At 46.3% G+C, this 68,195-nt stretch overlaps 1 protein-coding gene across 1 annotated transcript; it reads right to left on the bottom strand.

The window, feature by feature from the left end:
* Positions 1-7,909: 7,909 nt before the first annotated feature.
* ACVRL1 (activin A receptor like type 1) lies at positions 7,910-54,830 on the bottom strand. Its single transcript, XM_083728919.1, has 10 exons — positions 54,308-54,830; positions 38,354-38,437; positions 36,842-37,063; positions 34,346-34,566; positions 31,902-32,001; positions 29,350-29,496; positions 27,766-28,041; positions 26,075-26,272; positions 15,670-15,800; positions 7,910-8,326 (listed from the first exon to the last, which is right to left on the bottom strand). Exons 2-10 carry the CDS (start codon positions 38,430-38,432, stop codon positions 8,192-8,194), a joined length of 1,509 nt encoding a protein of 502 aa, XP_083585045.1. The 5' UTR covers positions 38,433-38,437; positions 54,308-54,830; the 3' UTR covers positions 7,910-8,191.
* Between the last annotated feature and the right edge of the window lie 13,365 nt (positions 54,831-68,195).

Here is a 68,195-nt window from a genome sequence, read left to right as displayed (position 1 = left end):
CGAGCACGATTCAAAGTGTTGGTGCTGACCTTTAAAGCCCTAAACAGCCTCGGTTCAGTATATCTGAAGGAGCGTCTCCACCCCCATTATTCTATCTAGACACTGAGGTCCAGCGCTGAGGGCCTTCTGGCAGTTCCCTCACTGCGAGAAGCCAAGTTACATGGAACCAGGCAGAGGGCTTTCTCAGTACTGGCGCCCGCCCTGTGGAACACCCTCCCACCAGATGTCAAAGAGAACAACAACTACCAGACTTTTAGAAGAAATCTGAAGGCAGCCCTGTTTAGGGAAGCTTTTACTGTTTGATGGATTACTGTATTTTAGTATTTTGTTGGAAGCCGCCCAGAGTAGCTGGGCAATCCCAGGTGGGGTATATATGTATGTATGTATGTATGTATGTATGTATGTATGTATGTAGCCATTGATATAGAAAACTGGCTGTTTTTGCTTCTTCTTTTTTTAATGAAAGATGAGATTCTCAGAAATCTGCATCAGGATAATTTGGCCCCTAGGGTCCAAGCATTGGTAACCTCAAATCTGGATTGCTGCAATGTACTCTGCATGGGGCTTCCCTCGGGCTTGGTTCGGAAATTGTAGCCAGCACAGAACACAGGAGCTAGACTGTTTATGGGACCCAATGGCCGACAACATGCGATCCCTCTGTTCAAACATCTACACTGCCTGCCTGTATGCTACTGAGCCAGGTTCAAGGCTCTTGCACTGATATACAAATTCTGGAACAACTTGGGTCCAGGAGCCATTAGATTTACAGAAGCCATCCCAGTTTCTTGATTTGATCCTAGAATGTCCTACTTTTCCTTAGGGTGTCCCTATTTTCATCATAGAAATATTGGAGGGTATGAAGTTACATGACCACTGAGCCAAGGAGATATATAATTACCGTATACAACTTTTAGAAGACATCTAAAGGCAGTCCTGTATAGGGAAGTTTTTAAAAAACTGTTTCATGTTTTATTATGTTTTTAATATACGTATGTTGGAAGCCACCCAGAGCAGCTGGGGCAATTCAGGTGGAATCTAGGTAAAGCTAAAGGGACCCCTGACCATTAGGTCCAGTCGTATCCGACTCTGGGGTTACGGCACTCATCTCACTTTATTGGCCGAGGGAGCCTGCGTACAGCTTCCGGGTCATGTGGCCAGCATGACTAAGCTGCTTCTGGCGAACCAGAGCAGCGCATGGAAACGCCGTTTACCTTCCCGCTGGAGCGGTACCTATTTATCTACTTGCACTTTGTAGTGCTTTCGAACTGCTAGGTTGGCAGGAGCAGGGACCGAGCAACAGGAGCTCACTCCATCGCGGGGATTCGAACCGCCAACCTTCTGGTCGGCAAGTCCTAAGCTCTGTGGTTTAAACCACAGCGCCAGCCGCATCCTCAGGTGGAATCTAGACACATATTTAAAAACGTTGCGAAAATGCTTTAAAAAAAAAAAAGTTGTGAAAAATATATTGAATTTGCCGTGGCTCACCATTGCTATCTAGTGTCACATTTGTATAATGCACTTCACAGCACACTTAAAACGTTTCATTTGCAGCTGTATAGCTGAGTCCCTGATCTAATAAGACAGCAGGGACTGTTACTGCTTTTGCTGATCTGATGTAAGCCACAATTTAGCACACTTCTGGTAGTATGGGCATCAGTAGATATGGAGACAAGTGGTTTCCTATCCACATATAGCCGAATCTCAGATTTCTCCCTGAATTTACTGTCTCCACAGAAGGGCTCTTTTTCAGCACATATTTATTTTTACTTTTCCCCAAACAGAACCATTTTTTTAAAAAGAATATTTATTAAAATTTTCAATAATAATACAATAAAAATCAAAAAGAAAAAAGAAAAGATAACAAAAATACAAAAATAAAAATAATTAAAAACACATAAAGTTTCCATTTCTTATTTTTCATTGACTTATTTCCCAGACCTCCCCGTACCTCCCTTTTTTGTATTCCAATTCAAATTGTTAGTTCAGCAAATCCTTATCAATAAATTTTAACCTATTTCTAACCCCCCTTTTTTTTCTTCCCATATTCTCTTAAAGCATTACAGCTGGAAACCACTTAATTTCTGTCCGGCATCATTCTAACATTCATTAATTTTGCAATATTTCTGTAAATAGTCTTTGAATTTCTTCCAATCTTCTTCCGCCGACTCTTTTCCCTGGTCTCGGATTCTGCCACCCAATCAGAACCATTTTGGATAAAGGTAAAAAAAAAGAAAAGGTAAAGGACCCCTGGGAGTTTGAGTCCAGTCATAAGCGACTATGGGGTTGTCCACAGACGGCTTTCCATCTCATGTGGCCAGCATGACTAAACCGCTTCTGGTGCAACGGAACACCTTGACGGAAACCAGAGCACACGGAAACACCGTTTACCTTCCTGCCACAGCGGTGCTTATTTACCTACTTGCACTGGCGTGCTTTCGAACTGCTAGGTGGGCAGGAGCTGGGACAAAGCAACGGGAGCTCACCCTGTTGCGGGGATTTGAACCAATAACCTTTCGATCAGCAAGCCCAAGAGGCTCAGTGGTTTAGACCACAGCCCCAACAGCTTTATTACACTCACATTATTGATGTGCATCTGCATGCTTCTGATTAAAATTAATATGCAGCAGAGCTGCTGTACCGATGGGGTATGGGGGGGAATATCTTCGCTAGCAACTTGTTCTTGTTTAGTCGTTTAGTCGTGTCCGACTCTTCGTGATCCCATGGACCAGAGCACACCAGGCACTCCTGTCTTCCACTGCCTCCCGCAGTTTGGTCAAACTCATGCTGGTAGCTTTGAGAACACTGTCCAACCATCTCCTCCTCTGTTGTCCACTTCTCCTTGTGCCCTCCATCTTTCCCAACATCAGGGTCTTTTCCAGGGAGTCTTCTATTCTCATGAGGTGGCCAAAGTATTGGAGCCTCAGCTTCAGGATCTGTCCTTCCAGTGAGCACTCAGGGCTGATTTCCTTCCGAATGGATAGGTTTGATCTTCTTGCAGTCCATGGGACTCTCAAGAGTCTCCTCCAGCACCATAATTCAAAAGCATCAATTCTTCACCAATCAGCCTTCTTTATGGTCCCGCTCTCACTTCCATACATGACTACTGGGAAAGCCATAGCTTGAACTAGACGGACCTTTGTTGGCAAGGTGATGTGTCTGCTTTTGAAGATGCTGTCTAGGTTTCTCATTGCTTTCCCCCCAAGAAGCAGGCGTCTTTTAAGCTAGCAACTAGAAAGGGATAAACGCTTTGGAGGAGAAGGAACACGGTGACATACCATCCAAATGTCCTTAGGTTTATCAGTTTGCTATCTTGTGGCTCAGCTTAACCTCCACTTTTGGAGCTGGAGCTGGAGCCCTTAATGTGCAAATATTTCTTCACCCACCACTTGATAAAAGCATCCAGCCATAACCACAGGGAACTCAGAACTTCCTAGGCAAATAAATTGTGGAGCCAGCCATAATATTTCGGATGCACATACAGCCTTGATAGCTAACTGATTGCTGATTGCAAACTATTGTAGCTCTTTGAGCTCTTAGGAACATAGGAAGCTGTTTTATACGGAGTCAGGGCAATGCTCTGTATGAGAGACTGGAGTTTAGTATTACAGGGGTAGCAGTGTGTTGCCCTCTAAATGTTGCTGGACTACAACTCCCATCATCTCTGACCATGCTGGCTGGGGCTGATGGGAGTTTGCAGCAGCTCTCCAGTGTGGTAGGCAGGAGTCTTTCTGTTCCCTACCTGGAGATGCTGTGGATTGAATGTAGCATCTTCGGCATGCAAGGCCCTTTTCCAGTTGTGTAGCATGGGTTGCCAGTGCCCGGGACGGGGCAAGTGTTGGACCTCCTGGTGGACTGGGCAGCTGGGGTATTCAGAAGCATTACTGACTGACCATGGAGGCAGAGCATAGCCATCATAGCTAGTAGCCATTGATGGCCTATCTCCCATGAATTTATCTAGTCCTCTTTGGGACCCATCAAAGTTAGTGGCCATCCTGCAGGAGCGAGCCCCTTAATTTAGCAACACTATTCCCACCCTGGTTATGCTTGGAGGCTGAAATTTCCCCCAGTCTTGAGCCCCACTTGTGTTCCAGCCTGCACTTGCAGTTTACATGCTCACAAGTTGTCCCATTCATTTCTATGGAGAAAGCAAACCCGCTTTTCTTTATGCATGTGAACTGGATGCAGAAATCTCAGTGAGCACTGGAGCCCTCACTCACACCGGGATTGAAGCACGAGCCAGCAGATTCCAAGCATAAGGATTTAGGAGTCAATGCCATTTTACACGGGGCACACTCATTCAACAATCGGGAAACGCTTGCCTGCGAGTGCTCCAATTGGAGAACAGCCTTTACCAAAGATGTCATGGGTTTTGAAGACACTCAAACTCAGGACGCAAGGGAGAAACGTGCTAAGAGGAAGGCACGCTTGGCAAATCCACACCGTGATCAACTCCCGCCCGGAAACCAATGTCCCCACTGTGGAAGGACGTGTGGATCCAGATTTGGCCTCCACAGTCATTTACGGACTCATTGTTAAAACCGTGTTTATGGAAGACAATCTTACTCGGCTAGGAGTGATCGGCAAAGAAGAAGAAGAAGACACACAGGGCACAGTAAAAAGGTAAATGGTAAAGCGACCCCTGACCATTAGGTCCAGTCGTGACCGACTCTGGGGTTGCGGCGCTCATCTCGTTTTATTGGCCGAGGGAGCCTGCGTACAGCTTCCGGGTCATGTGGCCAGCATGACTAAGCCGCTTCTGGCGAACCAGAGCAGCGCACGGAAACGCCGTTTACCTTCCCGCTGGAGTGGTACCTATTTATCTACTTGCACTTTGATGTGCTTTCGAACTGCTAGGTTGGCAGGAGCTGGGACCGAGCAACAGGAGCTCACCCCGTCGCGGGGATTTAAACTGCTGACCTTCTGATCAGCAAGCCCTAGGCTCTGTGGTTTAACCCACAGCGCTGAGTCCTTGGTGGTTATATCTGCACAATATACATAATTGTCAAAACTTGTTTGCACATTTCACATTTTTAGGTGTATACTTTGATTACACACACGCGCACATGGGTGCCAGCCTGAATAAAATAGGGGGGGGGACAGGTAAGCCGTGCCCCACGTAATCAATCACAAGACACAGTGCACGCACACTATTTGAGTGGCAGTGCTCATCAACTTGTGGGGGGCCTGTCCCCTTCCATGTACACACATGTACACATCCGTGTAAAAATATACTGCATGAAAAGTGGCACATCATTTCCAAGAGAAGTGAAACTAACTTTGATGCGTCACAGTACACGTTGGTTAATCCCAAATATAGAAACATTTCAAAAGTGTGTGTCTGACAGAGGGAATCCCAACTTCAAATTCCAGCTCAGCTATAGGCTTGCTTTCATGTCTCTGTCCCTTGGCAAAAATATCTGCAAAGTGTACAAGCCCACCTTTTTATTTTAACTAGTCCACCTGTCTAAACATCCCTGTTGGCTATTTGCAACTTAAAAGAAATAGGGAACTGTTGTAGGGCTTCACTGGGGAATCATTACTTGCCATAGGTGAGTGGAGAAGGATTTATTTACAAACCAGCAATTAGAGTTCTTAACTCCCACTAGCCTTAATGGGATTTAAACAGCCCAACGTTGAGATCCAGCTCTATTTTTGTCTTCTCCATGTTATTAAGAAATTTTCTTTTTTGAACCCTTTCTGCCATTTTCCGTTCTTTTGTGCTCCTTTCCATGACAGAACATTTGATTACCTTCAGTTGCTTTCTTTCTTCCCAAGCAAAAGCCTGTAATTTCAACTGTCAATGACCGCGCCCCCCCCCCCCGAAAATTCCCCCTGCAATTTTTCCTCTTTCGGCAAAAAGAATGCGGATTGTACAAAATGACACTTTGTGGGTGCTTTTTTCCGGTACAAATTTAATAAATATAAAACGCATTTCCGTGCAAAATAGTTACATTTCTGAAGCAACTTGAGTTTTTTTCTGTGTGAAATAAGTTTACATGTTTTTCACATAGGTTTACCTCAGCTGCCCTGTCGTGGATATATTTTGAGCGGGAATAAATGTTTCTGAAGGATGAATGGCAAGGGAGATTAATTCTTTTGGGGTGACAATACAGCTTGGAGTTGGATTAAAATGGGACAAGTCCTCCAACCCCAATTCCATCCCCCCAAAATTGGCAGTGTTACATGCAGCAGGGCAACCTGTCTGCAAGCTGCTCATGTGCACTGGCCTCATCCTGCACAGGAAAACTAATGCACACAGTGTCTGCAATGTGCAAACAGCCCTGCCAGGCCTCTAAGCTTGGCTTACCAGGTTGTTTGGGGCAAACCTATATTTCCTGGACCTGACATCACATATGACATTTGGAAGCTTCAAGTTGTGGCTGAAAGGAAGAATCAGGAGTGCCCTGAAAATGAGCCCCTGATACTTCCTTAACAGTCATGGCTTGAATTCAAACCAGGGGTGCAAGGAAGCATTTCCCCTTTGCTACCCAGCTTGGAAGTACAGTGGGACCTCGGGGTAAGAACTTAATTCATTCCGGAGGTCCATTCTTAAACTGAAACTTTTCTTAACCTGAAGCACCACCTTAGCTAATGGGGCCTCCCGCTGCTGCTGCACCGCCGGAGCACGATTTCTGTTCTCATCCTGAAGCAAAGTTCTTAACCTGAGGTACTATTTCTGGGTTAGCAGAGTCTGTAACCTGAAGCATCTGTAACCTGAAGAGTCTGTAACCCGAGGTACCACTGTACAGGCAGGGAGATCCCTTCTTGTCCAAGGCAACACATTTTATCTGGGAAGCCTCTGGGGGTGAAGGATGAGGCCAGGGAGTTGCTAGTGCCCATTATACTGGAATGTAGACCTTATCCCAATTGATGGAGCTCCTAACCATCCAGAGTTCCTAACCATCCAGAGGGGACACAGGTGGCACTGTGGGTTAAACCACAGAGTTTAGGACTTGCTGATCAAAAGGTCGGCGGTTCGAATCCCCGTGACGGGGTGAGCTCCCGTTGCTCGGTCCCTGCTCCTGCCAACCTAGCAGTTCAAAAGCACCTCAAAGTGCAAGTAGATAAATAGGTACCGCTCCGGCGGGAAGGTAAACGGCATTTCCGTGCGCTGCTCTGGTTTGCCAGAAGCGGCTTAGTCATGCTGGCCGCATGACCCGGAAGATGTACGCCGGCTCCCTCGGCAAATAAAGCGAGATGAGCACAGCAACACCAGAGTTGGCCACGACTGGACCTAATGGTCAGGGGTCCCTTTACCTTTAACCATCCAGACAGGCTTCCATGCTCATATATGTCTATACATCCCAGGCTTAAATTCCAGTGACATAGAACAATTGTCTACATGTGTGTGTGAATCTACAGTGGTACCTTGGGTTACATACGCTTCAGGTTACATACGCTTCAGGTTACAGACTCCGCTAACCCAGAAATAGTGCTTCAGGTTAAGAACTTTGCTGCAGGATGAAAACAGAAATCGTGCTCCGGCGATGTGGCGGCAGCAGGAGGCCCCATTAGCTAAAGTGGTGCTTCAGGTTAAGAACAGTTTCAGGTTAAGAACGGACCTCCAGAACAAATTAAGTACTTAACCCAAGGTACCACTGTACTCCTGTTCTTGCAAGTCTGTGCTTTTTCTTCTGCTCTCTTTTTCCTTTTGTAGGCATATATGCATGATGCAGACAGAACACACACACACAGATCCTATAGGGCTAATCTAAATACCGGCTTATGAATGGTCCTTAAACTGGTGTTTCCAAGGTAGCAGCCCTTCGGCAGAACAGCTGTGCTCTTTCCAAGCAGGATCCCTCCCCATTTTTCAGGCGTTGGTGGCGAGACGGGCTGGCGTCAGGTTACAGATCCAGGGGGTATTTATATTAATGCATGTTCTTGGAGAAGTGGGTGTTTCTTCTCCCCCCTCCCCCCCCCCGCTCACCCCGCTTTTCGTTGCTAGAGAAAACAAATTAAAGACGCCCGAAGCAAGTCATCTGTTCCATGAAATTCTCCTGCAAAGGATCGATCCCAGCCAGGGGGGCTCTAGACCAAATCCTCTTGGCCGGGTTTCAAACAAAGTTTGCTGCAGCCACAGACAGAGGCCCGGACTAGCACACGGGAAGTGGAAGAAGTGACCTTGAACTTTCTTGCCGAGCCAAACAGTCAGAAATTTGATCCCTGGTCCCAGAGCTGGTCCCTGCAGTTAAGAGTGTTGTTTGGGTTTGTCGAAGGAGTCGCTGAGTTTTTTCAGTGTCTTTTTAATCCTCAAAGCTGTGAGTCGGGCTGGGGGGCTCTGGAACCAGCATTCCTTCATGATCTTTGCCAGGGCGGACAAAGTCTGGGAGGCAGGGGTGAGGGGAGACAGAGAGAGAAAGAAAGGGGAGGAGGAGGAATATTATTTTCACACAGGAACAACTGCAACATTCAACTACTATAGGCTTTCCTCTAGTATAATTTTACATGATCAGAATCCTGTATATGTAGAACGTTGGTTAGGGATGTGTGGAACCCTCTTCCCCACCACTCCCAAATTTCACTAATCCACACCCTCCATCGTCCAGGTAATCCAAATTGTGACGCTCATTTTATTTTCATGGTGGTGCGGGATGAGTGTTCAGACCCCTGGGCCCTCACTTGTGGGGTGCCTCAGGGTTCCGTCCTCTCCCCCATGCTTTTTAACATCTATATGAAGCCGCTGGGAGAGGTTTGGACTGGGTGTCCATCAATATGCAGCTGATACCCAGCTCTAACTCTTTCAAATCAGAACCAGTGAAGGCGGTGAAGGTCCTGTGTGAGTGCCGGAAGGCAGTTAGAGGATGGATGGCGGCTAACGGATTGAGGTTGAATCCTGACAAGACAGAAGTACTGTTTTGGGGGGACAGGGGGCGGGCTGGTGTGGAGGACTCCCTGGTCCTGAATGGCGTAACTGTGCCCCTGAAGGACCAGGTGCGCAGCCTGGAAGTCATTTTGGACTCACAGCTGTCCATGGAGGCGCAGGTCAATTCTGTATCCAGGGCAGCTGTCTACCAACTCCATCTGGTACGTAGGCTGAGACCCTATCTGCCTGCAGACTGTCTCGCCAGAGTGGTGCATGCTCTAGTTATCTCCCGCTTGGACTCCTGCAATGCGCTGTACGTGGGGCTACCTTTGAAGGTGACCCAAAACTACAACTAATCCAGAATGTGGCAGCTAGACTGGTGACTGGGGGCGGCCACCGAGACCATATAACACCGGTCTTGAAAGACCTACATTGGATCCCAGTACGTTTCCGAGCACAATTCAAAGTGTTGGTGTTGACCTTTAAAGCCCTAAACAGCCACGGCCTAATATACCTGAAGGAGCGTCTCCACCCCCATCGTTCTGCCCGGACGCTGAGGTCCAGCGCCGAGGGCCTTCTGGCGGTTCCTTCATTGCGAGAAGCAAAGCTACAGGGAACCAGGCAGAGGGCCTTCTTGGTAGTGGCACCCACCCCGTGGAACGCCCTCCCATCAGATGTCAAAGAGATAAACAACTACCTGACATTCAGAAGACATCTTAAGGCAGCCCTGTTCAGGGAAGTTTTTAATGTGTGACATCTTAGTGTATTTTTGGTCTTTGCTGAAGCCACCTAGAGTGGCTGGGGAAACCCGGCCAGATGGGCAGGGTACAAATAATAAATAAATAAATAAATAAATAAATAAATAAATAAATAAATAAATATTATCCCGAGCTCTTGCAGGAACCAGATGACTCACGCTAGAGGTCAAGACAAAAAAACCGAACATCTTTTGGTCCAGCGTTCTGGTGCGAACCAGCTGACTTGCACCAGTGTGCTGGACCAAAAAAAAAAAAAAAAAAAAAAAGAGACATTCCAGGATCCAATCAGAAGCCAAGAAAGGTTTCTATAATTCCAGGATGCCCCACTTAAATTGGTTTGAGTGGTATGCTAGTCACACCAAAAAAGTCACACTTTTTTTTCTTCTCTCAACATGCTTTAGATGTTTCTCCTGAGTGGGAAACTCCCAAATTACCGCAGCATTTCATTTTAGATAAAATTAGGTGGCTACTCCAATCCCAGTTCTGGTCACGTCTCATAGAGCAATAGGCCAGGACATTGTATTTTGGGAAAATTGAGATGGCAGATGGAAACTGTGCTTGGTTGCTGTTTAAGGAGCATGTCCACCCTCACTGTTCAGCTCGGACACTGAGATCCATCTCTGAGGACCTTCTGGTGGTTCCCTCACTGTGAGAAGTGGAGCTACAGGGAACCAGGCACAGGGCCTTTTCGGTAGTGGCACCCACCCTGTGGAACACCCTCCCATCAGATGTCAAGAAGATGAGTAACTTTTAAACTTTTAGAATACATCTGAAGGCAGTTCTGTATAGGGAAGCCTTTTAATGTGTAATGTTTTATTATGTTTTTATATATGTTGGAAGCTGGGTGAGTGAGAAGCTCTTCCAAGGCCCAAGGCCCAAGGCCCAACCTGGCCACCTGCTGGCACTGGGCTGAAACTTTAGCAATGATAGGATCCTACAAACCTATAATTAGACATTTTGCATTTATTTAAAAGGTCCCAGGTTCAAATTTGGCTGCTCCAGGCAGGGCTGAGATACATTCCTGTCTGAAACGCTGAGAACTGCTTCAAGTTAGAGGCACATGGATTATTAGTGCGACTCAGCATGCAAGCAGATTTCTGCGTTCCGAGAAACAGTTTTTGCCTCTCGTTTGCAGACAGGAAAAGGGGAGGTCCGGAAAAATTACACCTATAAAAGCAGCCAGGAGACTAATTTACACAAGGCTGTATTCCAAGGGAAGGGGCTGAGGGGTGTGTGTGGGATTTTCAAATAGGGTTCCAGTTGAAGTGGCAGTTAAATGTGGCTCAGTCTGCGTGAGGAAGTTGGATCTCTGAAGACCGAGGGAGACTCTCAATTTAACCGATGTGGACAGAAATATCTTTTTTCTGAGTGAGCCAGAGTAATTGATGCCATCTCTGCAGCACTGGGGCCATCTCTCTACACATCCAATAATTCTCAGGGGGGAACTGCTTGGAATCTTTCTAAGCATTCAGCCTAGGGTGTTGGAAAGTGAGAACAATGTGCAGATTTCCGTACATAGCAGCACACTTCGGTGTGTGTGTGTGTGTGTGAGGGTCCCATATGGACAGCAACAGCAAAAATGCCAGGGAGCTGGAAATAAAATGTCCACCCCACACCTCACTGACTCTCTGCGGGGTCACAATGCCCAGAGGGGAGCTGGGAGCTATCACAGCTTTTGTGTTGTTTGTAATCTGCCTTGGAGATCATTAAAATGAAATGCAGAGTATACCTCTTAAAAATAAAAATAATGTTAATAATAATAATAATAATAATAATAATAATAATAATTTATTTATATCTCGCCCATCTGGCTGGGTTTCCCCAGCCACTCTGGGCGGCTCCCAACAGAATACTAAAAACACAATAAAAGATCAAACATTAAAAACTTCCCCAAACCAGGGCTGCCTTCAGATGTCTTCTAAAAGTCAGATAGTTGTTTATTTCCACAGGGCGGGCACCACCACCGAGAAGGTCCTCTGCCTGGTTCCCTGTAACCTCATTCCTTGCAGTGAGGGAACCGCCAGAAGGCCCTCGGAGCTGGACCTCCGTGTCTGGGCGGAACGAAGGGGGTGGAGACGCTCTTTCAGGTATACTGGGCCAAAGCCATTTAGGGCTTTAAAGGTCAACACCAACACTTTGAATTGTGCTCGGAAAAGTACTGGGATCCAATGTAGGTCTTTCAGGACCAGTGTTATACGGTCTTGGCGGCCACTCCCAGTCACCAGTCTAGTTGCCGCATTCTGGATTAGTTATAGTTTCCTTCAAAGGTAGCCCCACATAGAGCGCATTGCAGTAGCCCAAGTGAGAGATAACTTAGAGCATGCACCACTCTGGCGAGACAGTCTGCGGGCAGGTAGGGTCTCGGTCTGCGTACCAGACGGAGCTGGTAGGCAGCTGCCCTGGACACAGAATTAACCTGCGCCTCCATGGTCAGCTGCAAGTCCAAAATGACTCTCAGGCTGCGCACCTGGTCCTTCAGGGGCACAGTTACCCCATTCAGGACCAGGGAGTCCTCCACACCTGCCCACCCCCTGTCCCCGCAAAACAGCATTTCTGTCTTGTCAGGATTCAACCTCAATCTGATAGCTGCCATCCATCCTCCAACTGCCTCCAGACACTCACACATAACATTCACTGCCTTCACTGGTTCTGATTTGAAAGACAGGTAGAGCTGGGTATCATCCGCATACTGATGAACACCCAGACCAAACTACAGTACTGTAAATGGAAGATCAACTGAATTTCTCCCCCCTTTTTTCTCTGCTGTTTGGATGTGATCTGCAGTTGCCCAAATCTCACATGAACACTTGGCGATAAACACTGCTACCACTGCTTGGATGGTCATAAGTATGGAAAAGGTCTTTCGTAACCCATTCTGGATCCCACCCCTCTTTCATATATTCATTCAATACCCTATTTGGATGGCTTTTTCTCTCATATTTCTGGGTCTGCTATAACGACTCAATAGTGTACTGATACTTTGATAGATGTTGTCCTTATTGTGCAAGAATGAATTGTATGAAAATAACTTCTTGGGAGTTGAGCATAAAAATCTCACAAAGCATGAATTAATCACACAAAAGCCTTATATCATGAATACAGGCAAATTAACACTGGCATAACATTTTAAATATTCATTTTAAACTTTTTTTTTGGTATATGTTTTATGTTCTGTACGTCTATAGACCACTGAAGAAGACTTATAGCCGAATTGCATTTGGTTTAGTTATGCTCAGGCTGAGTTGCATTTTTAAAATGAGAATTTAAAGGTTTTGTTAGTGTTAATTTGTTCATGCTATAAAATTTCCACACACTTAGTTTATATCATATTACTTTGTAGAATTTTATGTTCCGATCCCATTTTTTCTTTTCTTCTTCTTTTGCTGGGACATATTTTCTCTTTGTCGGGTTTAGTTTGCATGACAATAAGTTCCTTTACAGGCTTGGCATAAGTACTAATATTCCCCGGGCCCCCAGCACCTGGTGCCATTCTGTTTCCCACCCCTCATTTGCCAAAGCAATGCTCAGGAGAATGGTGGGAAATTAAAATGGTGGCTCAGTCCACCCAGTGCTGATGGCAGCCTTGCCAGTCTTCTGTCAGTGGCTTGTCCATAGCTGTCAACTTACAGATTTGAAAATAAGGGACCAGCAGCCTCCAAAATAAGGGATCAGCAACCAAAATAAGGGATTTTTCCAACACAGGTATGTTCAACTTCTGAGCCCCTCCAAGCCAAAGGCAGAAAACCCAGCCAGCAGCCAAATGAAGCCTCAAGCGGTGGTTCCCACAGCGCAGCAACCCGACAAAGGGGATGCAGCAAGGAAAACCACCGTTACCTCTCCGCTGGGAAGCGCTGAGCAAAGGCGAGTCCCCAGGCAACACAGCCGATTTGATCAGCACAAGGCATGCAAGCTCCACCCCCCAGTCGTTCTTAGACTCCTTATTGGGCAACGCAGCCAAGCAACACAGTTGGAGCTTCCCTCCTCCCTGGTCGGCAGGGAGGGAGGGAGAGGAGCTTCCTTTGAAACCCAGGAAATTTAAGGGGCATCATCAATAAGAGACAGCAGCGGGACATGGCGCTGGGATAAGGGACTTTCCCGCCAAATAAGGGACGGTTGACAGCTATGGGCTTGTCGCTGACAGGAAAGCCGACCTGGGCTTACCAAAAGGCCCTTTGCTGAAGTCCCCCTCAAACCCAGTGCAAACCCTGCTTCTTTCATCTGTCTTCTCTTCAATCTTATATGACCATTCAAAAAAAAGCAGCCCAATATTATTCATGCTTACTCTAACAGAAGCCCAACAACAATTTGTATTCCTAAGAAGATGCGTTTCTCGGGTTGCACAGCTTCAGTTCACACTTCTGGTCCGAAGCGTACAAAGAAAACAGCAACACACTTTTTAAATCCCCATGTTGAACCTGATCCATTAGGTTTGCAGACTTTGTGTCTGTTCACAGTAAAAAAGCAGGAAGAACTGGTGGCATTTTTTCCCTCCTGGGTGTGTGGTGGAAGGGTTATACAACTGCTTCGCCATGATAACAAATCTAAACAAAGCTCAGGGAAGGGTGGTGGAATGCGGTCCTGCAACGAAAAATCTGGATCTGTCCGCATAAGGAAGCAGACACACAATTCCTTTAGCAGATTCTCATGGGTGAAAAGCCTCAAGCCACACTCACTTAGCCTATCTCCTGCAGGCACCTTAAATGTGGATGTGTGAATCAGTTCACATTGTGATTTTTTTAAAAAAATAATTCCATGCTATAGGAAGCTGAAACGTTTCCCTTATAGGCTAGTGTTATGGGTATCAGGGGGTTGTTCGAGAGCAATAAGGCAAATCCCTCCCTGGTCTGTTGTAAAGCCTTGTTAAAAGGTAAAGGGACCCCTGACCATTAGGTCCAGTCATGACCGACTCTGGGGTTGCAGTGCTCATCTCACTTTATTGGCCAAGGGAGCCGGCGTACAGCTTCCGGGTCATGTGGCCAGCATGACTAAGCCACTTCTGGCGAACCAGAGCAGTGCACGGAAACGCCATTTACCTTCCCGCTGGAGTGGTACCTATTTATCTACTTGCACTTAGATGTGCTTTCGAACTGCTAGGTTGGCAGGAGCAGGGACCAAGCAACGGGAGCTCACCCCGTCGCGGGGATTCGAACCGCCGACCTTCTGATCAGCAAGTCCTAGGCTCTATGGTTTAACCCACAGCGCCACCTGCGACCCGTAAAGCCTTGTTACTGGTGCAAAAAAAAACCCTTAACCATGCAGAGCGCCTCTATTCTGTGTCTTGCTCATTCACTGGCCGAATCTGAGAGTGGGCGGTCCTGAAACCTACCCCAGCAGAGTAGTTTTTTGACGCCAAGTCTGCGCCTCCCCTCTCTGCGCGGAAGCCTACTGCACAAGGAAGGCGTGGGTAATGGAGGACCTTTCTCCTCCCCGCTTTGCTCAGGCAAGGTGTCCTGGCACCGCCTCGCCGCCTCTGAGCCAGCATGAGTTTGACCAAACTGCGGGAGGCAGTGGAAGACAGGAGTGCCTGGCGTGCTCTGATCCAGGGGGTCACGAAGAGTCAGACACGACTAAACGACTAAACAACCAGCAAGCAAGACCAAGGTAAGAACAGGTAGGAGAAGCTACCTATGTGTGTCTTCAGGAACGGATATTTTCAAAGCTACAATGCAACACAGCCTCCCCTTAGATTTAAAGCACATGGCTTCCCCCAAAGAGTTCTGGAAACTGTAGTTTACCCTTGCAGAACTATAATTCCCAGCACCCTTAATGAACTACAGTTTCCAGGATTCTTGCATGGGATTCTTGTGCATTAAACGTATGGTGTAGATGTGACCCGAGACTGCAGACTGACATCTTAGATGTTATGAACATCCTTTCTCTCTTGGCACAGAAGGTGCCGCTCAGTTTCCCCTGTGGCTGGGTCCCTCGATTTGACATGGAAGCCCAGTTCCCATCCAGCTATGATGTTAAACGCTCTCCTTGTTTCCTTACAAGGGTGGAGGACAGGGCAAAAGATAGAGACCTGGCTCGCTGGTCTCCTCCCCTCGGCTGCATAGAGACCCTCCCTACTTAGAACAAAGCGAGTCATCACGCTGCATCACTCACCACGTCTGAGTACAACCGATTTGGGATGGTGGGCGTCTGTTGGTCGATGCAAACCACTTTCTTCATATCGTCAAAGCTGGGGTCAATTGGCACCATGTCAAAGAAAGGAGGCTTGTAATCTTCGACAATCCCTGCGATGTGAAAAGATGGAGCAACAGGGAGGGGGAGAGAGAGAAATGTTTAAGGTCAGGGTGTGGAGATCTATAGGGCATTCCATCCATATCGCTGTACACCAAACTGTCTAACTCATCTGCAAATGTGTGCAATATGTACCTTGGTCTGCTGCAGGCCCCAAGCTAAACTTGAGAACGAGAAATGGCACACAGGGTGAGGATTTGCAGACAGAGGGATAAGGTAAAGGGACCCCTGACCTTAGGTCCAGTCGTGACCGACTCTGGGGTTGCGGCGCTCATCTCGCTTTATTGGCTGAGGGAGCCGGCGTACAGCTTCCGGGTCGTGTGGCCAGCATGACTAAGCCGCTTCTGGCGAACCAGAGCAGTGCATGGAAACGCCGTTTACCTTTCCGCCGGAGCGGTACTTATTTATCTACTTGCACTTTGACGTGCTTTTGAACTGCTAGGTTGGCAGGAGCAGGGACCGGGCAACAGGACCTCACCCTGTCGTGGGGATTCGAACCGCCAACCTTCTGATCGGCAAGTCCTAGGCTCTGTGGTTTAACCCACAGCGCCACCCGCGTCCCTAGACAGACGGATATGTTGATCCAAACAGAAGGCTCCATTTCCCTTTCACTTCTAGGGGGAAATGGTCTGCAATCTGGCTGGGGGATACGTGCAAAAGGAGTCTATCACACTAGACAATGGTGTCACTAGGAACACAGGACAGGTTTAGCAGTGATGGTGTCTCTAAGTGAATCTCTTTACTTTCTTCCATATGAGAGAATGTTGCAAGGAAGGCACATTTCTGGCACTTGGTTGTGCAATCTCCACTGACAATAATTCAGCAGGGGATACAGAGATACACTGTACCTCTAGGGGCCCCTTGAAATATACATGACCTGGCTGAAACCCTCCCCCTCTCCCTTCCTGTCATCACCATATCAGCATGGAAAGCCTTAATCCACAGAAATACTCTTTGCAGCGATGATGAGTGTTTCATCTGCCAGCATATTAAGGATGCTTTGTGTATTCAATTGTGCAACTTCAAAACAATACGTTTGCTAATGTCGCCTGGGAAAAGTTATACCGAACCTATCTGGCTGCTGTTCCTTTCGGCAGCTGTCGAAAGTGTTTGGAGAAGCAAGTAAAAGGTAAAGGTAAAGGTACCCCTGCCCGTACGGGCCAGTCTTGACAGACTCTGGGGTTGTGCGCCCATCTCACTTAAGAGGCCAGGGGCCAGCGCTGTCCGGAGACACTTCCGGGTCACGTGGCCAGCGTGACAAAGCTGCATCTGGCGAGCCAGAGCCGCACACGGAAACGCCGTTTACCTTCCCGCTGGTAAGCGGTCCCTATTTATCTACTTGCACCCGGAGGTGCTTTCGAACTGCTAGGTTGGCAGGCGCTGGGACCGAGCAGCGGGAGCGCACCCCGCCGCAGGGATTCGAACCGCCGACCTTTCGATCGGCAAGTCCTAGGCACTGAGGCTTTAACCCACAGCGCCACCTGCGCTTCAAATCATTTCCTGTGTTTGGAAAACCCCGGCGAAGGTAGGAACTTGTGTCATGTTGATGGCCAAAGGCATGCAGACCTTAAGAGGGGACAAAGCTTTAGCTCAGGGGTCAGCAACCTTTTTCAGCTGTGGGTTGGTCCACTGTCCCTCAGACCATGTGGGGGGCCGGACTATTAAAAAAAATAATGAACGAATTCCTATGCCCCACAAATAACCCAGAGATGCATTTTAAAGAAAAGGACACATTCTACTCATGTAAAAACACACTGATTCCCAGACCGTCTGCAGGCCGGATTGGGAAGGAGATTGGGCTGGATCCGGCCCATGAACCTTAGGTTGCCTACCCCTGGTTTAGCAGCTCTTTATCCCAGCGCTGCCCCATCCTGTGGGAATCCACAAAGCATGCTATCAGCTCCACAAAAATTATGTTTGAAGCATAAAGGGATCTGATAAAGTAGTAAGACCCTGAATGTTCTGATATGCCTGTGTTAAGTTTTTGGTGGCCATTATATTAGGGACAGTGAGAAGCAGGTGACAGCAGCTTGTTTGTATCTTTCACAGTGCAGGCTGTTCCACTAGGCCATGGGGGCTGGATCCGGGTCCAATCGCCTTCTAAATCTGGCCCGCGGACAGTTCAGAAATCAGCGTGTTTTTACATGAGTAGAATGTGTGCTTTTATTTAAAATGCATCTCTGGGTTATTTGTGGGGCATAGGAATTTGTTCATTTTTTTTTAATAGTCCGGCCCCCCACAAGGTCTGAGGGACAGTGGACCAGCCCCCTGCTGAAAAAGTTTGCTGACCCCTGTGGCTGACTGGGGAATTGCCCCACCAACCTCAGTCTGGCGGCCTCAGGCAGGGCCCACCTACCTGCATTTTTCTAACAAGCAGTGGAGAGGGCAGCAATGCCTGTCACATTCCTCCTCCTCCTCCGTCTCAATGTTGCTTCTTGTGGATCTCAGCAAAGAGAAGGAGGGGGGACGGGACTAGAATTAGGATGGCTTCACCTGTCATTGGCTTTGGCGCCACCTGCTGTTGGTCTCCATGCCTGCAGCCCTACCAGAAACTAGCTGTGATTTTGTGAGATGATTTTCAAAGCCTGAAACACACAGGCAATGATTTGTGGGGAGCAGGGGTTCAAGCAGATATATTTTCTGTTGCTACCTGCGGTGCAGGTACAGCATCATCAGGTATGTAGCGTTAATTTGAGAAAGAAGAGACCATGCCCATTTTAGAAAGCACCAGGATCCCGTCTGCTCATAATCATCCTAATGATGACCTTTCAGCCTTTCTACTGACTGCTGCTCATATGGAGATAGCCAGATGTTGGAAAACCGGTGATGGGTTGAACATTGATTCTTGATATAACAGAGTATGGTCAATAGCATTAGCTGAAAAACTAACATGCCAGGTGAGAGTGGCAAAGGGCAAGCACCACCAAATTCCTTTTATAATATATGGCAAATGTTTATTGAATACATAAATTGTTCAGACTGTGGCAGGAATCCACTCGGCACTCATGGGAAAATGTGGCATGATCTCTTAAAGGACCCCTGACCACTAGGTCCAGTCGTGGCCGACTCTGGGGTTGCAGCGCTCATCTCGCTTTATTGGACGAGGGAGCCAGCGTACAGCTTCCGGGTCAAGTGACCAGCATGACTAAGCCACTTCTGGCGAACCAGGGCAGCGCACGGAAACGCCGTTTACGCCCCCCCCCCCGTTCCTCCGCCAGTGCAGGTATTCCAGCATATCAGCCAGCTGGTTTTAAAGTGGTGCCTCAGATTATTTCTGCTGTTTTTACAGTGGTACCTCAGGTTAAGAACTTAATTTGTTCTGGAGGTCCGTTCTTAACCTAAAACTGTTCTTAACCTGAAGCACCACTTTAGCTAATGGGGCCTCCTGCTGCCGCTGCGCCACCACTGCATGAATTCTGTTCTCATCCCGAAGCAAAGTTCTTAACCTGAGGTACTATTTCTGGGTTAGCGGAGTCTGTAACCTGAAGCGTCTGTAACCCAAGGTACCACTGTATTACTCTTTTGCATTATCTTAGATCTGGATGCAAAACTGTTCTGTAATTTGTGAGTTGCTCTTAAAGGTTGTTGGCCAAAGAGCAGCACCAGAATTTTTGGACAGAGATATACGTAAGATTTACAGAAATCCGGAGAGAACCTCTGTTGAGCAGGGCCTATACCATGACAGCCAATGTGAAGCCTAACATGAAAAAAACCTTGCTGTATTCTTGATGGCCGGGTACAACATCACAGCTCAAGCCCATTTGGAGATGGGTGGATATTGAACATGTGACTTCTCTGGTGACTTCATAATGTTGCTTTTTCAACATGTGTTTCTGAGCCTTTATTTGAAATGCATCTTTGGAAAAGTTTTGAGTGGTGTTTGATGGACAGGGGTGTAGAAAAGATACAGAAAAATGGTGAACAGTGGCAGTAATATTTCATGAGAATTCTAAGGTCCTTATCACCAGAATGCCTCTGAGTTCCAAAAACAAACACACACAATTTTGAGACTACTAGCAGGGAAAAGGTCATAAAGGGCTCGTGCTACAGCAGTTGTAAAGAGCTGCTTTGAACTTTGCTGGGTGTAAGCTTGTCACAGTGATTGCTGATGGCACTGATATCTTAATCTTGTTCCAATATCACGGGGAAAACATGGCCATGTAATCTACTGCAGGCAGTGACAAACTGTGATATTAAGCCATGGAATAATCAATGGCTGGTAGGGGCAAAATTACAGTCTTTTGCTATTTGCACACACCCTAGCCAAATTTGACAATACAGGTGGTTTGTTTGGCAACAGGAAATCCAGATCTGAAACGCTAAGAAGTGGGGCATTTCTGGAATCCAAGAAAATGTCCGGCTAAAGACCAGCGCTTTCCAAACTGTGTGTTGTGACACATTAGTGCATGGGTAGGCAAACTAAGGAGGGACACGGGTGGCACTGTGGGTTAAACCACAGAGCCTAGGACTTGTTGATCAGAAGGTCGGCGGTTCGAATCCCCGTGACGGGGTGAGCTCCCGTTGCTCGGTCCCAGCTCCTGCCAACCTAGCAGTTCGAAAGAATGTCAAAGTGCAAGTAGATAAAGAGGTACCGCTCCGGCAGGAAGGTAAATGGCGTTTCCATGCGCTGCTCTGGTTCACCAGAAGCGGCTTAGTCCTGCTGGCCACATGACCCGGAAGCTGTACACCGGCTCCCTCGGCCAATAAAGCAAGATGAGCGCCGCAACCCCAGAGTCGGTTACGACTGGACCTAATGGTCAGGGGTCCCTTTACCTTTACCTAGGCAAACTAAGGTCCACAGGCCGGATCAGGCCCAATTGCCTTCTGGATCTGGCCCACGGACGGTCCGGGAATCGCCACCTGGATCACCAGTGCGTGTGTTCTTTCCCTCTCCCTCACATGGCGGCAGCATTGGCAGCGCCTCCTCCCTCCCTCCTCCTGGCTTCTCCCTGCCCTGCCTAGAGGAGGAAGGGGGCTGAGCTCTGTTACTGCCAGCAGCAGCACTTGAGTGGTCGCCATTTTAAGCAGCCCCTCTCCAGAGCCCTTTTGTGTGCCGCTCATCGTCCTTCCGCCACCGCCAGCCCCCACCGCTCGCAAGACACAGGTAAGCAGTCACCAGGGCTTGTGGTGCTCTTGCATCATTCCCCCCCCCCAATATATTCTGGCCCCCTACAGTGGACCGGCCCCCTGCTGAAAAACTTTGCTGACCCTTGCATTAGTGTTTTGGCCACAGAGTGTAGGTGTGTCCTGCGAATGCTCCCCGCACTCCTCCCAGGGCTGAAAAAGGGTTAAATGTCTGTTTTGCTAGTAAAACTGAATTACTGCATCGCGAAATGATGCATGTCTAAAAAAGTGTGTCATCACCAGCATGAAAAGTTTGGAAAGCTCTGCTATAGACTGACATATCCCAAGATATATTTGGCTGGAAGAAGCCTGATTATAGTCTCCCAAAACAACTATAGTGGTACCTCGGGTTAAGAACTTAATTCATTCTGGAGGTCCGTTCTTAACCTGAAACTGTTCTTAACCTTAAGCACCACTTTAGCTAATGGGGCCTCCAGCTGCCACTATCTGATTTCTGTTCTCATCTTGAAGCAAAGTTCTTAACCTGAGGTACTATTTCTGCGTTAGCGGAGTCTGTAACCTGCAGCGTCTGTAACCTGAAGCGTATGTAACCCGAGGTACCACTGTACTCTATTCCGAATTTAAATATGGAAAGTGTAATGCTGGTGGTCAACAAAAGAGGTTTAAAGACTCTCTCAAGGCAAATCTAAAAAATGTAGTAAAAACACCGACAACTGGAAAACACTGGCCTGCGAGTGCTCCAGCTGGAGAACAGCCTTTTCCAAAGGTGTCATGGTCTTTGAAGACACTCGAACTCAGGACAAAAGGGAGAAACGTGCCAAGAGGAAGACATGCTTGGCAAACCCTCACCATGATCAACTCCCGCCCAGAAACCTATGTCCCCACTGTGGAAGGACATGTGGATCCAGAATTGGCCTCCACAGTTACTTAAAGGTAAAAGGTAAAGGTACCCCTGCCCGTACGGGCCAGTCGTGTCCGACTCTAGGCTTGTGCACCCATCCCACTTAAGAGGCCGGAGGCCAGCGCTGTCCGGAGACACTTCTGGGTCACGTGGCCAGCGTGACGAAGCTGCTCTGGCGAGCCAGCACCAGCGCAACACACGGAAACGCTGTTTACCTTCCCGCTAGAAAGCGGTACCTATTTATCTACTTGCACTTTAGGGGTGCTTTCGAACTGCTAGGTGGGCAGGAGTTGGGACCGCAGACGGGAGCGCACCCTGCCGCGGGGATTCGAACCGCTGACCATGCGATCGGCAAGCCCTAGGCGCTGAGGATTTACCCACAGCCACCCGCGTCCCTCCACAGTTACTTACGGACTCATTAATAAAACCGTATTTATGGAAGAAAAATCTTACTTGGCTACGAGTAATCGCCAAAGAAGAAGATGACTCGCCTTTCTTTCTAAGCTTACAAAACCCCATAACAAAAAAGGATTTGGTTGCAGAACTCAGCAGGAAGTGTCAACTGGGCCAATGGTCCTGTGAGGCTCACCAGGGTGCAGCCACCCACCCCCCCAAAGCTCAAACTAGTCTCCAGCTCTGACAAGTTATTTTCAAGGGGTCGCCAACCAAATGGCAAGAGGCCAGGTTCATTGTTCCTAAAGCCTTGTGCCTTTGGCACCACCTGGTGGCCAAAATCTCCTCTCACCTAGAACCTCTGGCAGCTGGTCTTTTGTTTGTTAATCCATTCCAATGCTAATTGGCTCCATATGTCTTTAGCACTGGAGACTTTAACCATTTGGGCTCGCTGACATTGTGTTTTCTGGGTTTCTTAAATATTGATTGCCCCAAAGCCCAGCGAAATGTCGCACTGTGCCTTGTTATAACTAAAAAAAGAACTGCCAATGCAGTGGGTGATCAGGCCCATCAAAACAGTAATCAAAGCAAGCAACGATTTCTCTATATTTTTTTGTATAGGACTCCACATTTGGTAGAGATTGTGTGTGTTTCTGCTGGCATATGTGTGCAGGCATATAGTCACATTAGGCACTTAACAGTTAACAGGCATCCAATTAAGGTCGTGCACTGTGAATATAATAGGCTTATTAATGGCCAGTGCCTATTCCAAAAGAGAGATATAGGATTAGCCCGGCCAATCTGTGCTTTGACTAGGAGATTCTTTCTGCTTTTTAATTAACAAGTGTTTTCTTTTCAGCCTCTCATTTCTGGGGGCAGGTAGGGCTGAGAATTAGCAAACTGCTGCTTCACCTGTAATAGAAATTCCCCACAGGGAAAGGTCAGGGTGAACCCTGGCTGACATCATTGTAAACTGAGAAGTATCCAAGCCACAGGAACAACTTAACACCATAATTTCAGGACGCATAGTTCTGAATCTTGGACCTTAGTATCAGGCAGATTGTGCCTCCAATACCTTCTCTATGGGCAAGAGACTGGGATGGGTTTATTATTACTAATAATAAATAATGTAGCTCCTTTCTCTAAAGAGCTCAGGGCAGTGCACATGGGTCTCCCTCAACCCACAGTTTATTCTCATAACAACCTTGTGAAGTCTGTTAGGCTATGAAAAAATGATTGGCCCAGGCTCATCTAAAATGCTTCCAGATGGGTGTTCTGAGTTGTACAAGATCTCGCTGTTATCTAGCACCTTCCAGATACAAAAAATGATGGAAAACTGTGCTGTAAAGTGCAGAACAACAACCCCTAGCTGACAATGCTGTGTAACCACCACACAAATCTATCTCTAAGAATGCTCAATAAACAACCAGCCTAGAAGCCGCCCAAAATAACTTCCATGCCTGGGCGGGGGGGGGGGGGGGAGATCAGAACTCAGGTCTCCCCAGTCCTAACCCATCTCTCTCACCAGTAGCACACTGTCTCTCATTTGGCATTCCCTTACTTTTTGACTCTGTTCTTCCCTGCATGAAGACCAAATAGCAGCTGCACCAGATCTCCGTCTACATCATTCCATTATTTACAGGGAACCTGCATGCACTGCAAAATTCAGGAAACCCTCCAATTGTCCCTGTTTTCCAGGCACAGTACTGGATTTACGGAAGCCATCCAGGTTTCTGATTTGATCCTGGAATGTCCTGCTTTTCCTTAGGATGTTAAAAGCAGAGACATCACCTTGCCGACAAAGGTCCGTATAGTTAAAGCTACAGTTTTCCCAGTAGTGATGTATGGAAGTGAGAGCTGGACCATCAAGAAGGCTGATCACTGAAGAATTAATGCTTTTGAATTATGGTGCTGGAGGAGATTCTTGAGAGTCCCATGGACTGCAAGAAGATCAAACCTCTCCATTCTGAAGGAAATCAGCCCTCAGTGCTCACTGGAAGGACAGATCCTGAAGCTGAGGCTCCAATACTTTGGCCACCTCATGAGAAGAGAAGACTCCCTGGAAAAGACCCTGATGTTGGGAAAGATGGAGGACACAAGGAGAAGGGGACAACGGAGGACGAGATGGTTGGACAGTGCTCTCAAAGCTACCAGCATGAGTTTGACCGAACTGCAGGAGGCAGTGGAAGACAGGAGTGCCTGGCGTGCTCTGGTCCAGGGGGTCACGAAGAGTCGGACACGACTAAACAACAAAACCTTCGCTGGATAAATGTTGGAGGGTATGGAACAGGATGTCCCTATTTCCTTCGGAGAAACATTGGAGGGTATGAGAATTGCACAGCACCATTTTTCACACTGCAAAGCTGCCTAGTGAAGATCAGGTTCTGGCCTTTCCTACATGCATGCATACGGGGAGAAACAGGACAAGAAGCCGTTTCTTGGAGGCCTCTGCATCCTTTCGAAGACAGGAATGGCTTTGCTGCGATTCCCCTGCAGGATTGGCTGGGGGATAGCAGAAGTTCCATGGATGTGGCCCATTGCCAGACTGAGCTGGGATGCTGCTTGTTTCCTAATCAGAGCTGAACAAACAAAGTGCTGATTGAGTCTAATGGTCCCTTTAATCAGTAAGCCTGGCGCTGACACTAGATTACAGTGTTTATAATTTACAGCTAATCATTCGCGTGGAAAAGGAAAATAAAAGAGAAGCCTCCATCCAACTAGACCAGCCGAAAGCCTTCGCATTAACAAGCCTGATTAGTGATTATTTCTGTGCAGGGAGCCAAATGCAAAGGGAGATGGTGGTGTATGGCTGTCCTTCCCTTTGCATTCTTTGGCTGCAGCTGCTATTTTCAATCCTAAATTGACAATTTAGACAGGCTGGCTGTGTGAGATGTTACAGCAGGGGCGGGAAACTGGATCTGGCTAGGGGAGCCAGATCTAGATCTCCCTGACACACCCACCTTTCAATCACATGCCAGCATGATTTGTGGGGGAAGGACCTGTTTTTTTGCCCGCATGGTTTGAAATAAAACCGTGCAGGAAAAGGCACAGCTTGCAAAATGCCAACATTCAGCTGATCATTGGAGATTGCAAAGCCGGGCACACAGCACTCCACGTGACTCTGGCCAGGGACAGATGAAGACCCATAGAGCACACGAACCGGGTGCCCCTATGAGAAACCTGCAAGCAGGATTTAAGCACAACAGCATTCTCCACACTTCCGAGTCCCAGCCACTGATGTTCAGAGGCATGCTGCCTCCAACAGAGGAGAGAGGCATCGTACCAGAAGCCGAGCACTGCATAGAATAGTAAAATGGACATGGTCAATTGCTGTGGGATGGAGACAGAACGTTCCAGAGGTATTTGCTGGCGGGGGGCGGGGGGAGTCCAGATGGGACTTTGGATGTCCTGGGAGGAATCTAGACACATATAAAAAACGTTGTGAGCGTGCTTTTTAAAAAAACCACTTTGAAAAACATATTGACTATGCCATAGCTCACAATCGCCATCTAGTGTCACATTTGTATAATGCACCTTACAACACACTTAAAAGGTTTGATTTGCAGCTGTATAGCTGAGCCCCTGATCTAATAAGACAGCAGGGACTGCTTTTGCTGATCTGATGTTAGCCACTCCGGGAGCCCTTTTGGTTAATGAACTGGTTAAAAATGCTTAACATGTTTTTAGAGAAAAGCTTGGAAAACAAGCCACATGCTATGGCTTAGGACAAGGTTGAGGAGCCAGCAGTCCGACAACATATGGTCAGTCACAGGTTTCCCATCTCTGGGCTAGGGAGTCAGAAAGAAGTCATTTATGGCCATTGTAAGAAGAGTGGGATTGACGAAACAACTTCATTATATTTGAACCTTGAATTAATGGTCCGCTTACCGTTAACAACAGTTCTCCGGGCTATCTCCCAGAGGACGAGGCCATATGCCCAAATGTCGGTCCGCTTGAAGGATTCAAAGCGGTCCATTTGAATCTGTTCATCTAAAACTTCAGGCGCCATGTAGCGTTTTGTGCCCACCCTTGGGTTGTTGCCAATGTCCAAGTAGTCGCTGCTCTGGGAATGCATGACTGCCAGACCTGAGGGAGAAACAGTGCCAATGGTTAGAAGAATGCTGGTCTGTGATGAACCTGTTACAACATCCTGCCAACTTATGCTAAGACTAAAGCATATACTAGTAACTGAATTACTGTTTTAAGTCTGTCTGAACAAAGCTGCTGTACAGTGGTACCTTGGGTTAAGTACTTAATTCGTTCCAGAGGTCCGTTCTTAACCTGAAACGGTTCTTTACCTGAAGCACCACTTTAGCTAATGGGGCCTCCTGCTGCCGCCGTGCCGCCAGAGCCCGATTTCTGTTCTTATCCTGAAGCAAAGTTCTTAACCTGAAGCACTATTTCTGAGTTAGCAGTGTGTAACCTGAAGCGTATGTAACCTGAGGTACCACTGTATTTGTTACTCAAAAACAAGTATTCTGAGTGAGTAAATGTTATTTTCACATTTTACAAGACTGTTTGTGTGATTATTGTTTTAAGGGAGGGGGAAAGGGGGGGGGATAGTAGGAGAATCCAGTCTGCCTTAAAGCACCCTGGATTGCTAAAAGGCTAAAACTAGCCTATCTAAGCTTCCCTTTTAAGCTGCAAAGGGACACACTCTGCTGGACTCACAAACACGAGGAAGGATAATAGCCAATAAATATACCCTCACCTAGCAACTATTCACATCCCTACACGAAAACCACACCTCTCCATTCTGGCTTGGAGTGGCTGGCAGCACTGATGGAGGAAGGCGGGTGGGGGGTCTGTGGTGCGCACCGGGTATCAGCCATGGCGGCAGGTGACATCGCCATGCCACCCCCCCATGCTTGTGGCATGGGCAGTACCCCGGATGCTCGCTGCACAGGCGGCATGCCGCTAGGGTCGACACTGGCGCAGGTGGCAAACAGTACCCCCCCACTCACCCTGCTGGCAGCTGGCCCTATCCCATGGTGCTGGGGCACGTAGCTCTGCCCCTGGCTAGCAGCCCACCTGCTTGCCTTTCTGTGTGCCCACTTGTGTGTAATCACTTGGAAAGGGGGTGCGGGTGGTGCTGTGGTCTAAACCACTGAGCATCTTGGGCTTGCTGATCAGAAGGTCGGCAGTTAGAAACCCTGTGACGGGTTGAGCTCCCATTGCTCTGTCCCAGCTCCTGCCCACGTAGCAGTTCGAAAGCACACCAGTGCAAGTAGATAAATAGGTACCACGGGAGTGGGAAGATAAACAGTGTTTCCATGCGCTCTGGTTTCCATTGCGCCAGAAGCGGTTTAGTCATGCTGACCACATGACCCGGAAAGCTGTCTGTGGACAAACGCCGGCTCCCTCGGCCTGAAAGCGAGATGACCGCCACAACTCCATAGTCGCCTTTGACTGGACTTAACCGTCCAGGGGTCCTTTACCTTTCTTTTTTATCACTTGGAAGATGCGAGAGTCAGACTTCCCCATGACTCTCTTCTTCCCCTCCAAAGCTTCCTAATTCCTTAAGCAGAGGTTGGACCAGAATTTCCAGTGCCCCATCTCAGCACCTAAAGTCTACTTACCCAGATCAGCAATGCAGCATTGCTTGTTGTTCTTGACTAAGATGTTCCTACTTTTTAGGTCCCGGTGAGCAATGGCTGGCTTGCCCTGGGTACCAAAGATCTCCACGTGGAGATGGAGGAGGCCGCAGATGATGGAGTTGGCGAAGAGCAGGCAGCTCTCCACATCCAGTGCCGTGTGCTGAAGGTAATCGTAGAGGGAGCCGTGCTCATGGTAGTGGGTGATCAGCCACAGCTGGGTGCTGGAGTTCCTGGAGGTCATGTCGGAGGCAATGAATCCTGCGGTCGGTTGAAGGAGGGCAGAAATCAGGAGTGGAGCCCACACAAGGGCATGAATGATCAAGGGGCTTCAGAAAGAAATGCAAAATGGCTGCCCGTTTTGCCGTAAGGAAATTTTAGGAGGGGGTTGTGAGAATGAGGGGGAGGCGAAACAAGAAGGATGGAGGAGAAAGGGAGAGAAGCAGAAAAAGGTGAAGCTAGGACAGGCATAGGCAAATTCAGCCCTCCAGATGTTTTGGGACTACAACTCCCATCATCCCTAGCTAACAAGACCAGTGGTCAGGGATGATGGAAGTTGTAGTCCCAGAACATTTGGCAGGCCGAGTTTGCCTATGCCTGAGCTAGGATAACTAGGAAGGGATTGTAGAGGAGCAGACAAGAGTAAAAACTGAAGGAGGGCATTGGTGAACTGAGAATAGATGCTATGCTGTTAGACGCACAGCCCATTATCCCCAATTCTCTGCTATGACTGGCAGTAGGCCTCAAACTCATTCTTCACGATTCTAAACAGAGGCATCTCCCAGGTTTGCTATCTGTGACTGCACAGAGGCAGAAGGAGGAGAAAATAAAGGAGATGTGCTGTAGGGACAGACAAATACTGCCGTTTCGGTTTTGCTCAGTTCTTCATTTTTCCAATCTGGAGTTTTCAACTTTTCCGTAATGGATTGTGACCTCTGTTTTCAAAAGCACCTATTAAAATTCACCAGCATTTTAGGACTTATTTCTCCTAACAGACAGATTTTTGTGGCAATTTTGCCCAATATATACATTCTGCAAAGCACATTCATATTTCCCCCCAATACAATGCACTACTGTATGTTATCTCCCCAAGCACACGCATTTTTATGCACTTTGCCCTAGTATATTCATTTCTGTACACGTTACTTGGTTAGTGAAATGAATGGCAAAATTCAGAAATTGTAAATTTTGAAGACTTTATATACAGTGGTACCTTGGTTCTTGAATGTAATCCATTCCCAAAGTCTGTTTGACTTCTGAAACATTCGGAAACCAAGGCGAATGGCGCAGGTGCCCCGGAAACAATAGCCAACAGGTGCATCAGACATTCGGCTTCCGAAAAATGTTCAAAAGCCAAAACACTTACTTCCGGGTTTTCAGAGTTCGGGAGCTGAAATGTTCGAGTACCAAGGCATTCAAGAACCAAGGTTCCACTGTATATATATTTAGTGCTTTTTTAAAAATAAAAAGGTGTCAGAACTGCGCTCTGGCTAAAAAAAAAAAAAAGCATTGACAATACTGATTTATCTGTGCTGACATTTCTGGAAAAACTGCCCCATTTCTGCTCACCTAAGATGTTGTCATGCCTCAGCAGCACTGTGTTGTAGATCTCTGTCTCACGGAACCAGGACTGCTCATCCCGGGACGAGAAGATCTTGACCGCCACATTTTCCCCATGCCACGTAGCACGCCACACCTCCCCATATCGTCCTTTGCCTGTTGGGGGTGGGGGTGACAGTTTTCACACGAGGTTTTGCTTACCTCCACCTAGGTTCATCATCCTGAGCTGGTGCATAAAAATACACTAAAGAATGTTAGCATACATCTTTCTTTTTACCCATTTTTACCCATTGTTGTCTTTTTAATTGTATATATTGCTTGTTTTATGTTGCTATGGCCGTTGGCTAATGCGAATAAAGTCTATCTATCTATCTATCTATCTATCTATCTATCTATCTATCTCTCTCTCTCTCTCTATCTATCTATCTATCTATCTATCTATCTATCTATCTATCTATCTATCATCTATCTATATCTATCTATCTATCTATCTATCTATCTATCTATCTATCTATCATCTATCTATCTATCTATCTATCTATCTATCTATCTATCTATTGCTCTATCGCTCTATCTCTATCTATCATCTATCTATCTATCTATCTATCTATCTATCTATCTATCTATCTATCATCATCTATCTCTATCTATCTATCTATCTATCTATCTATCTATCTATCTATCTATCTATCTATATCTATCATCTATCTCTATCTGTCTGTCTGTCTGTCTATCTATCTATCTATCTATCTATCTATCTATCTATCTATCTATCATCTATCTATCATCTATCTATCTATCTATCTATCTATCTATCTATCTATCTATCTATCATCTTTCCTGTGCCACAGGCATCAGCCATTGAGATGCAGAATCCATTTTTGCCTGAGACGATGTGGGAATTGCCACCCAGGCAGAGGCGGAGCTAGCTGTTCCGGCACCTGGACTGGCACACATGCTATACGCATGGGGGCGGAGCCATGGGGGTGGGGCAAACGTCCCACGCAGGAGGGGCGAGTGTCCCAGAGGGGCACAGCAGCGAGCGTTCCAGGGGGCGAGCCCTTAGGGAGCCACACCGCTTTGCCAGTAGCCTTCCTCCCTTCCCTCTTCCTTTTGACAGCTCGGGGGAGGCTTTCCCCCTCTCAGGAAGCAGCCCAGGAGGGGGGGCGATGGTGCACTGCCCACCCGCGACTCCCAAGCCTCTCCCGAGCTGTCAAAATGAAGGGCGAAGGGGGAAGGCCGCCGGCAAGGCAGCGCAGCTCTGCCCCTTTGCCTGACGGCTGGGGGTAGGCTTGGGAGTCGTGGATGGGCGGCGTGCTGTATGTCACCCCCCTCAGTGATGACACCTGGGGGGGCGCCCCTACTGCCCCCCCGTCCTCTGCCCCTGCACCCAGGGTCAACCTCTTCCTGCATCTTACTAGAGATAGCAGAAAGCAGATGAGTCCTAAGCATGAGGCAAACATGGGGTAAAGGTAAAGGTAAAGGTAAAGGGACCCTTGACCATTAGGTCCAGTTGTGGCTGACTCTGGGGTTGCGGCGCTCATCTCGCTTTATTGGCTGAGGGAGCTGGCGTACAGCTTCCGGGTCATGTGGCCAGCATGACTAAGCCGCTTCTGGCGAACCAGAGCAGCGCACGGCAATGCCGTTTACCTTCCCACCGGAGCGGTACCTATTTATCTACTTGCACTTTGACGGGCTTTCGAACTGCTAGGTTGGCAGGAGCAGAGACCGAGCAACGGTAGCTCATTCCGTCGCGGGGATTCGAACCGCCGACCTTCTGATTGGCAAGTCCTAAGCTCTGTGGTTTAACCCACAGCGCCACCTGCATAAAGGGTAATAATGGTGATCTCCCTAGCTGACCTGGTTTATGGTGATCTGCAAAACTGGCAACCTTTGCTTGTGTTAAACAATCTGGACAGTCCATTCCCCTAAAATAGAGGTGATGAGTGATGGATAAAGCAGTTCTGAAGGTACCAGTTCAGTCACTGTAAAAAGTGTAGAAGCCCAACTCTCATGACAGCAACTTCTGTCTCTTCCCTGCAGTCCCTGGAATAGTTTTTTGAACTGTTTTCAAAATGTTTGCTTAAAAAAACAAACATCCTTGAACACATGAACAAATTAAGTTCACCTTTAAGGTAAGCATTTGAAGCCAAACTGGTGTTTGATTCAGAGGTGTGTTTTGTCACAGAAATTGAAAATAATAATAATAATAATAATAATAATAATAATAATAATAATAAATTATTTTTACCCTGCCCATCGGGCTGGGTTTCCCCAGCCACTCTGTGTGGCTCCCAACAGAATAATAATAATAATTAGAAAGCGACAAAACATCAAACTTTAAAAACTCCCCTAAACAGGACTGAATGCACAATCTGTGTGAACAACATCACCTTTCTTGGGCTTGCTATTTGTGATGGCAATTCCACACAATGCTGAGCTAAGGAATGGCTCGAGAGCCCAGAGTTTAGGAGAGAGCTGGAAAATATGATTTTGTTTTCACACGCGTTAGGAAGTTCTCGGTTGGTGACAATTTGCACACCGGGTTTCTTGCTGCTTACCAACACATTCGACCAGGCTGATCTGTCGAGCCACGGTTCTTTGGACGAGGAAGGGGAGCCCTGAGCCGCTCCCAGTGGTGCAGTCATCGTTCAGCAGGTTCTAAATGCAATTTGAAAAAAGCAGTGACACACAGAGGAACGGCAAGCGAGACACACTTCAGGAAAATGGCAACAGCTAACAAGGATCTACCAAGCCGTATTCATTGCACTTTGTCACAGAACCACCCTGAGATCTATGGCTCTTTATGAAATTGCATAAAGAATCAAATAATCAGAATTAGAATAATGAGAATCATTTCAATGCTTTCAATATCTGCCTTTCTCGTCCCAAACAAGCTCTACTCTAGAACTCCGATTTAAAAAACCGGCGCTGTAGAACTCTGTGACGTCATACACTCTGTGGCAGTTGTGGCCGTTGGTATAGTTATGGCAGTTAGTTGAACAGTCCTAACAGTTAGAGCAGCAGGTTTGTGGCTGCCTGTCTCAGAGCCAGAGTACCATTCGGTGTGTGAATGTTAGTTAGCCTTAGATGCAAATCTACGTAAGATATTTTAGCAACTTAAGTATCACCTATCTGAATTGTATACAGTGGTACCTCAGGTTACATACGCTTCAGGTTACATACGCTTCAGGTTACAGACTCCGCTAACTCAGAAATAATGCTTCAGGTTAAGAACTTTGCTTCAGGATGAGAACAGAAATCATGCTCCGGCGGTGCGGCAGCAGCAGGAGGCCCATTAGCTAAAGTGGTGCTTCAGGTTAAGAACAGTTTCAGGTTAAGAACGAACCTCCGGAACAAATTAAGTACTTAACCCGAGGTACCACTGTATTTAATCTGCCAGTGCAAGTACATCAAGTCATATGTTATTTAAATTTAAAAAGAGAGTGTCTTGCATAGTTTTTATAGGTGGGAAAGAGAGAATTAAAGTGTCAAACGACCGACCGAGGGCTGCCTTTTTTAAAAACAATTTTTAATTTAATTGATTTTTTTAAATTGATTTTTAAACAAATGCAATAACTATTAAACGTCCAGCAGTAAATTTAATGATGTTTGATTGTCTCCAGATATAGACTTCACATTCAACAAACATTACTTTATGTAACCCATTCACTGAGAACATTGAGCGGTTGGTATAAGAAGGTCTTGATTTTGGTTAAAGAAAGGGGTCCACATTTCTTGGAAGGTGTCTCTATTTGTTATGCCTTTAATTGCCTTCCTGAGTGGGACCCAGGGCTGTCTTCTGCAAAACTCTGCTAAATGGGAACTAAATTACCACAGAAAACACAGGATGAGGGGAAAAGTCACAGGCCCATGCAGCAATGGACTGCCAGCACTCTGAGCAGGTGGTCTACCTGCCATTTAACTTTCCCACAATGCCCTGGGGTGAATCAATTCCAGGGTCATTGTGGGAATCTTAAACAGCGGCTGTTCCCAGCTATACCCGGCAGAGATCAGAGCACCAGACATTTATTTTTAAAGGAGGGTCCATCAGTGAGAGGACCTGCTGGAAAGTTTGGGCTCCAAGGATTCTTCCCTAAGGATTCTGGGTGCTGCTGGCACCGATCCTGGCTTGAAGCGCAACTAGGAAGCTCAAACCAAATCCTTTCACCAGCCCACCACCAGCAGTGAAGCGAGATTCTGGGAGATCACAGAAGCTCAAGGGACTTCAGGTGAGCTTGCAGTCCAATGCTGGGTGGGACAGAGGTGCTATTACAGTGGTACCTCGGGTTACAGACGCTTCAGGTTACAGATGCTTCAGGTTACAGACTCCGCTAACCCAGAAATAGTACCTTGGGTTAAGACCTTTGCTTCAGGATGAGAACAGAAATCGCACGGTGGCACGGAGGCAGCGGGAGGCCCCATTAGCTAAAGTGGTGCTTCAGGTTAAGAACAGTTTCAGGTTAAGAATGGACCTCCAGAACAAATTAAGTTATTAACCCGAGGTACCACTGTAGTAGCTCAGGTTGCGAACGTGATCTGTGCGGGAGGCATGTTCGCAACCCGCAGCGGCGTCTGTGCACGCGCGGATTGCAATTCGGTGCATGCACAAAGAGCGATTTAGCGCTTCTGCGCATGCGCGACCGCCGAAACCCGGAAGTAACCCGTTCTGGTACTTTCGGGTTTTGACATGTCCGTAACCTGAAAAAACGCAACCTGAAGCGGCTGTAACCCGAGGTATGAGTGTACGTACTGTTAAGTTATGGGTGAACATATCAGACGACACAGCGATTCTTCAAACAGCTCTTGTTTATTCACAGGCCAGAACAGAACTGAACTGAAGGGTTCAGCCAGCCTGCTTATATAGAGCTCCAGTACAATGTAACTGTAACAATTTTCTAAAACTATCCAATCACTGAACGTCACTTTTGATCCCTTATTTGCATAACTTTCTACAGTATCCCCCTGCTGGCCCAGGGTGAGAACTTCAGTACATAACACTTACTTTTAAGGTACTGTCACCAAGTGTGGATGCCTTTAGTATGAAATCCATGTCCTCCAGATCATCGGACCTCAACCGTATCCGTCTCTGCCGGCTCTGGAACACCTTCCATACAGACAGCCCCACCAATGCAGCGAGAACCAGAAAAGCGAAGAGGGGAACCAGGGTCATCAGGAGAAGATTCTTAAGAGAAGGACTCTCTTCTTCAGGCGGATCTTCTTCACCTGGTTGGAAAGAAAGGAAATTAACTCGATTATTATCGCTTCTCTAATGGTGAGGAGCCCCCTTGGCATTGTCACTTTTCATTTCTTAGTACAGAAAGTATTATTTTAAAATAATTTTTAAAACTGATTTTCTTTTCTCATAACAAATATCCAATATCACTACAAAATATTCATTTTCCAATTCCCCCCCCCCCCCTGTTGACTTCCCTCAGCTTCCATTTCTGGTTTATTACATCAAACGATACATTCTGCTGTTTGTATATAATACTGTGTTATCATATTGTTATACTTCTTGTTCTCTATGAATAAAATGGTAAATGTTTATTTAAATCTTGCCAATGAGTCCATTTTTGTTGTTGTTTCTGCAAATATATTGTAAAGGGTTCCCATTCTTTTTCAAAATCACTATTGTCCTTTTCACGCAGTTTGTCCGTTAACTTTGCTAACTCTGCATAGTTCATCAACGTTTCTTGCCCTTGTTCTTTTGATGGTACTTCTCTGGTCTTCTAAAGGTAAAGGTAAAGGGACCCCTGACCATTAGGTCCAGTCGTGACTGAATCTGGGGTTGCGGCGCTCATCTCCTTTATTGGCTGAGGGAGATGGCGTACAGTTTCCGGGTCATGTGGCCAGCATGACTATACCGCTTCTGGCGAACCAGAGCAGCGCATGAAAACGCCGTTTACCTTCCTGCTGGAGCGGTACCTATTTATCTACTTGCACTTCATGCTTCTGAATTGCTAGGTTGGCAGGAGCAGGGACCGAGCAACGGGAGCTCACGCCGTCGTGGGGATTCAAACCGCCGACCTTCTGATTGGCAAGCCCTAGGCTCTGTGGTTTAACCCACAGCGCCACCCGCGTCCCTTCTAGTTTTGTGCCATTAAAATTCTTGCTGCTGTTGTAGCATACATAAATAATGTCCATTTTTCTTTCGGCAATTCTTGTCCTAAAACAGCTAACAAAAAAGTTTCCGGTTTTTTAACAAATGTTATTTTAAACATTTTTTTAAAAAAATCATTGTACAGGGTGAGTCCTTTAAAAGAGGCCCCATGGATACAGTGTACACATGTTCCATGGGGCATCTTTTAAAGGACTCACCCTGTATATAATTTCCCTTTTTTAAAAAAAGAAAAATTAATCTTGTAATCCCACCACATGTGGTAAAATGTACTGTCCCCTTCCTTACATTTTAGTAGAGAAAGTATTGATCTGATATGTAGAGATCTTTCCTATTCTGATTAGTTCAGGACTGTTCTAGAAGGTTTATTTCTATGTGAGAGAAACAGGAAGAAGGTTTCTGATGGGTTATTTCTCTGGGAATCTGTAGACAGATGGTTTAAATTGGTTCTGTTATGTTTCTGTCAAGGTCGTACTGACTATAATAGTAAGACCAGGAGAAGCATGGGTCTCATTCACTTTCTACCTCTTTGTTCTGGTGTTCTGTTCTGTATGCTTAGTGTTAAGGTTAAATCTTATTATCAATTTATTGCTGCAACTGGATTTTTATGGACCGTGCCAATCCTGAATGTACTGGATTTGTGACCATTATGCTCATTTACCTTCAGTATTAGTAAAGTTCTGCTGAATGAAGTACAATTACCTCTTTGTCTATTTTTTGGAAACTCTGCTATGTGTTTAAGTTTTTTTCCTGCTCCCCACCTTCAATGGGCGACAGACATTCACTCCAATCAAATGGCAATCCAGCTACTACCTGTGGGATCTCCTACCTATGGGAGCTAATAATAATCCATAGCTGTCAACTTACAGATTTGAAAATAAGGGACCAGCAGCCTCGAAAATAAGGGATCAGCAGCCAAAATGAGGGATTTTCCAAGCACAAGTACGTTCAACTTCTGAGCCCCTCCGAGCCAAAGGCAGAAAGCCCAGCCAGCAGTCAAGCGAAGCCTCAAGCCTCAAGGAAAACCACTGTCACCTCTCTGCTGGGAAGCGCTGAGCAAAGGCGAGTCCCCAGGCAACGCGGCCGATTTGATTGGCACAAGGCATGCAAGCTCCACCCCCCCAGTCGTTCTTAGACTCCTTATTGGGTGAGCAACGCAGCCAAGCAACACAGTTGGAGCCTCCCTCCTCCCTGACGGCCAGGGAGGAGGGAGAGGAGCTGCTTCCTTTGAAACCCGGGAAATTTAAGGGACATCATCAATTGGGGACAGCAGTGGGACACAGTGCTGGGATAAGGGACTTTCCCGCCAAATAAGGGATGGTTAACAGCTATGTAATAATCCTCGAGGCTAGGTCCCTACAAGAGAAAGCATAGCTGTACCTGGTAACTGGATGGTGCGATTCAAATTACACATGTCGGTTGAGCAACATATTATGGCAGTATTTGTCGTGTGGGAGCCTCTGCAGAACTCAGACATGGATTGAAGGCATCCTTTCTTGTGGATCATTACCCCCTCGGTCAGATGCTTGCTCACAAAACACAGCTTCCCTGTACAAGTGCTATTGAGACAGTTTGGATGTTCACACACACAGTTCACCAGATCTGCAGGAAGACAAAAGAAGGACAGCGTTTCCCTCTGATGTTTGAGCCTTGATTCTTCCCTGCCCAGTAAGGATGATGGAGAAACGTGGTTCAGATTTTGCCACAAACCTACCTGATTTGTATTTTCCAAAACAAGATGTGCAAACCGAATCACAGCTAGCCTTTGAAATCTACACGTCTCTGAATTTGGGGATGCAGTTCCCCAGCCAAATTACATGTACAAAACCGTAAAAATTCAGGGAAAGTGTGCATAAAATGCATACACATTAGTAAAAATTCCCCTGCAACAAGCATCAGCTGAGCCGAGTCAGGGGCCTGAGCCTGCCCTGGCTCCAGATGTGGGGATTACCTCATTGCCTTCAGCTGGGCAATCACTTATAGCTGTTCCACTACCAGTTGGGTCAGGGGAGGCTGAGGTGGCTCCTGGGTCTAGTAACCCACCGACATCTCCTGAGCTGCAGAGACTCAGGTCTGAAAGAAGGAGAGGCCTGAGTACTCACAGGAGGAGTGCTCGCCTTTGGGGTGAGACAGGGAGCTGAGTCCCTGGGGGATCAGGACCGGCCGTTACCACATCGGAGATAAAAGGCTGCCAGACCCTGCCCCACGTTCAACATTGCTGGAACCTGCCTGTTACCCTGTGCCTGACCTAGCCTGGTTTCCTGCCTGGGCCTTGTTGGACTGACACAGCGGCGCTATCCTCCAGGGGGGAGGTCTGATCGCGGTGAGGCGGTGCGATCCTCCTGGCGGGGGGCCGATTGCAGTGCGGTGGCACGATTTGCTCAGGGGGGATTTTGTCCCCCCCCGGGATGGCACCTGGGGCGTGTCGCCTCCCCTGCGCCCCCTTCTTACGCCACTGTTCATATTCCTAGCCCAACCAAAGAACACTACAGCCACGATATGCTCAGTATTCTGTTTAAAAGGTCCTGGAGGCAGGAACAATCAAAGTGGTACATACAGTAGGACTAAGCACTTGATAGAGCACCCTTGCTAAAACTTAGAAAGTCTAGGTGTGATCAGTTTTCCCCCAGGTGAGACTGCAAGACCATCTACTACATACTCTACAACATATCTCTGTTGAAAATAAGGACAGGATCTATAAAATATGCTGATTTGGGGAGTATCCTTAGCTACTCAGGCTAACGGCTCACTGCCTCAGTGGGGCCCCATCCTGAAGCTAAGTGTCTCTAAGGAACAGCAGCCTCTTTGGCAAACAGCTGTTTTGGCAAGGGGGCTCGGTGCTAAAGTCTCCGCCTCTCCACACTCTGCCTGACACAACTGTCTCCCACTCACCTTTTCCTCCGGCCGCCTCAATGTTTCTTGGCAGGCTCATGATGGCCACGAAAAGGCCAGCGATAGCTCTTTGCCGCATTGTCTCTACAAAAAGGGCAGAATGAGTTAAGGAAGGGGATCCTGGAAGAACATTTCAGACACACAGGATAACAGCATTTGTCTCACCAAAGATATGCTACATGGAGATTTATACATTTACCTATTTTTAAAATGTATTCAAGAAGAGCCTGCCCTAGAACATCTGGGGCATGGAACTGAACGGAGAGGAGGTGACCACAGTCTTAATCTCTCAGGACCTGGTGTGTGAAGTTGAGTGTTGTTGAACTGATGAGGAACACTGACCACAGTGTTATACAGTTGTACCTTGGATCCCAAACGCCTTGCAAGTTGAACGTTTTGGCTCCCGAACGCCGCAAACCCAGAAATGACTGTTCCGGTTTGCGAACTATTTTTGGTAGCCAAACGTCTGATGGGGCTTCCGCAGCTTCCAGTTGGCTGCAGGAGCTCCCTGCAGCCAATCAGAAGCTGCGCTTTGGTTTCCAAACGTTTTGGAAGTCAAATGGACTTCCGGAACGTATTCTGTTTGACTTCCAAGGTACGACCGCATACTTATAGATTTGGGGGTGGTACCCCTTAAATCCTAGAAATTAATAAATGGTAGGATTTTGATTATTTGGGATATGAAAGGAGAAAGACAAGGTGCAGAGGAATTCCTGAGCAAGCCTATGCAAAATGACCTGGCCAAGCCAGGACCATTAAGAAAACAATACAGGGCCTTTAAGAGCCACACTAGCAATGCAGTAGAACTCTCCTTCCCCCTCGCCCTGAGGTGTGAACAAAGACTGGGAGTTTGGAAGGTTGCCAGGGTAACTGGGTGTGAGGTGACAGGAAAAGAGAGTTTTTAGTGAGTGTTCTGGGAAGAAGGAAAAAGGAAGACTGGGTTCCATCTTGGGCAGGTTGGCTGAAGGCAGGCTGCAGTGCTGTGGCGGACAAGAGGATGCCAGCATAGTTAACCAGCAGAATCAGGTCACTATCAGAGGCAAGAAGGCACCCTTCAGAGAACAGGATGTCTTGTCCAAATGAGAACAGCACTTCTCGCTGTTCAGGTTTAGCACAAAGGTGTTGGTCAGGGAGCTATTCTGCAGGTGGGTCTGCAAAGAGAAGGCAGGCTTTTGAGCAGCCACTGTCTTCTATTCACTGACACTTCATGATAAAACCCTATCTGGAGATGATGCTGTGCGAACTTAGAAAACCTGCCCACCACATGTTCTGAGCAGCAATTGTGGGTATACAGTCGTACCTTGGATCCCAAACACCTTGCAAGTCGAACGTTTTGGCTCCCAAATGCCGCGAACCGGTGTTCAGGTTTGCGAACGTTCTTTGGAACCCGAATGTCCGACCGGGCTGCCACGGCTTCTGATTGGCTGCAGGAGCTTCCTGTAGCCAATCGGAAGCTGCACCTTGGTTTGGGAAGTTGAATGGACTTCCGGAACGGATTCCGTTTGACTCCAGGTACCACTGTACTGGTTTTCACTTTTGTTGTTTTTCAAGGAGAGAAGAGTTTCTAATTTTGTTTCTTGGAAAGATCTGGCCTCCAAGGATGCTGAGTTCATCCTGCACTGTTGTGCGATTGGATTCTTTTTCGTGCTACGCTGCCTGGCTGTGCTCCAATCTGTCCCTTCTGTGTCTCCATGAGCTGAGGCCAGCTGTTGATTTCAGGGACTCAGGGGTTTTGTCGCAGGCTTATCACTAACATAAAAATACTCTTTGCAGGAATCCAGAAATGTTCCAGCTGCTCCACTGAAGAGACAGGAGTGGGAAGGAGGTTGGGTGGGCTTTTCTGTTTTGTTTTTTTGGATTGCTTGTTTGTACATTTCCTTGTGAAACAGAAACTCTTGCCAAGCTAAACCCATGGGAGTCTTGACCTCACCCATGCCCCTTCCAATTCCTGCAAGCTTCCCCTTCGTCAATACAGGCAAAATTTGGGTCCTGAGAGTCTGAGACTGTTCTGGTCCTGCGTCGCCCACAAATTCCTAGCATAAACAAGTCACCACTCAGCTTCCTGCTATTCAAGAATTCCAGTGTGTAGCCTGGGCGTTGCAGCCGGGACAGGAATCAAGATTGTTTAGATTCTGTCCTTGATGTTTGGGGGTGGAAGGAGTTCCATCAGTCTGCAAAGATCTATCAGAGAAAGGCATATGCTGCATGGCTCCAGCCTTGGAAGAATAGCAACTCCCCCAGAAACAGCTTGCTTTGTTTTTGCCGGTGGAGGGGAAGTTGAGGCTAAAGCTCAGAGAACATTGGCCTGTAAATAGTGATATCAGAAAGGAAGACTAAGATCAAGATCCTGTGCAGAGGGAATGTTGGCTCCTTGCAAATCAGAAGTCTGTATCGAGAACTGGTCCTCCCCTCTCTTTTCTGGCACAATGCCCCCCCCTCAGTTTAGTCTTTGGGCTCCTCCAGACAACCTGTTTACTGAGCATGCACCTTGTCCAAAGCATATACAGAGGTTAGATTGAGCATTTGTTGTGGCTTGTTTTTTTTATATTTTATCGGTTTTTAGCTTACAAAATTATAAAACATACCTCACAGTTTATCACAGATACATTCTTATTTGGACTTCCATCAGCACCTCTGATAATCCTCCGTCTTAATCACTTCTTATGCCTTTCTTAACTTAATATTGCCATTAAATCTTTTAACATATCATCTCTCTTTTTCCATTTTTACAATATTTCTAATATTACTCCTCACAGAACTTCTTGCAAACCCACGAACGCCATCTGATCATCACAAATACTTTTCAGATAGTCCGTAAATTTACTCCAGTCTTCTGTAAACTTCTGGTCTCGCTGGTTTTGGATCCTTCCTGTTAGTTTGTCCAATTCCGCATGCGGTGTTGTGGTTTGTTTGAATGGAGGTTATACACAGGGCTGTTTTCAGCCAGAACTTGCAGGAACACAGTTCCGGCACCTCTCAGGTGGGCACCATTGCCATTATAACAGACCTTCCAGGGACAGTCCCAGATTTACAAAAGCAGCCCTGGTTTCTGATTTGATCCCAGAATGTCCCGCTTTTCCTTAGGCCAGGGGTGTCCAAACTTTTTTCAAATAGGGCCAGATTTGATGAAGTGAACATGCATGAGGGTCGACCAAAGTTGTTGATCTATTTTTAGGATTGAAGTTGTTGAGTTTTGGGGGATTTAACCACAAAGTTGTTGAGCTTTTTTTTAGGACTGAGGTTGCTGACATTCTTTTAGGGTTGAAGTTGTGGATATTTAATGGATTTTACCCCAGGAAATAAACTGTCACAGGGGCTGGATTAAACCAACCAGCGGGCCAAATTAGACCCCGGAAATGGACTTTGCTCATGCCTGCCTTAAAGGTAAAGGGACCCCTGATCATTAGGTCCAGTTGTGACCGACTCTGGGGTTACGGCACTCATCTCGCTTTATTGGTACAGCTTCCGGGTCATGTGGCCAGCATGACTAAGCCACTTCTGGCGAACCAGAGCAGCGCACAGAAACTCCATTTACCTTCCCGCCGGACTGATACCTATTTATCTACTTGCACTTTGACGTGCTTTTGAACTGCTAGGTTGGCAGGAGCAGGGACCGAGCAACGGGAGCTCACCCGTCGGGGGGATTCGAACTGCCGACCTTCTGATCAGCAAGTCCTAGGTTCTGTGGTTTAACCCACAGCACCACCCGCGTCCCTCATGCCTGCCTTAGGCCATCCATATTTTCATAAGAGAAATGTTGGAGGGTATGTTATAAGAGGACAAGGGAGGCATTCATGGTGAGTTCTGGCACCTCTTTTTCTTTAAAAAATAGCACTGGTTATACAACCATGAGCATCCATTTGATCTTCTTGCAGCAGGACAGTTATACGCCTTCCATAACAATTAGTTCATTCCACACCTTTGAATGCATTTCTCCATTGCTCAAGAGTACCTCCAGACTGTGACTCTTTTTGCAAGATTCAGGTGCATACCAGAGCTTTGCACAGGCAATTATGGATTAAAGGGATCTGTTTCCCCAGCACAACAAATCCACTTTAAAAGAGAATTGGTCTTTTTGCGGCCTGGAAAGTGTGGGAGGAACAAATGATTAATGGGAATGTATGTAAACATAAATCAGGATAAATACTCATTGTCGTACAACTGCCCCGCTGACAAATCAGACTGGATGCTCAATAGAGACATTTTCTGTCTATCATCTTTCCTCCCACTCTGTTCTCAATTTCTGCTCATTTTCATCCTCTTGGACAGCCCGACAGCTACAACACTTCAGCATTGCCTTTGCTCCAGCTGCTGAATCCCAGATTTTTCTGTCCGAAATAGGGAACCTTGTGACCTCGTCATTTCACGACTGGCCTGATCTCTAGTTCTCATAGACACTGTCTGCATCGAAGTCTCTGGAGGATGCGCCAAAGAGGCGCCTTCTTGTGTCTACTGCTCTCCAGATCCTTCTTGGATGAGACCAGGGAATCGTCAAATCGAGCATTTCTATAAATCGGCTCCATCGCAGCCCATTTAAAAAGGTAAAGGACCCCTGGACAGTTAAGTCCAGTCAAAGGCGACTATAGGGTTGTGGCGTTCATCTTGTTTTCAGGCCAAGGGAGCCGGTGTTTGTCCACAACAGCTTTCCGGGTCATGTAGCTGGCATGACTAAACCACTTCTGGCACAACATTACCCCATAATGGAAACCAGAGCGCACAGGAATGCCGTTTACCTTCCCGACGCAGTGGTACCTATTTATCTACTTCAGTGGTGTCCAAACTTTTTTCAAAGAGAGCAAAATTTGATGAAGTGAAGGGCTGTGAAGACCAACCAAAGGGCCCACCAAATCCTTTTTACCCCAAAGTTGTTGAGCCTTTTTTTAGGGTTGAAATTGTGGAGGTTTTTTACCCCAGGAAATAAACTGCCACAGGGGCTGGATTAAACCGACTGGCAGGCCGGATTAGGCCCCTGAAATGGACTTTGGACATGCCTGATCTACTTGCACTAGCGTGCTTTCAGACTGCTAGGTTGGCAGGAGCTGGGGCAGAGCAACGGGAGCTCACCCCGTTGCGGGGATTCAAACCGCCGACCTTCTGATCAGCAAGTCCTAGGCTCCGTGGTTTAACCCACAGCGCCACCTGCATCTCTTTTACAGCCCATGTACAGAGGAGGAGAAAGGTGAAAAGTTGTGTGCATACTGTTTTGCCCTCTGTCAAGCCAAAGGAAGCTACAGAGGCAACTCACCGCCACAAAGTTTGTGGCAAATAACATATGGATAGGGATGAAGAATCTGTCCATTTGGAGTCTTTAAGTTTCACATTTTTCCAATCATAAATTCAATTCTCTCACTTTCCTGCAGCAGTTTGTGATTTTTTTTTAAGGTAAAAATTGCTGGTGAAAAATTGTTGGTATTTCAATGTGCATTTCTCTGAATAACCACATATTTGTACGCAGTTTTGACTAATACACAGGTTTTTGAAAGCAACTTCCCGTAAAAGGCATTTTTGTATGTTATTTTCACTAATATGTGCATTTTACACCCCCCCCCCATATATGTATTTTTGAATTCAATGGTTGGCTAGAGAACTTCACTGCGAAATTTGGAGACATGCAGCTTTTGAATGATAGCTGTGTTTCGGTTTGCATATTGATCCGAGAAGCACAGATTGGGTAGTTTCTCACTGAAAGGCAAACACAACTGACTTGCTTCTCCAGCTCTGCACATGGGCCCACAAAAACGCATTGCCACAGCACATTCTGACAACCATCAAGTTCGGCTGTAACACTGGCAATAATCCAACATTAGAGAAGTCAGTCTGTCTGTGCTTGTGTATGTCCTTTGAGCAGTCCTCACTTTGCTCCACCCTTTCTGGAGTGGGGAAACATATAACGGAGCTGATGGCTTGCTATTACGTGCAAACCAGCGCTTGCTATCTGATTCCTCCAACCATGCCATGTGAGCTGGGAAGCAGGAACAAACCTTGGCTTCCGTTTGTGTTATATCTGGAGATAAATAAGCCAATGAGTGCTGGTTTGTAGCAGTCAGCCAGCCACACTTAAGTTTGTTTCCCCACTCTAGAAAGGGAGGAGTAAAGTGTGGAGTGCCTGACCTGCACGTCCCAGTGTGTAGGTTGTGTGTAGAATAAGTTCCCTGACCATGATTTATGGCCAGCGTTTTATGTGGATGCAGCCAATGAATGAGTTCTGGTCCCAAACAAGGTGAAATCACATTGTATTCTTACAGTATCTTACTATATAGTTCATGTGTTTTGTTCTCACTTACGTATTATGTATCAAAACTTGAAAAATCAATAAGAATAATTGTTAAAATAAAGATATCTCATTATGTAGCGTACTGTCCACAAATAATTGGTGCCAGCTCTTCATCCAGTCTCAAGTTACTGTATTTTTTGCTCTATAAGACTCACTTTTTCCCTCCTAAAAAGTAAGGGGAAATGTGTGTGCGTCTTATGAGCCGAATGCAGGCTGTGCAGCTATCCCAGAAGCCAGAACAGCAAGAGCGATTGCTGCTTTCACTGCGCAGCGATCCCTCTTGCTGTTCTGGCTTCTGAGATTCAGAATATATTTTTTCTTGTTTTCCTCCTCCAAAAACCAGGTGCGTCTTGTGGTCTGGTGCATCTTATAGAGCGAAAAATATGGTAATTTTCCCGGACCAATCTGTGTGCAGCCAGGGAGCCGCCTAGCGTAAAATCAAGTGATGCTCAGAACCTGTCAATATCAGGTATTGACTTCTGCAAATTCACCCTGAGGCAGAAGGGTGAGCAATAGCAATCTGGTACAAGTGGATAACAGGAATACAGCATATCTCTCTCCCCCGCCCCTTTTATCAAGCAGTATATAAATTTAATGACATTAAATAAATAAATATTTCTATTTATATAGCCACAAGGGCGAATGTTTACTGCATCTTCAGATTTGCCAACTAAAATAACTTACTGTAATGTATTTATTTTTTCATTACATCTGCTTAATCATCCCATGTTCTACTAACAAGCATGCTTTTTGCCACAAGCTGCCAGAACAAGGTCCAGGGCCTCTTCAGGGCTAATGCACTGGAAGAGGACTGTGCAGAATCTCCAGCAGTCAGGAAATGGGATTTCCGTGCCCTGGCATGGGCGGTTCTTGCAGGAGGGGATAAAGGATGCTGTAGCTATGACAGCAAATATAATAATAGTGTATGCGTGTGCACTTAAGAGCTTTTGAATGGATTGCCAAAGCATCACTTTAATGGTCTATCTCTCATCTATATCTATCATCTATCTATCTATCATCTATCTATCTATCTATCTATCTATATCTATCTATCTATCATCTATCTATCTATATCTATCTATCTATCTATCTATCTATCTATCTATCATCTATCATCTATCTATCTATCACCTCTATCTCATTATCCCAGTCATCTATTGCATGCTAATGGAAACCAAATACCTCTATTTTTGGTCACTAGACAAATGCATGGAGTATAGCTCTACCAAAGGTTCTTCTTGGTCATGACAGGTAAATAAAGGTAAAGGTACCCCTGACCGTTAGCTCCAGTCGCGGATGACTCTAGGGTTGCATGCCCATCTCGTTTATTGGCCGAGGAAGCCGGCGTACAGCTTCCAGGTCATGTGGCCAGCATGACCACGCCGCTTCTGGCAAACCAGAACAGCACACGGAAACGCTGTTTACCTTCCCGCTGGAGTGGTACCTATTTATCTACTTGCACTTTGACATCCTTTTGATCTGCTAGGTGGGCAGGAGCTGGGACCGAACAACAGGAGCTCACCCTGTCGCGGGGATTTGAACTGCCGACCTTCCGATTGGCAAGCCCTAGGCTCGTGTCACCCGTGTGACCACAGTGCCACCCGTGCATAGCTGTCAACTTACAGATTTGAAAATAAGGGACCAGCAGCCTCGAAAATAAGGCATCAGCAGCCAAAATAAGGGATTTTCCGAAGACAGGTATATTCAACTTCTGATCCCCTCCGAGCCAAAGGTAGAAAGCCCAGCCAGCAGTCAAGCGAAACCTCAAGCCTCAAGGAAAACCACTGTCACCTCTCCGCTGGGAAGCGCTGAGCAAAGGCGAGTCCCCAGGCAACACGGCTGATTTGATCGGCACAAGGCATGCAAGCTCCATCCCCCAGTCGTTCTAAGACTCCTTATTGGGTGAGCAACGCAGCCAAGCAACACAGTTGGAGCTTCCCTCCTCCCTGGCCGGCAGGCAGGGAATGAGAGGAGCTGCTTCCTTTGAAACCCTGGAAATTTAAGGGACATCATCAATAAGGGACAGCAGCGGGACACGGCGCTGGGATAAGTGACTTTCCCGCCATATAAGGGACGCTTGACAGCTATGCACCCGTATCCCTGACAGGTAAATGAAACCCCCCAATTCAGTGTGCCTCTGAAGGCCAGTTGTTGGGAACAAAATCAGGACAGGGCTATTATTGCCCTCATGCCCTGCCTGTGAGCTTTCCAGAGATATCTGGTTGGCCATTGCACGGGACGCAGGATGTTGGACTAGAATGACCCTTGTTCCAATTCAGCAGGGCTCATCGTACGGTCATCGTTTTTGACATTTAAAAACCCCTAAAATGACATGAAGCTGAGCAGGAAGTGGAACTGATTATACAAGTCGGAACTTGCTGCCAGTGCAGGATTTTGCTGCGGAATGGAACGGGTGCTAACATTTGGCATGTGCTGATGTGGTCTCCTTCAGGGTGCACTGAAGCCACACACCAGAAAAACTGCAGCGGTCATTGCGGTTTGAGGCTTGTGAGCCGGCCGCATGGTGAAGCAATTGCACAGTTGCTCCACCGCAGGCAGAATTTGGCAGGTTTCCTCGTAACCCACATTTCCTGCTTGCCAGCTTGCTTACAGGAACGGATCCCAATTTCCACACTCTCAAGACCTCCTCTTTGTACCTTTGTCGCTGTTGGGATTCAGCCACATAGTGGATAATTCGGACGGCACAATGAAAGTTGACTTGGCACTCTTGTGTAACAATCAATCCCCACCCCCGCACATATCCAAACGCACACACAGATTTTGCTATAAGGAAAGTGATGGGAAAATGTACTAAAAAGTGTGGGATGACATGTGCTCAACACAACATCATATAACCTCCCCACAAACAAATCAGAATGAACACTACATGTTATGTACTGAGCTGAATCCTAGAACAATAGGATCCAGAATGCAGCAGTCTGATTGGTCCACAGGAGTCACCCAATCCAGCTCCAGGAAGTGAATCAGCGACCTGATTGGCATGCAGGAGAGGCCAATCAGATTTCTGGAGAAGGTGAATCCGCAACCTGATTGGCCTATAGGAGCAGCCTGGAATTAGCCAATCACACGGGGCCCATTGTGTAAATAATGTGTATGCTGTATATAGCTAGACGTTTTGGGGAAAGTTTCATTCATTGCTACTATGAGCTGAATAAAGAGCATGAAATTCACACTCAACTCCGAGTATATTTCCTTCTGGTGGTTCCCTTGCTGAGAGAAGCCAAGTTACAGGGAACCAGGCAGAAGGCCTTCTCGGTAGTGGCACCCGCCCTGTGGAATGCCCTCCCACCAGATGTCAAAGAGAAAAACAACTACCAGACTTTTAGAAGACATCTGACGTCAGCCCTGTTTAGGGAAGCTTTTAATGTTTAATAGATTATTGTATTTTAATATTCTGTTGGAAGCTGCCCAGAGTGGCTGGGATATAAATAATAAATTATTATTATTATTTTTTAATTAACGGAAGTGGTGTGCGGTGTTGGCAAGCCAAGTCAGCAATGTGGCCCCCGACCTGCCCCCGTGTTGCTGGGCTGGCTGCTTCTGCCTCCATCTCTATCTGTAATATGTCACAAGTATAATACTCGTTGTAGGATCTTTGTAAAGATTGCTGAGAAGATGATAAAAAGAAAAGTCCTCTATAAACGCCAAGTACGATTCTGTGGCTGGAAACCTCAAACGCATTTGTAGGTTCTGCTTTTCTAATGCCAAAATAGTACTCATGACTTGGTTCCTTTTTTAAATTAAAAAAAAACAACAACACCAGGGTGTGTGACTTCAAGGATGATATTTGGCCTTGTTTCAAGGTTAGGGGCTGGAGAATTTCCCACGGGTGCAGTCCTCCGTGCAGTGACCAGCTATTTTTAAAAACCGAGTGCCTGTGATGGAGTGAAGAGTACACAACTGGGTGACAGATTCGCAATCTAAAGCCACATCCATACCATGCTTTTAAGGTGCTACAATGCCACTTTAAACAACAACAACAACAACAACAACAACAACAATAATTTATACCCCGCCCATCTGGCTGGGCTTCCCCAGCCACTCTGGGTGGCTTCCAAAAAAAATATTAAAATACTGTAATACATCAAACATTAAAAGCTTCCCTAAAAAGGGCTGCCTTCAGATGTCTGGTAGTTGTTGTTCTCTTTGACATCTGGTGGGAGGGCGCCACCACCGAGAAGGCCCTCTGCCTGGTTCCCTGTAACTTGGCTTCACGCAGTGAGGGAACCGCCATGTCATGGCTTCCCCCAAACAATTCTGGGAGTTGTACTTGAGAGTTTTTGGAAGGCCCCTCTTCTGCTAACAGCTCTACAACTCTCGGAGTTTCCTGTGAAAAGGGATTGATTATTAAACCAGCCACAGCTCTGGGAGGGAAATAGGGACCTCCTAACCATTCTCAGGGGCGCGAGTGGCTCTGTGGGTTAAACCACAGTGCCTAGGACTTGCCGATCAGAAGGTCGGTGGTTCGAATCCCCACAACAGGGTGAGCTCCCGTTGCTCAGTCCCTGCTCCGGCCAACCTAGCAGTTCGAAAGCACATCAAAGTGCAAGTAGATAAATAGGTACCACTCCAGCGGGAAGGTAAACGGCGTTTCCGTGCGCTGCTCTAGTTCGCCAGAAGCGGCTTAGTCATGCTGGCCACATGACCCGGAAGCTGTACGCCGGCTCTCACAGCCAATAAAGCGAGATGAGCGCCGCAACCCCAGAGTCGGTCACAACTGGACCTAATGGTCAGGGATCCCTTTACCTTTAACCATTCTCAGCACCCAAAAAAACTACACCTCGCAGAGTTCTTTGGGGGGAAGAAGCCACAACTGTTTAAAGTGGTATAATAGTGCCCTAAAAATGTAGGTGGCCTAAGAGGACACCTAGAGTTTACCTCACAGGTATTGTCATTTCAGCCGGCTTCCTAAAATTGCATGAAAATCTCACCAAAATGCATGAAAATCTCACCACACATTTCAAAAGAACAGTGGTACCTCGGTTTAAGAACAGCGCTGTTCACGATCTATTCGGTTTACGAACTCCGTAAAACTCGAAGAAGCGTCCTGGTTTGTGAATTTTACCTCGGTCTAAAAACGGAATCGAAATGGTGGAAGGGCACCAGTGGCGGGAGGCCTCATTAGGCAAAGCACGCCTCGGTTTAAGAACGGTTTCGGTTTAAGAACGGACCTCTCGGAACGGATTAAGTTCGTAAAACGAGGTACCACTGTATATTTTTTACCCTTTTGAGTTGCAGAAAGCTGTGTTTCAGATGCTGTTGGCTGCAACTTCCATCATCCCTTGCCTTTGACTATACTGATTGTGGCTTATCCAAGTTCAACAACATCAGACTCCCTGTGTCTGGGGCGCACAGCAACACAACTCAGAAATCGGCACAATAAACTTTCATAGTTCACTGTTGCGAGATGAGTGTATGTGTGTTTGCAGTTACAATTCTACAAACCCTCCAAATGTCCCTTTTTTCCAGAGGTTGTCCCGGATTTACAGAAGCTGCCCCGGTTTCTGATTTTATCTGGAATGTCCCGCTTTTCCTTAGGATGTTTTCATCTGAGAAACGTTGGATGGTATGGAGTTATTGCAACCCTGAGCCAAGGCAATAAGTAACTATACAACCTTTAGAAGACATCTAAAGGCAGTCCTGTATAGGGAAGTTTTTTTAATGTTTAATGTTTTATTATGTTTTTATATGTCGGAAGCTGCCCAGAGTGGTCAGTCAGATGGATGGGGTATATATTATTATTATTATTATTATTATTAGTAGTAGTAGTAGTAGTAGTAGTATTGACTAGGATGACCCTAATTTCATTGGATGTTGGATGTTATTGGTTTTATTCAGATTGCATTTCAAGACAAGCCTACCTAAATTCTTATTTCCTGAAACAATACATGGTCTGAAACATAGCCATTCCTTTAAATACACACTTCTCCAAATCTTGCAATGCATTTCTCCAGCCTAGTGTGTACAAAAAAGCATACCGTGAGGTAAAGTGTGCAAGAAATGCATAAATTAGTGAAAATAGCACACAAAAATGCATAAATTAGTGAAATTACACACAAAAATGCATTGCACTACACAAAATGGGTTTGTGTATATTAGAGGGAAATTGTACAGCAAAGTGTGTGTATTAGGAGACAATTGCACTAAAAATGAGCAGGTCACAGAAACCGAAATTAACAGATTTTGCCCACTACTAATCTTGAGTCATATTCATAAATAGCAGCCAGGCGAGGCACTGATCTCAGTTATGCAATGAAACTTGGATGACCCAGCACCACCTTGCTTAGACAATTAAAATAATATGCAGTACCCTAAAGACGGATGTCCAAGCAACAATTTACAAGGATCATGAAACTAATTCGGAGCAGAGAGCTGTACAATTCTTCATATCCAGCACTGTCTCCTGCAAAATGATTGCTCCTAATTTTTTTTGCAGAAGGGTGAGTGCCATCCTGCATCACAGAGTTCCTCAGTTCCTGCTTACATTTTCTTTGCACAGGGAGGAGGAGCCTACAGAGAGGGTCAACCGGCTGGCAGCAAGAGGGAGAGAATCGCCAATCAGTAATGTCGAGATCCCAGGGTCAGTGGGAGCCAATTTTGTTGATAAGCGGTGCTGCAACTGCATAGGTTTGGACCTTAGATTTAATGGCATATACAGGAAACAACTTACACAGGGGTTATGTTCCAGGGATTGCATCTAAAGTCAAAACCGTGTATAGGTAAAGGTAAAGGGACCCCTGACCATTAGGTCCAGTCGTGACCGACTCTGGGGTTGTGGCGCTCATCTTGCTTTATTAGCCGAGGGAGCCGGCGTACAGCTTCCGGGTGATGTGGCCAGCATGACTAAGCCACTTCTGGAGAACCAGAGCAGCGCACGGAATCACCGTTTACCTTCCTGCCAGAGTGGTACGTATTTATCTACTTACACTTTGTCGTGCTTTCGAACTGCTAGGTTGGCAGGAGCAGGGACAGAGCAACTGGAGCTCACCCTGTTGTGGGGATTCGAACCGCCAACCTTCTGATCGGCAAGTCCTAGGCTCTGTGGTTTAACCCACAGCGCCACCTGCGTATAGTCAGGGCTTTTTCTTCAGCAGGAACTCTCTGGAACTCAGTTCTGCCAACCTTTCAGATGGGCGCAATTGCCATTATTAGAGAACAAGAAAGGGTTTCATGGTGAGTTCTGGCACCTCTTTTTCTGCAAAAATAGCACTGCGTATGGCCAAACCCCATTTTTCCTGGAACCCTGTACCCTTTCTGCCCTCTTTTTAATTGTTTTACAAATTTTTGCCACACACGTAAAGCTAAATGCGCACAAGTTAAATGCATGCAAATTGTGGGCTTACTGCAATAGTTTTGCTCAGGTCGGAGTTTTATTGATGTTTTATTTACTTATCTGAATAATTTATATGCCACTTAATTATAATCAACTCTAAGCAGGGTGCAAAAAGATAAAAACCAGATAAAACTATAAAACCAGAATTTCGTTAAAATGCCTGCGGGAATAGAAAAGCCTTCAATAGGCCTGATGTCATCTCGTGCTACTTTTACACTGCTAAACTTTTGTTTTGAGAAGCTGCGATGGCTAGGTACAAATAAGCTGATCTGATCCAATGGCCTTACAGGGGCTCCCTTAGATAGGCATGTGTATTACTTTAGTTGTGAAGCACACAATTCACATTCCCACCCGCCATTCCACACTTTACAAGGGTGTCTACATTCCTGATGTGTTAGACCAGATGCTTGTGTCTCTCCAGATGTTGCTGTACTACAACTCTAATCAGCCCCAGTCGGCCTGGCCAGTGGTCGAGGAAAATGTGATTTGCAGAAATACTCTGAGCATGCGCAGTTTCGCATTATAGAAACTGACGTAAATCACGGCATAGTTTCTGTTGTCATGAACGGAAATAAAATGAGATTCGCTTTTGCTTGCAAAAGTTATATGTACAGTATTAGGTAAAATTGCATAAAGGTGTGACTATTAGGGCAAATCAGCACCGTGATGCTAACAAATTTTCGCAAACTTAAATAAATTCACAGACTGGTGTGGAGATGCAGAGAGCGGAACTTAAGGTAGGAAAACTGAGAGAAAGCAAAATGGATAGATTCATCAGTTCCTAGCTGGAACCAGACACTGGGGTGCAAACCTGGCCCTATGGATATGAGCCTTTGCCAAACAGCTGCAAAAGCAGAAGGGGGAGGATATGATTTGAAGTGGAAAAATGGGGCGGGGGGGGGGGAAGTGCTTAACCCTTACCCCACCCACTACCATCCTCCTGCAACCTCCTCCTTTCAGCTCCGTTTTCCTGCAACATGGGACGAATTCAGCATCTCACTAAGGCAATTGTTGGATTGCCAGATGGAGCAATCCTCTTCTCCGTTCCCTGCATAATGTTCTGGTGGTTCTTCTGACTCCTTTCCTGTCCCCAGCCAATTTTAGGGGGGGTGCATGGGGGAAGAGAGGGGGGGAATAGCCCCATTTGCAGGTGGAAGCCTTTGAATAGGGCTTCCGCTTTTGAATTCTGTGCAACGACTCACATCTGCAGTGGTAGCTGACTTAAACTTTTCAGGAATCTGTAGCTTCCTCAGGAACCATTCATTTAGGAAATTAGAATTTCTCTATACTACCTGGATTAATAAAGTTGTATCCTGTGCTTTGTCAGGTTGCCCTTTCACTGTGTTCAAGAATGCCACACTAAATAGATTTCTAATGGACATGCCTATCAATTTCAGATGCAGACAGAGACAAAATCACTACAACACAGGAGTGGGGAGCCAGTGACCCTCTACGTGTTGTTGGACTCTCTACTGCCATGAGGCCCAGCTAGCATTGCCAATGGTCCAAGCCGATGTGTGTTGTTGTCTAAACACATCTGGAAGGCACAAGATTCTCCACCACTGCCATAAATCCTCTTAGAGCTGCTCTTATACCTGAAGGAGCATCTCCACTCCCATCGTTCAGCCTGGGGTCCAGCTCCAAGGGCCTTCTGGAAGTTCCTTCACTGTGAGAAGTGAGTTTACAGGGAACCAGGCAGAGGGCCTTCTCAGTAGTGGTGCCCGCCCTGTGGAACACCCTCACATCATATGTCAAGGAAATAAACATCTATGTGACTTTTAGAAGACATCTGTTTAGGGAAGTTTTTAATGTTTGATCTTTTATTGTGTTTTTAATATTCTATTGGGAGCCACCCAGAGTGGCTGGGGTGGCTCCCATAATTATTATTGTGGTCAGCTTTCACTGCCAGTGGTCTGGCACCCCCCCCCCCAGATTCCCACGATCCACAAACGAAATATTTCAACCCACCCCTGGAAACATCTGTTTTGATTTTTCTCCGTGAATTGGTGCTGCTGTCTAGCATCGTCCTTGCGGCGTTTTGAGCTCAACAAGAGTCCAAGCAATGGCCAGTTGGTTTTGTGGAGGAGCTCAAGGGAGCTGGTCTGTCCTGTCTGAGAGCCAGGCTAGAAAAAACTGAAGATGCTAAATGCTGCAAGGAATTTGATTTCAGCAGTGATACACTTCAATCTTTTCTCCATTCTTTTATGAGGGGCCTGGTGCCTAAAGATCGGATCTTAGAAATTCCTGTTTTGCTTGACAGCTTCTTTAAAAAAAAATCCCCCCTCAAGTAAAAATGAAAATGTCAGAAACATTGAATCCAACTTACCCAGAAGTCTATGTAGGGGGAAGAGAGTGAAGCTTAGGCACGTCCTGTATCCTGTTGCCTTCCTGCTTTCAACGGGCCTCGGCTAAAAGTTTTCTTCGGTACCAAAGTCTGAAGTGGTTTTTTTTAAAGAAACACCAGCGGATGCATGTATTTAGATCACCCTGGGCAGCTCCTCACCATTCTCGGGTGCCTGGCCTGATACAGAATCATGGGTCTCCTTTCCGATGACCGTACGAACCTTCCTGAATTTTCCAACTTTAAAGGTGCACCTGATTTAGTCTGAAGTTCCTTTCTGGCAAAGCGTATCCCAGGGAGGCCGGCGTATCGAAAGCAGGGTTGATTAAATGGGGAGCAGGAGCCAGGATTCTTTTCTACAGTCCCCTCTGCACTTTCCCTCTCGCTCTGAAAGCAGTGGTTTGGCAAGCTCTGGAGGTGGGAGAAGTTAAAAATGTTTCTTATTACTGCCTCTTCCTGCTTGGCATTTCTCCACCACTCCCAGCTAATAAAGCATTTCCTATTGCAAAGCACAGATCTACACACACACACACACAGTCCCTCCCTCCCTCCCTCTCTCCCCCCAGAACACAGTAGGGTCCTGCGCAATTATTCTTCACGATCTCCTATTTCTGACAACTAAGTGATTCTTATTGCCCGTTTCATTCCTCCAGCTGATCGGTTCCTTTCCCTCCTGTTTTCGTTTTCAGAATGCAATTGACTAATTCGGGGGGTGGGAGTGGGGGCTGTCAACCAGATCAGTCTCTATTTCACCGGTCTGGGCAGAAGGATTATGCCCTATTTCTGTCAGGCAACCAGAAGAGTGATCTAGCCAGCCACCAAAACCCACAGTCCTGGCTAGAAACTTTGTGGATGCCTTAGGCCAGTTGCCATCACTGAGTCTCCTAATCTGTGGACCAGACAAGGCAGTAACCTTGAAGAGAGACCCCATGTTAGTTGAGAATTGGAGTGTGCTTGGACCCTCAGAAAATGCACCGCCATCTGGAGTTGCCTCTGTCCAGATTGTTCACCCACAATGCATCAGGTTCCACTCTGGCTCTGACAGTGTACCTCCAGATTTTGTCTTGGCTCTGTCCTCAGCCCTGTGGCCCTGTATTTTTGCAATCCATAGCTGGCATTCCTTATTGATCAGCCGTATCACAGGCACTGGCATTTATCTGCTCTGGACATGGGATCGATAAGCGAATTTTGGCAATCCTCACCATTCTTTTTAAAGGACCAGTAGGGATGCGAGTGGCGCTGTGGGTTAAACCACAGAGCCTAGAACTTGCTGATCAGAAAGTTGGTGGTTCGAATCCCCACGACAGGGTGAGCTCCCGTTGCTCGGTCCCTGCTTTTGCCAACCTAGCAGTTTGAAAGCACGTCAAAGTGCAAGTAGATAAATAGGTACCGCTCTGGCGGGAAGGTAAACGGCGTTTCCATGTGCTGCTCTGGTTTGCCAGAAGCGGCTTAGTCATGCTGGCCACATGACCCGGAAGCTGTACGCCGGCTCCCTCAGCCAATAAAGCGAGATGAGCAGCGCAACCCCAGAGTCGGTCACGAATGGACCTAATGGTCAGGCGTCCCTTTACCTTTACCTTAGAACCAACCAGCCGCATCTCATGACCATTCTGCTTTCAGAGCTTCCGTAATTTTTGCATAAGTCAACTCTGGAGACTAAATATAAAGCTGACCAACATTCTTCACTATGGGATGAATGTCAATGCCACACTGCAGCAACTCTTACAGAGCACTGTTTGTTTTTGTTTGTTTGTTTGTTTGTTTGTTTGACTGATTGGTCAATTGATCGACTGCACTTCTAAGCCACCCTTACTCAGTAAAGATCCCAGGGTGGTTCACAAATAAATAAAACAGGCCAACAAAACACAAGTAAAATTCAAAAACCTAAACCAAACACCCACAATTTCCAGCTGTACAAACAGCTGACAAAGGAGATTTCCAATATGAAAGGGCTTTGAAAAAGCTACTATATGTATAACTGCGACTGCAACAATTGGTTTGCAGTTCCCTCATCCAGTATTATGGGATGGTGTCCAGTGGTTTTCTTTGAAGATGGGCACTTGGAAGAACACTTTTTGGCCAAATTTAATCTATGCGTACTGTACCATTAATATGTGACCCTAACGTCTTGCACACTTACCTTTTATTAGGATGTAATCTCAGAGCCTCTGTCTATAATCTTCTCAAAGATTATAGAACAGGTGAAGATGAGGTCCCTGCACACTGGAGACAGGTAAATGTTGTCCCCATTTTCAAAACGGGGGGGGGGGGGAGAAGACCCATGTAACTAGCAATCTATCAGCTTGATGTTGATACCAGGATAGATCCTAAACAGTCTGTCTGTTAGTACTTAGAAAATGATGCAGTGATAGTAATAGACCCAGCATAGGTTTGTAGCTGGTTGACTGACTGAACCCAAAGACTGCTCACTAATAGTTCCTTGCCATGCTGGAAAAAGGTGGTAAGTGGGGTTGCGACACAATTCTGTCCTGGGCCATCGTTGTTCAACGTCTTTATGAATGACTTGGACGACTAGCTAGTGCTATTCTAGGCTGCATCAACAGAAATATAGTGTTCCGATCAAGGGAAGCGATAGTTTTGCTCTATTTTGCCTTGATCAGAATACACCTGGAGTGCTGTGTTCAGTTCTGGGTAACACAGTTTAAAAAGGATGTTGACAGGATGTTGAAAGTGTGCAGAGGACAACCAAGACAATTAAGGGTCTGGAAACCAAGCTTTATGGGGAACAGTTAAGGAAATTGAGTATGTTTAGCATGGATAACCGTTTATGGATAAGAGGAGCCTGAGGGGAGATATGATAGCCACCTTCAAACATCTAAAGGGCTGTCACGTGAAAGATGGAGCAAGCATGTTTTTTTCCAGATTGCTGGTTTACCATTTGACTGCACATTTATCTCAATAACTGGACCAGTATGTTCTGTTGTGTGCCACTTGTATTAAATCAGTATATCCAGTGCTTTCCCCCCCTTAAAAAATGTTTAGAGGTACTGTCCTTTTCCTACTCATATTGAAATACTGCCCCTGAATGAGGCCAAACTTAGATTCGCAAAATGTTTGCGTTATGTGCACCCCTGCACCTCCCGAAAAAAAGCACTGAGTATATCCGATACAAAATAAAGACCGTGCGCATATTTATTGGAATGTATGAGAGTCTGAGGTGGTTGTTGTTTTCAAATCACGTTTTGAAGTTGCTTTCAAATGTCGAAAAATTCAAATTTTGACAGAATGCAGAAAAAGGGCAAATAGTCAATTTACGTAAGCTGCCAGTGACATGACAGGAGTGGAAATAAAAGGGTAGGAATGGAATAGCTCCTCTGAAATGTTCTGCTGTGAGAAGATGTGGAGACAGACCCTTTCCCAGACACTGCAGAGTTATTTAAGAGTAGGTTGCTAAACTCCCCTTATCCTGTTTCCCCAAATGTGTGGGTTGATACATATCAACTGAATTTACCAGAATGCCGCTCAGTTTTTAAAGGGCTGTTTCATTATCTCAGCCAAAGGTCTTTTTGGACGGGAAAGAAAACCTCGTTGAGTCGGCATCCCTCAATTGGAAATAAACAGTTTTGATCTGATAAAAAGCAGGTCTGTTGCCATGCAGGCAGGAAAAGGAAGTCCCCTCCTTTGCAGGAAATGTGTCTTGGAATACCTTTTGCTAATCGCTTTAGCCATCTTTCCTCCTTCTTGGAAATGTCAGCTGCCCACCCCTTCATAATGGAGTCAGTTCGTCCCGGTCTATTTCTGAATCGATCTTTCATTACTGCTCCTTTTAACAGTGGAAGTGCGTTTTTCAGCACAACCTCGTGACATCCGTAGTTTCCCCCCTCCCTTTTAAAGGATTATGTTGTGCAAGATTTCTCTCTTTTCTGTCTCTCCACTACCTCACTTTTCATTCTTTTTAAGTGTAAACCCCCCCCCCCCCAGCACTCTAAAACCACAAGACAGAGAGAAGCGGAGTTGCTCTTTGTCAGATACTGACAGAAACTCATCATGTGAAGCTTCCTTGTCGCCCAGCATGAAGTTTCGGCAATGAGAAAGCTTTATCTGTTAAATTAGCAGCAATTAAAAGCATAGGAGCCATGTTGAGGGGGGGGGGGGAGAGGCAGAAACCCTAAAGCGAGATAGCATTCAGATGTCATGAAGGCTCTGATTGGGTCATGAGGCATAAATTAGGAAAACTATGTAAATAAACACTCTGATTGCTTATTGGTACATTATATACATATAATAAAACACTAATACGGGTTAGTGTAATGGAGTCATGGCAAAGGGCAGGGAAACCATTCATTGAACCATGTGCTCTCTCATGTTCATGGTGCCATCTTAAACACTTTAACTGTCATGGCTTCCCCCAAAGAATCATGGGAAATGTAGATATTAAGCGTGCCGGGTATTGCAGAAAAATCTCAGTGTTACGTACTGAAGTTCTCACCCTGGGCCAGCAGGGGGATACTGTAGATAGTTTTCACTCAGGTCCACATATGCAAATAAGGGATTGAAAGTGATGTTCAGTGATTGGATAGTTACAGAAAGTGGTTACTGTTGCGTTCTAGTGGAGCTCTATATAAGCAGGCTGGCTGAACCCTTCAGTTCAGTTCTGTTCTGGCCTGTGAATAAACAAGAGCTGTTTGAAGAATTGCTGTGTCATCTGATATGTTCACCCACAACTTAACACTCAGGATTCTTGAGGATAAGCTATGATGGTTAAAGAGATATAAGAGTGCTTTTAAAGGTATGGTTGTGACCTGTTATTAGGACTGCTCTGTATGATCTCTTGGGATTGGTGTGTGTTACTGTCTTTACTTTGTAAATAATTTTGCCCAGTATCCATTGGGATTCCCAGATCTCAGAGGGTTCTTGTATCTAATTTCAAAGTGAACCACATGCTATTTCCTCCCCCCTATTTCACTGCAGGATTTGGACAAAGAAGCTTGGTGGTTTTTTAAAAAATATATTGTTAACGGAAAAATCCGAGGGCTCCCTTGGACAAAAACAGACACCAACCAGGATAACTTGGAGCAAAACAGCAGCCTGTAGGCTTGGCCTTTATTGATCTGTTGCAACAGGGTGCTCCCCTCACTTGCAGGAGAGAGGAAGGACCCAGAAAAATGGTGTGCAAGGTCTTATAAAGACTTTTGAAATTGCCACCCTGTAGATCAAGACCACCCCCAGAAACATCATACATACATCACAGAAAGGAGGGGTTGAGGGAGGGGTTGTGGTGGTAACCTGAGTGTCCTGTCACCTGGCTGGTTCCCCCTTTCCCCCTCCCCATGAGTATTTTCCAGGTGACAGAGGGGAGTTTGCAGTTTCCTGCCCCCAGAGGGAAGAGCTGATTATTGTCCTTTGTTCCAGTCCGTGCTGAATCCACTCCCATATGCAAGTTCTTTGTGAGCTTGATGGGCTTCTCTCTAGGACCATCAGGGTTGGCATAGCAACTGGGCAGGGCTCCTGTGGATGTGCTGGTATGATGAAGGGATTATGGCTGCCCTGTATCAAACCTTCCCCATTTTGTAGTCCTTCCTTCATGGAGTAAAATAAAAGTGGAACAGTTGAAATCCGATGTATGGTTGATTTTCTATGAATTTATAACAGAAGCGTAGCGTATGTGGTGCGTGAGTGTGAGTGTGTGTGAAGTTTGTACAAACTGAATGATTGGGGGGGGGGGGTTTCCTGTGACATATAAAAAGCTTGTCTTTTGTTCTCTTTGTAAATGTTGTGCAGAATTAAAACAAATACTTCCCTGTCTGAGGCTATTCCTGTCACTGCAAATCCCTGATGGGAAGAGTTGAGTTTCCCTTGCAGTATATATGAGACTTGTAGACTCATAGGGTTGGAAGGGACACTGAGGATCATCTAGTCCAACCCCCTGCAATGTGGGGATGAAATATACTCGGAGTCGAGTGTGGATTTCATGTTCTTTATTCAGCTCATAGTAGTAAGGAATGCTAGTTCCCCCAAAATGTCTGCTTTCTATACATTATTACACAATGGGCCCCACATGATTGGGTAATTCCGGGATTCACCTGTAGGCCAATCAGGTTGCGGATTCACTTCCACCTGGAGCTGGATTGGGTGGCTCCTGCGGACCAATTAGACTGCTGCATTCTGGATCCTATTGTTCTAGGACCAATCAGACTGCGGCATTCTGAATCCTATTGTTCTAGGACCAATAAGGCTGCTGCATTTTGGATCCTATTCAACTCAGTACATAACAGGGGATATGCAGCTGTCCCTTAGAGGAATTGAACCTGCAACCTTGGCATTATCAGCACCATGCTCCAGCCAACTGAGCTATCCTTTTTATTTGATTATTTGGATGACAAACTTTAACCAACCCCTTCAAATGATGTTTTCCAGGGCGGCTTACATAAGAATCAATAATCGTAACCCACATTCTTAAATACAATGCGGTACAGATAACAACAGGATTAAAAGCAGCAAAACAAAAGCAACAAAAGTTAAATTGCATTTTAACCTGTATTTTAAATTGGTTTTCTTTTTTCCCCTCCCTCTCCTTTTCCCCTATTATGTTTTTACTATGATTTTAATTTATTGCTGTTAGCCACCCTGAGCCCGGCTCTGGCTTGGGAGGGCGGGGTATAAATAATAATAATAATAATAATAATAATAATAATAATAATAATAATTTCTAAAACTTGGGCAAAAACTGTGGGAAAACCGCCTGTGCGTTGTTACAACCAGAGTCAAGAATTTCTCATCCAGCAAAAAAACACGGCAGCCGAATCGACTCCCACACACGAGCTCTTGAGGAGAAACATGACATCAGTCTGGCATTACAAAAAGAATTTAAATGGAGAAAGGGCTGGGAAGAGGGACATGCTCTGACGGCGTAATATTTAGATTTCAGAAAGATGTTTTGTTCAAGTGTTCGATTTGCCGAGATCAAAGCCCCCTTATGTTGTTTGTGGGGGGTGGGAATGGCGGGGATAAGTGAAATGTTGCCTTATCAGGCCTGCCAAAATGAAGCGACAGACGGACTCGGCCTCTGAGGTAAAACAAAACGACTTTGAGGCCGATCCTGCTCTCTCCTGAGGAATGGGCGTTAAGGGAATCAGGAAGGCAACAGGGTTTGTTTTTAAAATGGAGGGCCTTGAGGGAAACAAAACAGCCCACATCCAAATAAAGAATGGTCACAAGGAAGGGCTTGTGCTTCCCTTAGCAACTGAGACCTGGCCTGAGATTACCACTTCAGGCAAGACTTAAGGGAACTACCTTTTTCATGCCCCCCGTGATGATAATAATAATATTAATAAAAAGTTTCCTGCAAATAGAAAACTAGCACAAGAAACGAAGGAATGGGCTAGAACTTTTCTACTCCGTTGGAAGTGTAAAAACGTTCTTCCACATGTTGTGAACGTGTAAAAGGGTATTGGGAAATGATTTATAATGAATTGAAAAAAAATGTTCAAATTTACTTTCCCCCCAAAACCAGATTCCTTTAAAAAAATCATTTTTATTGATTTTCCAATAAAAAACATCCAATTAATATATCTGTTATGTACTGAAGTTCTCACCCTGGGCCAACAGCGGGATACTGTATATAGTTATGCAAATAAGGGATCGAAAGTGACGTTCAGTGATTGGATAGTTTTAGAAAGTTGTTACAGTAACGTTGTACTGGAGCTCTATATAAGCAGGCTGACTGAACCTTTCAGTTCAGTTCTGTACTGGCCTGTGAATAATCAAGAGCTGTTTGAAGAATCGCTGTGTCGTCTGATATGTTCACCCATAACTTAACACTGGTGACGATGATGGGATGGATGGACAACAGAGCACAGCCAGATGCAGCCACCCTCTGAGCGGAGCTGAATCACTGAGCTGAAACACTGAGCGAAATCACGGAGCAGAACCAATGCAGAGCTGACCGTTCTGGCTATAGAGCACTGTGTTCCATTCATCGCCTCCACGTCGGCATCGGAACCATGGCTTCACTTGTGCCTCTACTGCCTCTGAATCATGGGACTCCTACCTCGCTCGGTTCGACTGCTTGTTGTTGTTTAGTTGTTTAGTCGTGTCTGACTCTTCGTGACCTCATGGACCAGAGCACGCCAGGCACTTCTGTCTTCCACTGCCTCCTGCAGTTTGGTCAAAATCATGCTGGTAGCTTCGAGAACACTGTCCAACCCTCTCGTCCTCTGTCGTCCCCTTCTCCTTGTGCCCTCCATCTTTCCCAACACCAGGGTCTTTTCCAGGGAGTCTTCTCTTCTCATGAGGTGGCCAAAGTATTGGAGCCTCAGCTTCAGGATCTGTCCTTCCAGTGAGCACTCAGGACTGATTTCCTTCAGAATGGATCGGTTTGATCTTCTTGCAGTCCATGGGAGTCTCAAGAGTCTCCTCCAGCACCATAATTCAAAAGCATCAATTCTTCGGTGATTGGCCTTCTTTATGGTCCAGCTTTGACTTCCATACATCACTACTGGGAAAACCATAGCTTTTACTATACGGACCTTTGTTGGCAAGGGTTGCTCATATTTTGCACAGTGTGACAAAATATGTTTTATGGAATCAATGTCTTGAGCACACGAGCAAAGTCTGTCCTGGTAGGGAACTCCTCTAAACCTGCTATTCAACACTGCAGAAAGAAAGACGTTTAGTCTGTCTTTGGTGAAAAGCCTTCGATAGTTTGGTACTGTCAGGTTTTTAAGGTAAGATGTTAACTTAAAGACATGCCCATACAGTGGTACCTCGCAAGACAAATGCCTCATAAGACGAAAAACTCGCAAGACGAAAGAGTTTTTCGTTTTTTTGAGTTGCTTCGCAAGACGAATTTCCCTATGGGCTTGTTTCGCAAGACGAAAACGTCTTGCGAGTTTGTTTCCTTTTTCTTAAAACCGTGAATACACAGGGAATCCGTGCTTCGCAAGACGAAAAAACTCGCAGAACGAAAAAACTCGCAGAACGAATTAATTTCGTCTTGCAAGGTACCACTGTATTGTACTCCTACTGCCAGCGGACTGCAGACTGTGTGTGATCGAGATCACAAGTCACTGTGAGCATTATCCCATAATCTTTGCTTTAACGTCTTTAGGGCGTTACCCAGGTAATACAGATGGGGGGGGGTGACAGACCAATACAGGTGTTTTTTTAGCCATGGTTTTCTGCCATTTGCTGACAAATTCCTCATTGGTCAAGTGTTGGTACAAACCCTTCCCTAGATCAATCAATCAATCAATCAATCAATCAATCAATCAAACCTTTATTGCATTAGCATACAGCCATAGCAAGATAAGACAAAAATGCTAGAGACAAGCAACCAAACAAAATTCAAAGCGATATTACTGGCGTTATGACATTTAAATTACCCTAAGACAATAATGTAAAGATTTAGTTGCCAGCGCCGGGAATCTAAAATGCGGATGTATATAAAGCATATAATGGCCCCCAAAAAGGCTTGGCACATTAGGTTAAAAGGTAATAAAAAGAATTCAAACAGGTCCAGGTCTAGGACACACTACCCAATCAGAGTAGCCCTGAGTTTCAAAGCCTGCACTATAAAGATTGCCACCCCACGTGAAATTTGGGGATTTGCGTCCACAAGAAGCGATTTCAAACAGTCTTCCTTAGATGTGATGGTGGATGGGATCAAGAGGAGGAGCTTAGTTCTTATTAGCTCATAAATAGGGCAGTTGAAAAAGAAATGTATGAAGTCCTCTACTTCATTCATTGTGCATGGACATAGACGCTGAGTAATAGGGGTCTTAGAGTAAATCCCCTGCAAGAAGGCCGTGGGTATACAATGGAAACGGGCCATGGTAAACGCTCTTCTCAAATTGGGCTCCGTCAGGTCTATCAAGTAGTTGGCAAGTGATCTTACCACTTTCACTTTAGGGAGCCACATGGAGAGGCGAGCTGTGGTGGACTGTGCCCGGTCCATGGCCTCGTCTCTTGTAAGAATCCAGGCCAGGATTTTGTGTTGGTCCCAAGATGACAGTGTGTCAAGATCTGGGAGGGAGTAGCGTGCAGTAATAGTCTCCATAGCCTTGGACCATTTGTTGCTATGAGAACAAGTTAAAAAGGCTTGCCTGGCTAATAGGGAACCTGGGGCTTTGATTAATTTACAATAAAAACTAATAATTCTAATGTGGGCTCTCGCAACAATGGAGGGGAGGCCCAGTTCTGTTCTTAACTGTGCAGCAAGCGAGCCCTTGGGGAGACCCAGTAACTTTTGTGCAAAAGAGTTTTGTAGAATCTCGAGCCGTTGTAGTGTTTTTAAATTCCACCCCCAGATTTCAACCCCATACAGTAACATTGGGAGGACTTTGCTGATAAATGCTTTTCTGATTGGTGGGACCAACTGGCCGCCTTTTGCATAGAAGAATTTCTCCAAGGCTTTGATGGTTCTACGGGCAGCCAGGATGGTCATATTTAGGTGAGCTGACCAGCTGAGCCCATGCTGAAAAGTGTTACCCAAATACTTGAATGCTGAACAATATTCAGTAGAGTGGCCCTCAAAATTCCAGAATGACTTCCGAGTTTTCGTGCCAAAAGTAAGAATTTTGGTTTTGGCGAAATTGATTTTGAGGGAGTTGGTATCACAATATGTCATGAGCCCTCTGATCAAACACTGAAATCCTGAGCCAATGTTTTAGGGCAGCCCACCACCCAAGGACGCGGGTGGCATTGTGGGTTAAACCACAGAGCCTAGAACTTGTTGATCAGAAGGTCGGTGGTTCGAATCCCCGCGACGGGGTGAGCTCCCGTTGCTCGGTCCCTGCTCCTGCCAACCTAGCAGTTCGAAAGCACGTCAAAGTGCAAGTAGATAAATAGGTACCGCTCTGGTGCGAAGGTAAATGGCGTATACGTGCGCTGCTGTGGTTCTCCAGAAGCGGCTTAGTCATGCTGGCCACATGACCCAGAAGCTGTACGCCGGCTCCCTTGGCCAGTAAAGCGAGATGAGCACCGCAACCCCAGAGTCGGCCACAACTGGACCTAATGGTCAGGGCTCCCTTTACCTTTACCTTACCACACTTTAGTTGAAATTGGGCATTCATCAGCTTCTAACAGAAGTATGGAGTTGGGGACACAGTTGCAGCAGAGATTGTAGAAATTTTGCCTGAAAGCCATCTAGCTTTGGCAAGGTTATTATTATTATTATTATTATTATTATTATTATTATTATTCTCTCCTTCCCTCCACCCTCTGCTTGTTTGCTCGCCTGCCTCCTTCCTGCCCTCTCCCTGCCTGCTTGCATGCCTCCTGCAGCAGCCCAGAAGCGCGGGGCTGTCAAAACGAAGGGGAAAGGCCACCAGCAAAGCGGCGCAGCTCCACCCCTTCCCCAATGGTTCGTGGTAGGTGGGAAACACGGGTGCACGGCGTGCCAAATGTCACCCCCCTCAGTAATGACACCCCGGGCGCACTGCCCCCACAGCACCCACCTTACTCCGCCCCTGCCGGGAGCAGCCATCCAAGAAAACCTGTGCTCTTTGAAATCTACTCGGAGTCGAGAGTGGATTCCATGCTCTTTATTCAGCTCATAGTGGGGAAGAGGAATGGGAGTTCCCCCAGAATGTCTGCCTTATATACATTATTTACACAATGGACCCCATGTGATTGGCTAATTCCGGGATTCTCCTGTAGGCCAATCAGGTTGCGGATTCCCTTCCACCTGGAGCTGGATTGGGTGGCTCCTGTGGACCAATCAGACTGCTGCATTCTGGATCCTATTGTTCTAGGACCAATCAGACTGCTGCCTTTTGGATCCTATTCAACTCAGGACATAACACTTTTTACTCTTCAAAAAACAATATATACGAGAAAGACACAGACATGCCTGTTGTGCTCACAACCTGCTTGCAAGTTTCCTGTAGGCATCTGGTTGGCCTCTATGAGACTAGATGGGTCTCTGGCCTGATTTGGCAAGGTTCTTCTTATCCTTAGCTTCCCCCTTTCTCCTTCCCCACCAGACGCTGAAGACAAACTAGGACAGTGTGTGCAGAGCAGCTATTTCCCACATCCGTGTGCCGCCCGCCCCCATCCCATATGCGTGCTGTGTTGGAGAAGTTAGACAAAGAAGAAAACAGGCACAGAGCATGGCGATGAAATTATAAATCTTCTCCCTGAAAGCACTTTTTTTTTTTACACTGGATGGTTCTTCAGGTACTCAGGGTTGGGGGAATGGTTGGGAAGAAAGGGAACGTCTTCTGTGTCGCCAAGAATTGAATTTCTGTAATAATAATAAAAGGGGGGGGCAGTCTTAAGAAAAAGCCACCAGAACTGTTACTTGCTAATAAAAATATTGACAAATACAGAAAGTTGAATCATAGAGTTGGAAGGGACCATGAAGATCCTTTTGAATAATTCTCAAATTGAGAGGAGGGCAGGTGTCCCAGGCGGCAGGTTGTGGGGACAGCTAACCCCATCCTGCTCTGATGACGACATTTGGGGGGGGGGAGAGAGAGAGAGAGAGAGAGAGAGAGAGACAGAGAGAGAGAGACAGAGAGAGAGTCCTGTGAACCAGGCCAGAGTGACATTTGAATGAAGAATTGGGCTATGCAGCTATACCTTTAAAGCATACCTGAAGCAGATTTTTCCTTCTCAAAGAATTCCAAGCACTGTAGTTTGTTAAGGGTTGCTGGGAATTTTAACTCTGCAACGGGGAACACTACAGTTCCCAGAATTCTTTGAGGAGAGAAATGTGCTTTGGGTGTCCTTTAAAGTGTGCCCAAAGCCTGTGTCTACTGCAGCCCCACTCTAAACCTTTTTTTAGACACATCCATACTGTTTTTTCTCTTTTTAAATAATTTTTTTATTAGTTTTATTTAACATATCATTTATCAACAGTGATTAAACATACTTTTACATCTTATTCGTTTTTTTGTCTTCCATCAATCCTGTCTGAAAAATTTTCCAATTTAATCTCTCAGTATGCATTTCTTATCTTCCCTATTACATTTCAAACTCATACCCAATATCTCTATCTTTTTCTACTTTGTAACACTTTGTATATTTCTCCTTACAAAACTTCTTGTAGTCCCACTTGTAGTCCTAGGACTACATACTGTCAGTGGCGTAGCGTGGGTTGTCAGCACCCGGGGCAAGGCAAGTAATTTGCACCCCCTAACCCGTGGATTTGCGCCCCCTAACCCTAACCCCCAGATGTTGTGCCCGGTGCGGCCGGCCCCCTCTGCACCCCCCATGCTACGCCACTGCATACTGTTTTTTCTCATTCTGATCGTCACGCTCTAACTTCATCCTTACCCCTTTGGGGTCCATAGTTTAAGGGGAGATTGGACCAGTCAGTTTCTTAATCTTGATGGGTCTCTAGGGCATGTCGGATGGGCATGCTTGGCCTCCCCCACACTGTTAGACCTTATTAATGCTGCCGCCTGAGGCAACACTTCAATCAGTTGCAAGCAGAATTAAAACATTGCATTCTCCGTAGCAATATTGCTCTGTCCAGCCCAACACAACAAAGAAACCTGAAGTAAGCCTCTTCCATTGCAGTAGGACTAGTAAATCAGAGAAACTGGGAGGAGGGAAGGGAACTTTACAGTGGGCAGGTGGCGGTCATTTTCTCCTGAGTTTTTGATGTCAAAAATAGTCTCCGGACATCAAGTGCTGCTGCTTTGGTTAATTTAGTGATTTGTTGCAGTGATGTTATACATTATATTCTATCGTGTGTATGTGTGTGTACACACACACACAGTGGTACCTCAGTTTACAGACACTTCAGGTTATAGGCTCCGCTAACCTAGAAATATTACCTCGGGTTAAGAACTTTGCTTCAGGATGAGAACAGAAATCGTGCTCTGGTGGTGCGGCAGCAGCAGGAGGCCCCATTAGCTAAAGTGGTACCTCAGGTTAAGAACAGTTTCAGGTTAAGAACAGACCT

Source organism: Podarcis gaigeae (genome assembly GCF_964106915.1).
Source record: "Podarcis gaigeae genome assembly, chromosome: 2".
NCBI classification, from domain to species: domain Eukaryota; kingdom Metazoa; phylum Chordata; class Lepidosauria; order Squamata; family Lacertidae; genus Podarcis; species Podarcis gaigeae.
This window is presented reverse-complemented; position numbering and strand designations above follow the sequence as displayed.

Coding starts and splice junctions, on each gene's coding strand:
- ACVRL1 (XM_083728919.1), bottom strand. CDS start 38,432: ATGCGGCAAAGAGCTATCGCTGGCCTTTTCGTGGCCATCATGAGCCTG. Junction 37,064..38,353: donor TGAGGCGGCCGGAGGAAAAG/GTGAGTGGGAGA, acceptor GTCTTCCTGCAG/ATCTGGTGAACTGTGTGTGT. Junction 28,042..29,349: donor GAGGCATGACAACATCTTAG/GTGAGCAGAAAT, acceptor AACCGACCGCAG/GATTCATTGCCTCCGACATG.